This window comes from Pelophylax lessonae (genome assembly GCF_965119305.1).
Source record: "Pelophylax lessonae genome assembly, chromosome: 2".
NCBI lineage: Eukaryota > Metazoa > Chordata > Amphibia > Anura > Ranidae > Pelophylax > Pelophylax lessonae.
The window spans coordinates 44,902,684-44,974,772 of record NC_138769.1 but is presented as its reverse complement, the minus strand read 5'-3'; the positions used below and the strand labels follow the sequence as shown (position 1 = coordinate 44,974,772).

The following is a 72,089-nucleotide window of genomic DNA, read 5'->3' as shown; positions in this document are numbered from 1 at the left end:
CCGCGCAATTGTCCGTTAAAGTAACGCAGTGCCGAATCGCAAAATAGGGCCTGGTCAGGAAGGGGGTAAATCCTTCCGGTCTTAAAGTGGTAATGTACTTATTTTGCAAAAATAAAACAGCTTTGCAATAATTCTACACAGGCTCTCTTAATAGCTGTTTTAACACACTGCTTGATTACTTCTGCCTTACTTCCTGGTCAGACTTTAGGTCATGACACAGGAAGGAGTTGACCAGCTGAGGGTATATAATGCAGGGTGTGTGCTAATGAGATCAACTGGTCAGCTCCTTCCTGTGTCATGACCTAAAGTCTGACCAGGAAGTAAGGCAGAAGTAATCGAGCAGTGTGTTAAAACAGTTATGAAGAGAGCCTGTGTAGAATTAATGGAAAGCTGTTTTATTTTTACAAAATAGGTACATTAATGCTATATTAGTACAGAGGGAAGCAGCACATATACGGCTTATCTGTACATCATTTTGTGCTATAGCCAGTGGGGGGCGCGCATGCTGATTGACCAGAAGGGGAGTCAATCAGCGCGTCCGGCAGATGCGATGTCCCCCAGCCACCCGCAATCGCTCCCCAGAGAGACAGAACGGCGGTCTGCCTATGTAAACAAGGTAGACCACCATTCTGTCACAGATGAACACAGGAATTCGGTGTTCCTGCTATTTAGGAACACAGATCTCTATGTTCATCTAGTGAGTCAATCCCCCACACAGTTAGAAAGCACTCCCTAGGGACACACTTAACCCTTTAATCACCCCTGGTGTCTTCCCTGCCAGTGTCATTATTACATTAACAATGCATATTTTTAGCACTGATTACTGTAGTAATGTCACTGGTCCCCTCAAAAGTGTCAGTTAGGTGTCCGATCTGTCTGTCGCCGTCCCGCTAAAAATCGCTGAATATCGCCATTTAGTTAAAAAAAATGACAAATCTTTCCCCTAGTTTGTAGACGCGATACATTTTGTGCAAACCAATCAATATGCACTTATTGGGATTTTTTTTTTTTTTTTACCAAAAATATGTAGCAGAATACAAATTGGGCTAAATTGGTGAAAAAAGTTGATTTAATTTTTTTTATTGGGAATGTTTGATAGCAGAAAGTAAAAAATATTGTTGTCTTTTTTTTCACAATTGTCGCTCTTATTTTGTTTATAGCGCAAAAAATAAAAATCGCACAGGTGATCAAATACCACCAAAAGAAAGCTCTGTTTGTGGGGGGGAAAAGGACATCAATTTTTTTTGTGTAAAGTGTCGCACGACCGCGCAATCGTCAGCTAAATTAGCACAGTGCCGTATGGCAAAAAATGTCCTGGTCATTAAGGGAGTAAAACCTTCTGGTCCAGAAGTGGTTAATTTCATTAACTCTACACTGGTAACTCATAAGAGCTTTTAAAAAGCCACATATGCAAACTTTTAACTGCCATAATTTGTCACCATTTCACAGGCGAGTGCTATTTTTAGCCTCTACATGTTTGATATCTATATACTTAATGCAACCCAATATATTATATAATATTATAATATATATATTCAATTTATTTTATCAAAAAGATTGGATGATTTTATTGTGTTTGTGTGCACCAAAATATGTTTGAGTGTATTTTTTCCTTAAAATTTGCATTTGATAAAGGGCTGTACAAATCTAATGCAACATAAAAAACTTGCAGCAGCTACCATTTTATTCTCCTAGGCCTCTGCTTTCAGAGAATATATATGCTGTTTGGGGGATCAAAGTTATTTTCCAGCAAAAATGCAGTTTCTAACTTGTGTTTGAAAAATCTAAAAATTGCTCCGGATGTGAAGTGGTTAAAGGGCTCAGTGCTGTAGGAATCACACGTGAGTATGCCGTGCCGGCCTGCCACGACTTGCGCAAGCGTCAGACTTCCAGCACCCAAATTAGTTAGAAGTAGACAAGCAGCTACACCTCCCTTTATAAACAGCTCCAGAATAGCTCTCCGCTCACTAATCCCATATGTGAGTTTTATTGCTGCAGAGCATAATCGCCTCCGGCCACTATGAGTAGATGTTTTATTGCCCTGTCTCACGTGGCAAAATACAACAAAGCTGCAATGCAAGCTTCCACAGGCTGATGGCGCCACACTCTGAACACAGAGTTGGCAAAATTAGGGGAAATTGTTCCCCCGATAATTACCTTAATCTTGCTTTTCTGGATCATTTTCCAAGGAAAGTTTGGGATTATGGCAACTGTTCCTACGGTAAGGAGTCTAAGGACCCATTCACACTAAAGCTTTCCATTGCAGTGCGATATTGCTCATACGCTAACGCACATTGCATTAGGGCAGCCTAGTCCTTATCAATGGGCCACAATGGGCAAAAAAAACATGCATGATCTTTTTTTCAACTTGTGTGCTACAATGCACGGTGTATGTGTTGTGGTGCACGGTGGTTGTGTTGCGGTGCACTGTGGTTCATTTGGCTCTATTGTACAAGTTGGGGTGCCATTCCCAATGACTGACCCCCACAATGTCATCTTCACGGAGCAGATGATTGGTCATGCGCTATGGTAATGAACATTAACACATGCATTTTAGAGCACATTAATGCACAAGTGTGACTTGTGCTGACTGTGTGACTAATGCTGGCCATACACTAGCCGAAAAATTGTTCGGAAATCTGTCCTTTGGTCCATTTGTTCGCTTTTTCGGCCAGTTAATGGGAACAAATAGAAAAATCGGTTTTAACTTTTCAGAGCCGAAAAATCTAAGGAACAGTTTGGAAAATTCTGCAGAATGAACGATAAATTAAAAGGTTAATGGTGGTTCTCGCCCAAACTGTTTGCACTAGGCATATGTGGCAAAATGAATGAAAAACGGATTCATTTTACGATTTATCGTTCAAAATTCGGTCATTACATGATGGCACAATCATCTGCTCTCATGGCCGAGTGTTTGTTTTTCGAAAATGAGTTTGAACGATTTTTTCGTATAATGTATGGCCAGCTTAAGTCTGCAATTCACACCTGACCGTGGCGTCTATGATCGTTCTTCCGGTGTTTCTTTGCGTGTTTTTATACAGGTTTTTTATTAGCCAATAGAGAAAACTATCATTTACATGCTATGTTTTTCGGGAAGGGGGGGCTTTTCCATCAGCTTTTATTTTATTTTTTTATGATTATTATTATTTTTTTTTTTTGGGTCAGGGGTGAGAGTTAAGGTTAGGTTAGGGTTAGGAGTTGGGATTACAGTTATTTATTTTATTTTTTTGTTAGGGTGTTAATACTATTACTACTACTAAAAATGTCAAAGACACAAAAAACATAATCATAGATAAATATTAAATACCATAAATTTATTTATAAATTATTAACCCCTAACCTTAACCTCGAACACTTAAAAAAATATATAAATTATAATAATCATAATAAAATAATAAATAACTAAACACCCTAAAAACAAACTAAATAAATTAATAAAAAAATTCATTATTATGATTATACATTTTTTTTTGCTCTGGTTTGGGTGTCATTTTATTATTATTAATAATGTATGTGAACGATTTTTCGTATAATGTATGGCCAGCTTAAGTCTGCAATTCACACCTGACCGTGGCGTCTATGATTGTTCTTCCGGCGTTTCTTTGCGTGTTTTTATACAGGTTTTTTTATTAGCCAATAGAGAAAACTATCATCTGTTGCATCATTTAAATGCTAGGTTTTTCAGGGTTTTTTATTTTAGCTTTTCCATCAGCTTTTATTTTTTTTAGGGTCAGGGGTGAGAGTTAAGGTTAGGGTTAGGAGTTGGGGTTACAGTTATTTATTTTTTTGTTAGGGTGTTAATACTATTACTACTACTAAAAATGTCAAAGACACAAAAAACATAATCATAAATAAATATTAAATACCATAAATGAGTACTATGTTATAAATTATTAACCCCTAACCTTAACCTCGAACACTTAAAAAAAATATATAAATAATAATAATCATAATAAAATAATAAATAACTAAACACCCTAAAAACAAACTAAATAAATAATTAATAATAAAAAAAATCATTATGATTATACATTTTTTTTTTGCTCTGGTTTGGGTGTCATTTTATTGTTATTAATAATTTATGTGAACGATTTTTCGTATAATGTATGGCCAGCTTAAGTCTGCAATTCACACCTGACCGTGGCGTCTATGATCGTTCTTCCGGCGTTTCTTTGCGTGTTTTTATACAGGTTTTTTATTAGCCAATAGAGAAAACTATCATCTGTTGCATCATTTAAATGCTAGGTTTTTCAGGTTTTTTTTTTTTTTTTTTTTTTTTTTTTTTTTAGCTTTTCCATCAGCTTTTATTTATTTTATTTATGATTATTCTTTTTTTTTTTTTTTTTTGGGTCAGGGGTGAGAGTTAAGGTTAGGCTAGGGTTAGGAGTTGGGGTTACAGTTATTTTATTTTTTTGTTAGGGTGTTAATACTATTACTACTATTAAAAATGTCAAAGACACAAAAAACATGATCATAAATAAATATTAAATACAATAAATGAGTACTATGTAATAAATTATTAACCCCTAACCTTAACCTCTAACACTTAAAAAATATATAAATTATAATAATCATAATAATATAATAACTAAACACCCTAAAACAAACAAAATAAACAATTAATAAAAAAAATTCATTATTATGATTATACATTTTTTTTGTTCTGGTTTGGGTGTCATTTTATTATTAATAATTTATTTAATATACTTTAAATGTATGGGTTTATTATTACATGTTATTCATTAATTTATGATGATTTTTAGTTATTTGTGTATTTATTTTACATTTATATATTACTTTTTTATTTATTTTTTTTCCATTTTTTCACGTGTTTCTATTAATTTCTATGGAAAAAAAAAACACGCAAATCTTCCCAATTTGGACTACAAAAAAGGCTCCAGAATTGTTTTAAGTGTCAAGTGACTTGGAATAGAGATGTGAACCAACTCTAAAGAGAAATAATTGATTTTTTGCTCCAACGTTTTGGAGCTTCAAGCTTCAAGTTACAAAACGCTGAGGTGTGACTGGAGCCTAAAGGAAGCCTCTCCTAAAAGGTTGACTTTTCCTAAAAAATTCTAGTTGCATGGTTGTCATACTGATCCAATAGTTTCCAAGTGACGGAACAGGAACAAAAAAAGTCGACTGGGAATTCAATTTTTATTCGTCACATGCCTATTACAGGGTTGTGACTCAATGTATTACAGAAACAGCCAAGCAGCTAGCATTTCCAGGAGGTGATCCGCGATTGTCAGCCCCATATTTTTTTGCAATACAGGATTCTTACAGACAAGAAATTTAAAAGTGCAAGATTTCCAAATTAGGGTGTGGCAAGTGTAATGGTGTACCAATATTATATGTACACATCATATAGCAATAAAGAAATCTTTAGCTGCAAAGGTGAGTTTCCGCCCTTTCCCCGGGATCAGAATATAAAGCTGTTCTGGTAGAGGTCTGAGAATCTCCCGACAACTTGCTTCAGAACTGTACTTAACATATCCTCTACTTATAAAGAATGGGTGTATCATTTCAGTAAAGTATATTATTATTATTTTTGTTTTTAAATAGGGTAAAAATTATCAGTTTTTTGTGCCTTTTGCATCCCACTTTGGAGATTTTCCTCCACTCCCTTGTTTGAAGACACAACAGGAAGTGAGTGGAGATCTAGCCAAAGTGAAATTTTCCATTTCTTTTCTGGTGACAACTCAAAATATGAGATTTTTCATCATCTCCCCAGAAGGGACAGCAATGAAAAAATAACCCTTGCAGAGGTTCTAAGGTTTGGATAAAGGTTATACTCTATTTAAAACAAATCCAAAAATTGCTTTAGAAAGTAATTTCTCCCAACGTTTAGATTTTAAGCAGGATTATTCCACCACACTGTATTTATTGCATAGATTTGTAGATTAGCTACTAAAGAGAATATTAGCTACTATCAGGGTTTTTTTTCTCAGAGAATAGGTGCAGGAACCTCCCCATTCTGAGTCACCTCTTGTCATCGGCCCCTACTCACCTCTGAGTACCGTCCCTTGGTCGCAACCCCCTGCCCACCACTTAGCACCATCCCTTGGTCTCAACCCCCTGCCCACCTCTAAGCACCGTCCCTTGGTCCCAACCCTCTGCCCACCTCTAAGCACCGTCCCTTGGTCGTAACCCCCTGCCCACCACTGAGCACCATCCCTTGGTCTCAACCCCCTGCCCACCTCTAAGCACCGTCCCTTGGTCCCAACCCCCTACCCACCTCTGAGCACCGTTCCATGGTCCCAACCCCCTACCCACCTCTGAGCACCATCCCTTGGTCCCTACCCACCTCTGAGCACTGTTCCATGGTCCCAACCCCCTACCCACCTCTGAGCACCATCCCTTGGTCCCTGCCCACCTCTGAGCACCGTTCCATGGTCCCAACCCCCTACCCACCTCTGAGCACCGTCCCTTGGTCGCTACCCACCTCTGAGCATCGTCCCTTGGTTCCACCCCCTACCCACCTACCAGTACCTTTCAGAGAATACAGAACCAAATATTTTGTGGTGTAGCCAACAACAATGGACCCCTCACACAACAATAGCACCCACCCCAGCAATAATCGGTCCCCCAAAGCAATAGACCCCTCCCCCCCCAGCAACAATGGACCACGCACAACCAAATACCACCCCCAGCAAAAAAAAAAAAAAAAGAAGATCCACCCTAGCAACATTAGACCCCCCCCCCCAGCAACCAGTACCAATAGACCCCTACCAGCAATACAAGATCCCCCAGCAACCATAGATTCCACACTAGCCACAATAGATCCTCACACAAAACAGCTTCCCACCAGTGACAATAGATCCCCTGGCAGCCAGCATCAATAGACCCTCCAGGACACCCCACACCCCTTGCCATTACATTGAGTGCTGGCGGTGCCGGAACTGCGTTCTCCCATGTTCCTGCTGAAAAAAAGCCCTGGCTACCATCATAATTATATCAGCCTTCCTCAACCAGGGTTCCTCCAGAGGCTTTTAGGGACATTCTTCCTCCAACTGTCCACTTATGTAAATGGCCCCCAGTCCCATTGGCCATAAGAGGTTCCTCTGATGACCACCAGTTTTGGAGGCCTTTTTCCACAGATCATCAATATAGGTGACTTCTACTGACCACTAATGTAAAAGTAGGGGCTTTTCCATTGACTACTAATGTGAGAGGACATTACAATTTTTCTAATCATAATCTTGGTTTCATTTAAGGACATGATTTTTAGCGTTGGTAGAAATGATCTGCCTTGGTAGTCCGATACACCAAATTATTTAATTTTGCCTTTTATAGCCACAGCTAACTGATCACACAATGGGGTTGATTTACTAAAGGCAAATAGACTGTTCACTTCACAAAGTGCAGTTGCTCCAGACCAGAGCTAAGTAAATGAGGGGAAGCTCTGCAGACTTCCATCATCCAAACATATGCAAGTAAAAAATTTAGTTTTTTTTACATTTTCCTTGCAAAGTGAGGCTTTACCTCTTTTCAAAGCTCTGGAGCAATTGAACTTGCAGCGCACAGTCTACTTGTTTTTAGTAAATCAATCCGTGTGTACCCTGAGATATAACAAATATTAGACCTCATGCACACGGGACATTTTTCTATTGGTTGGACTAGATGGACGTATTATTTTTCAACCCAACTATGGAAACACCCATTGCTACAATGCATCTGCTCTATGTGCGGTGCATTGCAATGCCATTCATTGGGAAGGGCACCCCCAACATATTCACTTACATACTATGCATTATCATGCAGCCAGTTTAACCACTTCCCGCAAACTGACGTACCTGTATGTCGGCTTGCAGAAGTGGCTGTACCAGGATGGCATAAACCTGGTATCATGTTTTAGAGCCAGCGTTCGGCTTTTAGGAGAGAACAGCTGATGCAGCCCAGCAGCCGCTCAGCCATTATCCCAGCGAGTGGGAGGGGATGTCTCCCCCCCTCATCTCTGCCTGGATCTCCCGTCCCATCGGGGGACCCGAGCAACCAGCCAGCATGTCCGCCGGCTGGTTGGAGTTCTGAACAAAGCCGGATTCGGCTTTGATCGGGTCTCTGATGTAGTAACCCAACATCACTTCCAGTTTGCTCAGCTGCTAATGGCGCCGATTTAAAAAAAAAAAAAGAAAAAAAAAAAAAAAAACTGTCCGTATTCAAAAATGACGATTTCTGCATTTTGAATACTTTGAGGTGCAGTGGAGGGGTCTAGGGTCTTTTAGTCCCCCAATCTCTCCATAAAGAGTACCTGTCACTGCCTATTACTGTCACAAGGGAGGTTTACATTCCTTGCGACAGTAATATAAGTGATCAGATTTTTTTTTTTTTTTTTTAAAGTTCTAGAGAGAACAAAAAAAAAAAAAAAAAAAAAAAAAAAAAAAAGAATTAAATAGGATAAAACCTTTTTTTAAAAGCAACCAGTCGCTGTGAGCTCACGCACAAAAGAAAAACGCATACCCAAGTCGCGCCCGCAAATGAAAACGGTGTTCCAACCACACATGTGAGGTATTGCCACGATCAGTGAGCAATAATTATAGCAAAAGACCTCCTCTATAGCTCTAAACAGGTAACCGTTAAAATTTTTTAAAATGCCGCCTATGTAGATTTTTAAGTACCGTAGTTTGTCGCCATTCCACGAGTGTGTGCAATTTTAAGCCGTAACATGTTAGGTATCTATTTACTCGGCATGACATCTTTTACAATATACAAAAAAATTGGGCTAAGTTTAAGGTTTTTTTTTTTTTTAAATGCAGTGAAATTTATTTTTTACAAAATAATTGCGCTTGAAAGACCGCTGCGCAAATACCGCATGGCAAAAAAAATATTGCAATGCCCATATATATATATATATATATAATGTTTGGGGGTTCTAAGTAATTTTCTAGCAAAAAATGCTGATTTTAACTTGTAAACAGCAAGTGTCAGAAATAGGCTTGTTCCATAGTTGGTAAAAAGAAGGCACAAGCACATTATTTTTCTCTATACGCTGTGGGGCGCTTGCAGTCTATTTAGAATGGGCTGCCTCAACACATGAGCATCATTGTATCGCATTTAGTCTAAATGGGTCCTCAAGGGTTCATCTGGGTTAAAACAGGTGAGGAAGGCTGAACTCTACTAGAATATCTCTCTGCAGAACAATGGGAATACATCAGCACATCAGCCACATAGTTTCCAAAAGATTGGTCTACGAATAGGCTTTTAGCAAGCCACAATCATTACGTAGCAGACTTCTAAACTGCCCCTATGTCATACTTGCCAACTGTCCCGTTTTTCCCAGGACAGTCCCGGCAAATAGGAGCCTGTCCCGGGTAATTTACATTGTCCCGGCAATGTGCTTATTTACACTTTATTTTTATTTCCATATTCCATTTTTTGTATGGTCACACCTGAGCACATCTGACACTTTAGAATTGCAGGGAATTGTGATGAGGGGCCGGCTTCTGTCAGACCGGCTGCCATACACATGGGCTGAATGTCGGGCGGCCTTTATTTAACCAGCCAATGTCACCCAACATTCAGCCTGTGTGCACTAGGGTCTAGATGCTCCATTGATATGTAAAAGGTTACCTAGCAGTATCTAGAACACTCGTGTTTTCTGTAGCTAAAATCTAGCGGGGGGGGGGGGGCTAGTTTTGAAGGATGTAGGATTAAGCAGCACAACCATCACTGGCAGAGGAAAACCAAGGAGAGGTTTGCAATAATAACATATCAACCAGAAATGTGCAGAAAAACGACACTTCGCCTTTAGACCATCAAGAATAGGAGGGCGAACATGTATACAGGAATGTGGAATACACAACCCCATAAGAGTATGTAAGCCCCAACAAATAAATTGTCTGATTTGTTCCTTTTTTGGTCTGCCAAGTATACCATTTGAACATGTCTTGTTAGATCGGTTAAATAGGTTCAAAAATATCAGTTGATCTTGCCAGAAATTCTGTGAGCTGATAACTTCTTGTGCAAAAAATGGGTTAGGGAGACGTGAAGGGTTAGGGAGACGTGGAGGGTTAGGGAGACGTGGAGGGTTAGGGAGACGTGGAGGGTTAGGGAGACGTGGAGGGTTAGGGAGACGTGGAGGGTTAGGGAGACGTGGAGGGTTAGGGAGACGTGGAGGAAGGAGAGGGAGAGATGAAGGGTTAGAGAGAGAGGAGGGGAATATAGAGAGAGAAGGGGAGAGAGAGAGAGAGATGGAGGGTTTAGGGGGAGAGGAGGAGGTGCAGTTCCTTGTAATTCATCAGAAATGAAGTAGGCAGGGCTGACACCACGTGCTTAGAAACTCATAGCGGCGTTTCGTCATAGTAATGGGTGCTCAACCTGTGGCCCTCCAGCTGTTGAACTACAAGTCCCATGCGGCATTGCAGGCATGATGAGGGCCACAGGTTGAGCACCCATGTCATAGATGAAGGTTGGAGGACACACTAGTGTTCCAGCACATCAACAATTATTTTAAAATACCTGCATCATGTTTTAAGGGTAAAACATTGCACAACATTGTATTCCAGATAGGTATAAAAGTATGGGAAAGGTTTTTTTCTCATAAATCATACTTACTTTAGGTGGATGCAGCATTGGTACGATGCTGCATCTGTCCCCCACTGGCTCCAACAATGAGAGCCGAGCAATTAAACACTGCAGATCACTCCGTTCTCACAGCTCTATGAGTAAAGAGCTGCTGACTGTTAGTCACCGGCTCTCTGCTCTTCTGCTCTGCTCCCCCCCTCGCTCACCGGAGCTCTGGGCTGTGGAGGGGGCGGGAGCAGCCGGCTCAGGCATGCGGGCAGATGCTGACGATATGGTCACGACCTTTCCCGAACCTGGACGGACTCAGTGACGTCAGCCGACAGCGAGCTTCAGCCCCCTGTCTACTGAAAATAGGTCACAGGAGTGCAGAACGTTTAGCTATACTTCTCTGTTAAAATGCTTTTTTCTTTTTTGCCTGGGCATATACATGAAGTGAATCACCAGACACTTTTAAAAGTAGTAAAATAGTTTTAATTTGTAAAAATGTCAACACAAATGTAGGAAAGTGAAAAAATACATACAAATCGGTGTACTAAAACATACACAATCCATGGATTCCATTACATGTTCTGTCATAGAAAGAGGTTTACACTGGTTATATATGAGCAGCTAAACACAATATACACAGTATATTCATACTGACAGTGTATTACAATTACAGTCATATACACACACACATAATATATATATATATATATATATATATATATATATATATATATATACACACACACACACACACACACACACACACATATATATATATAGGCATACCCCACTTTTAAGTACACAATGGGACCAGAGCATGTATGTAAAACGAAAATGTACTTAAAGTGAAGCAATACCTTTTTTCATTTCTCAATGCATGTAAATACACTAGCTCCATAGGAAATCTTGGTCAGCTTGACATGGCACAGCTCCCAAACCATGTGACAAGGACACCAAGCTTGGGGAGCAATGTTAAAGGGGATCCAGGACTATGACATAGTAGATTACCCAGGCAAGCTGGCCAGCCACAAACAGGATATGTTGTAGTCCTGGGTCCTCTCTCGGTGCTCCCCAAGTTTGGTGTCCCTGTCACTTATGGTTTGGGAGTAGTGCCATGTCAAGCTGACCAAGATTTCCTATAGACACCAATGTTAAAAACCGGGAGTAGTGTCATGCCAAGCTGAACCAAGCTGTGTCCTTACTCGCGAGTGTACTTAAAGTGAGTGTACTTAAAGCGGGGTATGCCTGTATATATATATATATATATATATATATATATATATATACACACACACACATACATACACACACATATACACACACACACATACATACACATACACACACACACATACATACACAAAAAATAAAAATGTATCCCCAAGATAACGTACATAGATTAAGGAGACACAATCATTTCAATGTGGATTTGCAATAGCAAACACACGTGTTTGGACAATCAGCTGCAGTGTGATGGATGAGTATAGGCGAGGTGCGATCAACCTGTCATTTGGGAAAAGGGAGTCACCAGGCTCCACCAATACAGCCCAACAAGGTGGATTTTATTAACTAGTTCACTGCAAGACTTAATGCTTGCACAGGGCCCAGTGTCTGGCTATGGCCATACTGAAAATTTACCAGCATGCTCTGCTCATTAGCTCTACCATGATTCAGTACTTGCCAATATAAAGCATGGTTTCTGAATACATGAAAGCCAACTATTTAGATTTTGCTAGTATTGTATTTCTTTCAAGGTCTTCAATGGAGAGATGACTCCACAGCGGTTTGTAACGACCAATTAGGAAGGGGCTGGACACAAAGAGGTCTATCTTTCGGAGCTTATAGAACAAGTTCACCTTTTCTATAAATAAATGCACATTTATTGCAGCAGGTTAAAAAAAATGTGCATTTCTTATTTTTTTGCTGCAGGAGCCTGGAAAGCATTGCACCATGCAGGTCTCCTGCACCCTGTCAGTGTATCGGCTTACCCATACATCCCATATGGGTATGCCAATACCCAGTGAGGTGCTGTGGTGCAGGCAGCGGGCAGTTGCTGCAGCATTGGGAACATGTTACATATTCCATCCTAAAATCGGGCGGAACATATACCATGTCCCGAAAGGTGAGCTTATCCTTTAAAAAGAAAGCATTAGATCTGCCCCTAAAAGGGCAAAGCATCAGGTTCTTTCTAAGGCCCCTTTCACACTTATGTGACGCGATTTTGACAGCAATGGCTATGGCTCAAAACGCAATCAAATCGTGGCAAAGTAGTGCAGGAACTACTTTGAAGTCGGTGCAACTTCAAAAACGCACTGATATGAATGGGGCTCATTGAAAATAATGGAAAACGACTTGACATGCGATTTTGCGGTCCAAAATCGCGGGACAAGTCACACTAGTGTGAAAGGGGCCTAAAAGTGCATGTAGAGCTCCACTCACACTTGGACATCAAAGTTGCGTGACAAGTCGTTCCCCATGTATTCCAATGATAACCATTCATTTTTTCGCGACTTAAAGTTACAGCAACTTCAAAAGTAGTTCATGTACTACTGGAGTCAGACTTTCATGCAACTTTAGGGCCATAGACTTCTATGTTAACCCTCAGAAGTTGCATCAAAGTCCTACCTGAATGTTATACAATGCAACTTTTGTGCAACAGTTGTCCATTATCACTGCTCAAAGCCAAAGTGGTATCCAAGTTGCACCCATCCAAAGTTGCGTCAAAGTTCCACTCCAAAGTCAGCGCAACTTTAGAGTCGTACAAGTGTGAATGAAGCCTAAATCTATTTTTTAGTAAGTTTAACAATAAGTATCACTGTATAATATTTTTTTAAGCTAATCCATCACAAAAATTCCATCCTGGAGAGCCAACCAACACTTACTGCTGCAGGGTGACAACGCTAAGCCACTACCTTGCAATCTGCAGCAGTGTTGTCAGCCTGCTGTGTGAGCTTCCTCGGTTGGCTGCCTATTAGGAAAAGTGATTATGTGCTGCCCCCTCTCCCCAGCAGCACTTACCTATATCCCCCCCCCCCCCCTGCTCTGTCTAGCTAAAGTGAAGAAAATACCCAGTACGTGTGGGTATGGGGGAGCATGCGACTCATTTATTATGACAGCACTGGGTCAAGAAGAACCAGTTGTATATAGCCTTATGCAAGTAATAACTTCAGGGATTTGTAGTTTGAGCAATGCAGCTTCTCCTGCTCCCAGTAGCTGAACAAATCAGAGGGAGAGCAAAGGAAAAAAAAAGGTAAATATATGTGCTGCTGAGAGCGAAAGAGGGGGGTTAAAATGAACCTGTTTATTTTTGCCCTGCATGGACAAATCACAGGTTCACTATAACTTTGTACCCTACAGTACCGATGCCATCACTCGGCTTTGTAATGGCTGCAGCCTTGGCATAAAACTGGTATGCCAATAGAAAACTCATCCCTTGGAGTGCCTGAGACCTACTGATTTGGTTTCCAGTTTAACAAACTTGCCCATTAACAATGATGATCATTAAATGGTCAGCCTTTAAAAGCACAATTCACTCTCTAAAATTTGCACAAATGCAAATTGCACTTGCAACATTGAGGAAGCAAGGAGGGCCACGTCATCTCACTGCATCCAAAGAGAAAAAAAAACACACATGGTAGAGCAGCAAAGGAGAAAACATTCCTTGTAACAGCTAAAACAGATAAGCAAACTGTAATGGATCATTTGATTCCCAGTATTGTCAGTGATTGCACAGGACTGAGTCAACCACATGTAACCCAATACGTATTTGGGTGATGTGCGGACGGAATCTGTAAAGACAACTCAGCTACCAGTTCCAAAATTTAGACATCCTATTCTTTTAAATTTTGCCTCTAAGGCAGTGATTTGCAACAGCTGGAGGGCCACAGTTTGCATAACTACAAGTCCCATCATGCCGCGGAGTCCAAAAAAGCAAGGGGATTTCCAGTCACTACTTACCAACCAGCCAGCGACCAACCGAATTAACCTAACAGTATGCGTTAAAAAAACGGGGGTTTAGTTGCACACATTTGCAAATACATGCGTAAGCTGCAGGCCACGGCAAGGCACCCTGGATATCTGCGGACCCTAACGCCACAGTGAGAGCACATGCATTCTGATGGATAGTCGGAGGACAGGTGACTGGAGGGAGCCCACCCCTCCTTAAAAGGCGCTCTGCCTCTGAGTGTCATGCTTGTGGCTGTCAGGCTTGCTATGCCTCATGGGACTTTTAGTTCTGCAAAAGCTGGAGGGCCACAGTTTGCATATCCCTGCTCTAAGGCAACTGTAATGCATGCAGACATCAGGCTCATTCCACATAGCTTTAAAACAAGGATACAAATCTGTTTTAAAGGTTATTTTAAAAAGAGATATATATATATAGATATAATCCTAATCCTGCAAACTGTGCGGATTGAGCCTTACCGGCAAGCCACAAGGTAGACAAGAACATGGCTTGGTCAACATGCACTCTTAAAATTCTGCCGTTGAGCCAATTGCCCCCGTCTATGAAAGGAGCCCCGATTTTTTAAATAAATGCTATCGGGAGCATTACTTCACTTTGCACACTGCCAATTGCCTTCTAAAAATGCTGTGTCCCCAAGTATAACATTTCCTAGCCATTTCAGTACTAGATTAACCAAAAAAACTTCAGTTTGTTAAAAAAAAAAAAAAAATTGTACATTTTAAGATAAAAAATAAAAAAACATAATAAGTGGTCATTGACCATACATGTGTACATGATTAACATTTTTTTTGTTCATGTTTCCTCGCCAAGCTTCATTAGATGAGACATGAGCGTGCAACAAGTTTTAAGGACAACTAGTCCACAGATGACCAATGCAGAAATGTTTCTCGAGAATGAAATATCATCCAAGAACGGACATGAATAAAGCAAAAAATTAAAGTCAAGGAAGTTATTTTTCGTTTCCTTTTGGTTTGTTTCCTCTTCTCGATGAATTAAAGATGCAACAAAATCCACAATTATACTATAAAATTGTCAAATTGTCATTTTTAACTTGGCTTTCTATAGGAAAGGTAGGTCAAAAGATCACTACTAAAGGCTTGCTTGGACGTTTATCAATGTTTGTGTTGCACAGGAGTAACATCCATGCAAATCAGAAGCATGTGCTTATGCTTGCAAGCCAAATCAGGATCTTGCCAAGGTTCAAAACAATGCCAGCGTTTTTAAAAAACAAATCCTTATATGTTTTCCACAAATACAATGGATTCCTCCTCATATTTGATATTTGATTTTTCATCCATGATAAGTTTAACGGCGGAATAATGGCGGTGATGACCGGCTAAATCAAGAGCAGTGTAGCCTTCTATAGTGGTAGCGTTGATGTTGGCACCATGGTGGATGAGAAGCCTCGCTGTGCTGGTGTGGCCAGTCTCAGCTGCGATATGTAAGGGAGTTTTTAGTTGTGCATTTGGAAGGTTCACATTGCAGCCGAGCTCAACAAGAATACGAGCCACTCGGTAATGACCTCTTTGTGCAGCTAGATGCAAAGGGGTTCTTCCATCAGAAGTCTGGGCGTTGAGGTTGGCCTTGTACTGCTTTGCAAGAAGCTTCACAATGTTGAGGTGGCCCTGCCAAGATGCGTAATGCAAGGATACCCAGTTTTCCAGTCCTTTTACGCCAACATCAGCATCTCGCCGGAGAAAGAGGCGGACGATAGTTTCTTGCCCATGTTGGCACGCAACGTGTAGGGGTGTTCGGCCTTTGCCGTCAACCTCGCTGAGTGAAGCATTTTTGTCTAGGAGGAGACGAGTTATGGACTCATCTCCATTCTGAGCTGAGAAGTGTAGAGCAGTGAACAGATCTTCATCTTTAGCATTGATATTTATCTTCTTAGAAAGAAGGAGCTCCACAATGCTTTTCAGCTTTTTCTCAGTGGCAATGTGGAGTGGGGTGGAGCCCTTTGAGTTGGTCATGTTAGGGCTGGCATTGTACAGAAGTAGTAACTTCACACACTCCTCCTGTCCATTTTCAACGGCCAAATGAAGGAGGGTAGACCTTCCATCCAAAACCAGTTCAACATCCTGAGGCTGCAGAATCTTCAGTAGCTTTGCGTTGTCTCCAGATACAATGGCATCAATCAGCTTCTTCTTCTGGATCTCTGTGGTGCTAAGATCTGTGCAGGAATAGAATGCAACAAAATGAATAACTGGAAAATTACGTAGTCCAAAATTTTAAAAAAAGTTAATAAAAAAAAAACACAAAAAAAGTACACTGTTTACAGAGAATCTTATTCCACTTGAAGGACAAAAAATGTCAAAACTCCATTTAACCACTTGCCGACCGCCACACGACTATTTACTGCGGCGGTCAGCCCCTCACAGTCAAAGCGACGTAGGACTACGTCGCTCGCCTGTGAGGCTCTAGGGAGCGGGCTCGCTCACGGACCCCCCACGCGTGTGGCCGGCGGACCCGATGTCCGCCGGGCACTCGCGATTGTCCGTTACAGCGGGAGAAAGGCAGGCAGCTAATGTACACAAAGCCGCCTGTCATTCTCCCCTGTGTAAGAATGGAGATCATACGGTTCTGCTATGTAGGACCGTTGATCTCTGTTCTTACACATCAAGCCGCATCCAATCACAGTTAGAAGCACGCCCCTAGGGACACACTTAACCCCTCCCTCTCAAAAAAAAGTTAACCCCTTCACTGCCAGTGTAATTTTTACAGTAACAGTGCATATGTATAGCAGTGATTACTGTAGAAATGTCACTGGTAACCCCAAAAGTGTCAAAAATGTCAGTCAAGGGTCCGATCTGTCCACCGCAGTCCCGCAAAAAAAAGGATATAAAATTATATATATATATATATATATATATATATATATATATATATATATATATATATATATATATATATATATATATATATATATATATATATATATATATATATATATATATATATACATACATACATACATACACACATTAAAATACCTTTAAAGTACTTAACATATTTGGGTACAAACACTAGGCATATGTATGAAGAATATCCTCTTGTAATTCCCCTACATGCAGCACAAAGACTGGGACTGGCAGCACTCTCAGCCAATTAAGGTGCTGTTGCTTGCAATGTGCTGGTCAGCCTAAAGATAGCCATACACAAACAAGGTAGATGTAGTGTAGGAGCATTTTTTTCTCTGTTGGGGACCATTAAAAATGAATGTGCACAATGAAGCATGTTGTAGCACAGGAGCATTGCAATATAGGATGAACGTGCCCTTCAGCACTTTGTTTTTTTTTGCACAGAAGTAGATTGCACTAGGCAGCCCATTCGTTATGAATGGGCTGTCATACCACCTCAACACCTGATAAAATAGGTCCTGCACCATTTTAAAAAATGTGGTGCATCCTTGCATTTCTGTATACTGCAGCACAGGAGTGCTAAACATGTTCATTGGGTTTCAAATAAGAATGCATTACAATGTGCATGTACAGTGCATTGATGTGGGTTTTCCAACTGTGGAAAGGCCATGCCTCAATAGAAGCTACTGGACCAAAAAACAGGGGGCTCTGGTTTTCAGCAGTCAAATTTAGGCCTTTGATTTCAGACCCCACAAAAAAAATGGAAAAAAAAAAAAAAGAAAAAAAAAGGAGAAAGTGCTCTACAAAGGAAAGGGATTATTTCTATGTTACGTCAACAGTGGCTTTACGAATACAACTGGGTGCCATCAAAGCAATTAGAAAACTTCCCTTCAGACGACAATTTACCTGTTACGGAACCCTCTCTTTCGAAGGACAGGGAGAGAGAGCCTCTGGAGGAAAAAGCAGAGTCAATGGAGGAAATTCCGGATAGGCGCTTGTCGCTGGTTCCCAGATGAGGATCGGACTCGCTGTGACAAAGGCTCTCAGGTCCTTCCATGGTCTGGGAGATCCCAGAATCCAGTTGGGAGAGCAGCTCAGAGAGGCTGTAGTCTTTATCAAACACTGGAGTAGGACTTTTCTTGGGTTCGGATTGGCAGGCCACATCCTGCAAAAAAAAAAAAAAAAAACCATAAGATCTAAAGAAATCAAAGCATCAGAGGTTCTGCAGGTCTTTGTTTTTCTCTATGTCCTTATTTACAGGCAGTGTTAATTTTGCCAGCAAATTTCGATTTAGTTTTAGTTCTAGTCTTTTGACTAAAATGCTATTTTAGTTTTAGTCGTATTTTAGTCATCTGAAGTGTTTTAGTTTTAGTCGTATTTTAGTCGACTAAAATTGTGTTAATTTAGTCGACGAAAACATTTTAGTTGACAAAATTAAACACTGTTTACAGAACAGGAAATGATGGGAACGTTTTCCAGTGGGGGGGGGGGGGGGGGACACAGAATTTATTCAGTAGAGTGGGGGGAAGAATTGGAAATTCTAGAAGTGTTTTTACAGTTGGGTGTGCCTTCCCTTTCCAATGACAACTACACCTCCAATTTCTTGTAAAAACACCACAGACCAGAAATGAGGGAAAATGTCTCCCCAGTGGGGGGGGGGGGGGTCACACAAAGAAACCTAGACATATTGAAAATGTTAACATTTTCCACTCTTTATAAAGCAGGGATCCTCAAACTACTGCCCTCCAGCTGTTGAGGAACTACATATCCCATGAGGCATTGTAAAACTCTGACATACACAGACATGACTAGGCATGATGGGACTTGTAGTTCCTGAACTGGAGGGCCACAGTTTGAAGACCCTTGCTTTAAACCAGGCATGTCCAACCTGCGGCCTGGAACAGCAGGCAATGCGGCCCACTGGCCCCTGACAATTTTTTTTTTTTTTTTGCTGGGAGGAAGGAAATCGAGTCGGGTGCATGGCCACAGAGGCAGCCTCGGAGGGGGTCATCCACTAGTTGTGTTAAATTAGTGCGGGGGGGGGGGGGGGGTACGGCAGCACGGGAAGGGCGCGGCAGCGTTTTATTACTTATATACCTTAACTAATAGTATATATTTTATATGCGGCCCGAGAAAATTTCTCTACACTCAATGTGGCCCAGAGAAGCCAAAAGGTTGGACATCCATGCTTTAAAGCGAAGGGACATTTCCTAGAACCAGCGTTTCCAGGGATCAATGGAAACGCAGGACCCTCTATGACAACTGGCACCCATTCATTTGTAATGCATAAATCACATCAGTTCCTAAAAAGAATGTTCATGGATGTGAAGTACCTCAGGCTTTGTGTCTTGGGGGGCTTCTGCCAGGTTCTCTACACTTGACATGGAGCCGGTTTCGTCCTCATGCTTTGTACACAGCAGCTCTGTCTCAGAGGTAATCTCTGATGGGGGGAAAAAAAAAGCACAGGGTTACAGAAAAGCAAAGAAATGCAAGTAATGTGATATTAAATATCTTGTCTATCCAAAATGGTTATTGGCCAAAGTCGGTTGGAAGAGGACTAGAGATTGCGGTGTGTTTAGCAAAATCATTATGGCGTGAGGCTGACCAACACTTTAGCTGAGAACAGCAACTCATTCACTGTGCTGTACGACAACACTGAAAGAACAGCATGCATTCACAATGAGCAAATACGGCTGTCCATTTCTATACAAATTGGTATGACTTCAAACCACTGAATGACCCAAGCGCTCACTCCAATGGGAATATTAGGTGTGCTGCCCTCCTCAGATGGGAAAACTCCAAAGACTATAAATGTAGAATAGAAAGGAGGCGCAAGCACCTAGTGACTTACCCTTGGACACCTTTAACATTTTTATTAAAATACCGAAAACATATTAACAAACATGGAAGAGCCAAAATCGCATAAAATGAGTCCACCTCGATGTGGAAAGGACATGTCCCTATAGTAGGACTGGTGACGCATTTCGGGAGACACGCTCCCTTCCCCAGAGCTCTGAGGAAGGGAGCGTACCTCCCGAAACACGTCAGCGGTCCTACTATAGGGACATGTCCTTTCCACATTGAGGTGGACTCATTTTATGCGATTATGGCTCTTCATGTATGCGAGTATGTTTTTGGCATTTTAATAAAAATTAAAAAAAAAGGTGTCCAAGGGTAATGCACTAGGTCAGTGATGGTGAACCTTGGCACCCCAGATGTTTTGGAACTACATTTTCCATGATGCTCAACTTCACTGCAGAGTGCATGAGCATCATGGGAAATGTAGTTCAAAAACATCTGGGGTGCCAAGGTTCACCATCACTGCACTAGGTGCTTGCGCCTCCTTTCTTTTCTACATATTGGTATGAACTATATCTAGAAGCAAGGATTTTTTTAAAACATTGTAAAAAAAGAAAAAAGAAAAAACGATCAATGTTTTTTAAAGTGCAAATGGACATAGACTATGGACATTAAATTATTTGCATATTATGAATCGGCTGAAATTCAAACCATGGGTTGCCCTGTTGGCACCACCCGGCTCAACAAGTCAATTTCAATTAAAAATACATGTCGCTTGGTTCATAGCTGCACCGGCTTTAGATATACATGTTCAGAGTTTGCTCCCCCAATTTTTTGCTTGTTTATTATGTATTCAGTCTGACCAGACTTCTGAGGTTGGGCACCCCACCCCCACACACACCTGTACTCCATCAGTGTCCACCATCAAGTAGATATAGGAGAAGTCCCTTATAGTGCATTAGCACATCCATCCCAGCAAGGAGTGTTGTCTCCAAGGGTTAGAGGCTGGATTCACCCCTTTTTTATGGATAGTGTAGGACCCACTGATAATGGGGTACTTTGACGTAGTGGTGGGCTTGAGCACCATATGGCCATATGGTGGGACCAAATCCCCATTTTTATTTATGGATGGTCTCCATATTTGATAGTCATTTCTTTTGCATGTGTGCGCTATTCTTTTTTATATATACACGTCGCTTGGTTCATAGCTGCACCGGCTTTAGATATACATGTTCAGGGTTTGCTCCCCCAATTTTTTGCAAGTCAATTTCAAATCAACTGAGTTGGGTGAAAAGTTGTCAGATTACCAGCCTATAAAGATGAAGTCATTGTTTGGGTATTCAGACAGCCAGGGGTGATGTGACTGTCTGAATACAAGAGATGGCAAGGGAGATCCCACCATCCATGCTCATGAGAATTGAGGGAATACTCATTCATCCTGCAGGGCTGTACAAGAAAAATCAGAGTATTAGCTTCAGAGACTAAAAACAGTGCAGCTAACTGGTTTATCTCCGCAATGATTCAGCTAGAATGCCAATTGCATCACATTTGCCTTCTCCTTCTGAACAATCTGTATAATACTGAGATAAAGTCATACAAATCTAAACTGCATCACAGCAAAAAATTATCTTCTGGTGAAGATTAGATTATCAACTCTAAATGTGTGCTGGTAAAAGTGTCCCTTTAAATGAACGATTGCGCCACGGGTTCTCTGCATGCTCAGGCGCGATCTGTCAGGACTTGCAGGTAGTGGGTCGGCCACATTCCTGAGTGTAATACTCAGCTGTACTGTGGGAGGCCTCAGCACGTCTAGATGAAAACATTTCTCACACACAAAATGCTGCAAGCTCGGCCCACTCCCTGCCATATGCCTGGCCAGCAAGATGTTTACACTATTATTCTACTTTTTAAAAGTGTGGAATTATGGAAATCGTGCTTCCTGTGGGCATACTTTAAAGAACGACACATGACATGTCCCTACAGGGAAAAAAAAAATGAATTGCAAAATTCAGTCTCAAAGTGACCCTTTGGCTACAGTGAAAATTATTTAAGTTGTGTAAATTGCTCCCTTTTTGCTTTGTTACATGTTATGCAAGTTTTTTTTCTTCTTCTTTTAATTATTACTACCTATATTGACTTTGCATGTTCTCCCTGAGCTTGTTTAAGTTTCCTCCAGGTACTCAAGATTTTCTCCCACACTCCAAAGACATGCTGGTAGGTGAATTGGCTCCAGTCTAAAATATTTTATTATATCTTTTCATGTGACAACACTGAAGAAATGACACTTTGCTACAATGTAAAGTAGTGAGTGTACAGCTTGTATAACAGTGTAAATTTGCTGTCCCCTGAAAATAACTCAACACACAGCCATTAATGTCTAAACCGCTGGCAACAAAAGTGAGTACACCCCTAAGTGAAAAAGTCCAATTTGAGCCCAAAGTGTCAATATTTTTGTGGCCACCATTATTTTCCAGCACTGCCTTAACCCTCTTAGGCATGGAGTTCACCAGAACTTCACAGGGTGCCACTGGAGTCCTCTTCCACTCCTCCATTGCGACATCATGGAGCTGGTGGATGTCAGAGACCTTGCGCTCCTCCGCCTTCTGTTTGAGGATGCCCCACAGATGCTCAATAGGGTTTAGGTCTGGAGACATGCTTGGCCAGTCCATCACCTTTACCCTCAGCTTCTTTAGCAAGGCAGTGGTCGTCTTGGAGGTGTGTTTGGGGTCATTATGTTGGAATTCTGCCCTGTGGCCCAGTCTCCGAATGGAGGGGATCATGCTCTGCTTCAGTATGTCAAAGTACATGTTGGCATTCATGGTTTCCTCAATGAACTGTAGCTCCCCAGTCTGGCAGCACTCATGGAGCCCCAGACCATGACACTCCCACCACCATGCTTGACTGTAGGCAAGACACACTTGTCTTTGTATTCCTCACCTGGTTACCGCGACACACGCTTGACACTCTCTGAACCAAATAAGTTTATCTTGGTCTCATCAGACCACAGGACATGGTTTCAGTAATCCATGTCCTTAATCTGCTTGTCTTCAAACGGTTTGCGGTTTTTTTCTGTGCATCGTCTTTAGAAGAGGTTTCCTTCTGGGACTACAGCCATGCAGACCAGTTTGATGCAGTGTGCAGCGTATGGTCTGAGCACTGACAGGCTGACCCCCCCACCCCTTCAACCTCTGCAGCACTCATATGTCTATAACCTCTGGATATGACACTGAGCACATGCACTCAACTTCTTTGGTTGACCATGGCGAGGCCTGTTCTGAGTGGAGCCTGTCCTTTTAAACCGCTGTATGGTCTTGGCCACCGTGCTGCAGCTCAGTTTCAGGGTCTTGGCAATCTTCTTATAGCCTAGGCCATCTTTATGTAGAGCAACAATTCTTCTTTTCAGATCCTCAGAGAGTGCTTTGCCATGAGGTGCCATGTTGAACTTCCAGTGACCAGTATGAGAGAGAGAGCGACAACACCAAATTAAACACTGCTCCCCATTCACACCTGAGACCTTGCAACACTAACGAGTCACATGACACCGGGGAGGAAAAATGCTAAATGGGCTCAATTTTGATATTTTCACTTAGGGGTGTGCTCACTTTTGTTGCCAATGGTTTACACATTAATGACTGTGTGTTGAGTTATTTTGAGTGGACAGCAAATTTACACTGTTATACAAGCGGTACATTCACTACTAAACTAAGGAAGGTAGGTATGGACCATAAGGTGAGTACCTGGATAGAGAACTGGCTCCAGGGGAGAGTGCAGAGGGTGGTGATTAATGGGGAGTACTCGGATTGGGCGGGTGTGGAAAGTGGGGTCCCCCAGGGTTCTGTCCTGGGACCAATCCTGTTTAATTTGTTCATAAATGATCTAGAGGAGGGGATATCGAGTACAATCTCAGTATTTGCAGATGATACTAAACTAGGCATGCCAATATCTTCTATGCAGGATGTGGAAACCTTGCAAGAAGACCTGAACAAAATAACGGGGTGGGCAACTACATGGCAGATGAGATTTAATGTAGAAAAATGTAAAGTAATGCACTTGGGGGCCAGAAACCAGAAAGCAAGCTACTCACTAGGGGGTGAACCTCTGGGTGAGTCTAGGATGGAAAAGGACTTGGGGGTACTGGTAGACAACAAGCTTGGCAGTGGCATGCAATGCCAAGCCGCCGCAAGCAAAGCCAACAGATTACTGGGATGTATAAAAAAGGGGATTCACTCCAGAAATAAAGAGATTATTCTCCCACTCTACAAGACTCTGGTCCGGCCACATCTGGAGTATGCTGTCCAGTTCTGGGCACCGGTCCTCAGGAAGGATGTGCTGGAATTGGAGAAAGTCCAGAGAAGGGCAAGAAAAATAATTAGGGGAATGGAGGACATCAGCTATGAGGAAAGACTACAAGCACTGAACCTTTTCTCTCTGGAGAAAAGACGATTGAGGGGGGATATGATATCAATGTACAAATACTGTACTGGTGACCCGAGCATAAGGAACAAACTATTCAGAGAAAGGAGATACAATAAGACACGTGGCCATTCACTAAAACTAGAGGAAAGGCGGTTTAACCTTAAAATGCGTAAGGGGTTCTTCACTGTAAGAGCAGTAAGGATGTGGAATTCTCTTCCACAAGCAGTCGTATCAGCAGGGAGCATCGATAGTTTCAAAAAACTATTAGATGGACACCTTAAAGACCACAACATACAGGGGTATACAATGTACGGTTAAAAGCAAACACACACACACATCATAGGTTGAACTGGATGGACTGATGTCTTTTTTCAACCTCACTAACTATGTAACTATGTAACATTGTAGCAAAGTGTCATTTCTTCAGTGTTGTCATATGAAAAGATATAATAAAATATTTACAAAAAGGTCAGGGGTGTACTCACTTTTGTGAGATACTGTATATATAGCAGTGAATAAACTGAGAACAGGCTTACCTTGGAGGTGCCCCCTTCAAATACACACACACACACACACACACACACACACACACACACACACATACATATACACACACACACTTTATTTTTTTTGCGCCCATATTTATACTTCCACATGTAGGGCTTAAATACTTACCTTTCCTGCCAGCCATGGCGCTAAACTTTGCGCCAATGCTTAAAAATCTTATAATGAAGGCCACACCAAAGCTGACGCTTCCATGAGTTTCTCTCCTTGGTCCCCCTGCAGCTGTCAATGGCTCCTTCTGTTGATCTCTATCCATTAAAGGATACAGCAATGACATGGGAGGTGAGATGGAGGAACCTTTGAGAGCTGGGAGAGTGGACACCCCCAAAAGTGTAGACTTCAGCAGAAGAGTTCTCAGCATTAGAATGGAGATCGTTGGTGCAGGCAGATAGAAAGGTAATTATGGGCAGTTGTCTTTTACAGGTTTGACTTCATTTAAAATCTTAACTATAGCCACAAGGTTGCTTTAAAATGAACTGGTGCTTTGCCGATGGAAGTCAACAAATTCATTTTAATGGCAGCCACTTCCCCAACATTCCATTGGGCCTCCAAGAGTCATGAGAAATCCTTTCCTCCCTTGTGAAGGAGCTGCAAAAGCTTTTATCAGTTGATTGGGGAAAAATTCACTAGACGGCCGACTCAAACCGAGACCGGCAATTTACCCAATTTTATGTGAAACATGCATGCAGATTGCTCCTATGCCGTTGGTAGATTAATGGGGATTCTCTTAGCTGAACTCCTACCTTGAAATGTCGGCCGTTCCCTGGGCTTATCTCTCCAACATCTCTGCATTAGTTTGATCATGTTGTCACACTGCTGCGGTCTCCCCCTTGGAATGAGCGCTAGGTCAGGCCGCAGGCCGCCTCCGACCTTTACCATGATGTGCAGAATATTCTTCTCATCTATAAAAATGACACAAATGTAGCAATGTAGATAAAAGAACAATAGACATACAATTCAGTTTACTTAAAGCTGAAGTTTAACTGCTTATATTTTGCCATCCCCTGGTTCCTCCCTCCCCATTATTAATAGTTTTTTTTTAACAAAACCTCTTTTTTTTTTTATTACATACCTTATATTAGACACAGTGAGGCCATCACTGTATCTCTAGTCTCCTCTATAAAATGCAAAAAGTTCAAGGATCATGGGAGGAGCCAGCTGGGTGCTATACATAGCTTGCTGAACCCATTACAGCACCCTGCTTTAGTACTCCTATTAAAAGCCTTCAGTCCTGATACAAGCAGTGGCCTGGCTCTTGGGAGGAAGTATGAAAATATCAAAATGCCCCGATGGGTGGAGGTCATTCTGAAAAGGTAGGCGCTCCAAGGCAGACTGCATTTGCATGCAGACCACCCTAGATAATGCCCACTTGTGATGCTCCATTTTGATTATGAAAACATCTGAAATCCAATGAACGAAAAGGGTGAGCCGGGGACAGTCAAAGTGGGGGAGGAAAGGGCTAGAGCAGTGATGGCGAATCTTGGCACCCCAGATGTTTTGGAACTACATTTCCCATCATGCTCATGCACTCTGCAGTGAAGTTGAGCATCATGGGAAATGTAGTTCCAAAATATCTTGGGTGCCAAGGTTAGCCATCACTGGGCTAGAGTATGCTGGATGTTCTCCAACCTCCAGCTCAAGGAGGCTGTCACCAGTGTACAGATGCTCATCAACAGTCCACAGACACTAGGAAGAGCAGCAGGGTTTGTCAACCAGGGTTCCGTGAAACCCTAAGGTTTCTTCTGAGGTTGCTAGGGGGTTCCTTGAGAAATGGGCAATTTCTGCCTCTCAGATAAGTTTCCAATGACATCATTGTTCCTTTTAGCTATCTGTAATGGGTAATTCTTCCCACACGCGTCGAAAATCGGCAGGGAATTTTCGTCCGACGACCGATCTGCCGATTTTCGGCTTGTTAGTATGATGCTTCCGACAACCGACTCCGACTTTTTGGCAGAAAAAAAAATCTGGTGTGCAGGCTATTAAATTTTTGTCTGCCGTCAAAACACGTCCGATTTTCGTGCAGTCAGTACAGATTTCGACAGGGAAAAATCTTATGAGCAAGACTGGGCATGCTCAGTGAAGAAAGAACACAAAGAAAGCAAACCAACACATGACATCACTTAATTTTGTCGGGCGAGAAAATATGTGTGCAGTCTAGGCACATTCCAACCAACAAAACACAACTCTGGACAAAAGACGGACGATCGGTCGGCCGATAATCGTTGCGTGTGTACTAGGCTTTAGGAGCATTCTTCCCACTGACTGGGACACTAACGTGTCATGAATTGTAGATACATTTTTAGCAGGGTTTCCCTGAGACCAGAATTTTTTTTCAAGGGTTCCTCTGTGTTGAAAAGGTTGAGAAAGGCTGATCTAGAGAGACTATTGAAGTGGGGGGTGCAATACAATGACTGTAAAGTCACCTCCAAGGTGCTTGCATGCAGCGTCTGATCCCCTGTATGGTGATCTGGAACCCCCAAAACCCAAAAGGGCCCTGTAATGCAAAATACTGACCAGCTTGGGTGGTCAATGACTCTGGTACGCCCATTACTATTGGTTAGTAATGAGCCAATAATAAGGTGCATTAGGTGGGCAGGGGTGGGCAAGATGGCATTTTCCCAGTATTCTTGACCCCACAGGTACTCTATATTAAAAAATAAATATATATATATATATATATATATATATTTATTATATATTATATAATAAATAAATGAATCTGGCTGGTAGGTGTCACCTGCATGTTTAGCTGTTTGCCCTTTCCAAAAAAAAAAAAAATGGAGAAAGTAAAAACAATTCTTGTACGCCATACATCCTTCCACCCACGCACAGCTATTAAGCTATCAGTCAAACCGCAGAGATTGCCTGGGAGCATGGGCTGTATGTATGCGTCCTGGCTTGCCCAGTACAGAATTAGACAGCCGACCGGAAACGCACCATGTGAAGCGTGTCACAGCAGAAAATGTTGGAGAACAAGAAAGAAAAGAAAAAAAAAAAAAAAAGAATAATGTCTTACTTGTACTTCATGTCAAAGCTGAAAGCCAGGCAAACCGATAAACACACAGATAACATACACAGCTGACAAAAGGATTTGAACTTGTTTATCCAGACCTGATATAGACACAGCTCTGCCAGGCTGTACAGCCTGAACTGGCAGGGCAGGGGACCCGATTTCACTCTGCTTCAGTTAAATTGTATTTAAACCATAACTATGAACTTCTTTCAATTGATCGCTTTTGGCCTGCTAAATCTACCAGTGAACTTTTTTTTTTTTCGGTTTATCGGTTTTAGAAGTACAAAAATGAATTGTGTTACATTGGTAATCACATAAATGAAAGTTGAACTCAAAAGTAAAAAAGGATAAAAGCGTACAAAAAGGAGTTCAAATCCATATATCAAAACCTCTATAGTCCGCTTACAGCAATAATAGTAATAAATAATTATTACCCCACAAAAGGAAGGGGGTTGAGAACACTGTCTCAGACACACACAGGTGGCTTGGGAGCAAGCACGCACGAGTGCTCCCAGAGCAAGCAGCTTACTATGGGGGCACTTAGCAGTGGAGAGAGGCCAGGAACACCAGCAGGGGACTGGAGAAGAGGACGAATAGGGCTGCTCTGTGCAGAACCATTGCACACAGAGCAGGTAAGTATGACATAAAAAAAAAAAAAAACACATTTTTAACCTTTACGGACACCTTAAAGGCTAAGTGTACCTTTCCAGAAACAAGAAACAGAAATAAAAAAAATGTGCATGTATTATTTTTCCCTGCAGGAGTCTGAAAAGAATTGCACCCTTGATCAGTAGATGAGGGGTGCAATGTCAGGCTTCTGCAGACAAGCCCTTTATTCAGAACTACAAGCATAGTCTTCCGAGGTAGCTCACAGTACTTGTAGTTTGTTCATTCATAGGAAAACTGTAAAATGATGATACAGCCATGCAGGGGTTGAGCATTGCACCACTGAGCTATTTTTCAACAAAGTTACAGTGGGTGCAGGGAGAAGATCTACTGCCCCCTGTCACACAGGGGGGGGGGGGGCGGCAGGGAGACATGTAACAGATCAAATAAAGAAAAATAATAACTAAAATTAACCTAATATATATATCATACATACACTTTTTTTGCCTACAATTCTATTCAGCAATTCTTGTCATTCAGGCACTCCTGACAAGACAGCACATCTCGGTTTAGGATCCCAGTACAGGGAACACTGTAGTTTAGCATTATTTGGGCATTTTTTTTCAGGTTTTCGAATCACAAGTGAGTACAAGCTGAATTAGGTATAAATGCTGATCATGTAAATGAGACTTACCTGCAAAAGGTTTCTGCTGTGCAAGGATTCCCCAAATCACAATTGCAAAACTGGAAGGAAAAATAAAACAAAAAACTATAAAAGCAGTAAATCATTAAAATGCAGGCATTAGACATAACTGGGCTTTTCAACAAAGAAGTGCTAACAGTACAGGCACGGGTTACAAACATCCAACTTAGTCCCGGTTCACACTACCACGACTTGTCAGGCAACTGGTCAGCCTGACAAGTCGCGGTCCATTCTGTGCTACAGGAACCGTTCTAATAGGAGCGACTCAAGTCGCTCCGACTTAGAAAATAGTTCCTGTACTACTTCGGGGCGACCTCGGAGCGACTTGCATTGACTTCTATTATGTGAAGTCCGTGCAAGTCGCGGTGCACGCGACTTCACAGGTCGCCCCCGAAGTCGGATCACCATAGTGTGAACCGACACTTACAAACGGAGGGAGACAACAGGAAGTAAGAGGAAATCTCCCCCTAGGAAGGGAAATTCACTCCTGTAAGTGTTCTTATGGGGAAAAAGGGGTCTCTACTGAAGCTTTATCACCAATCCTGGTTTCCACAACAACCCCAAATTTTTTAAATCCAATTGTCACAGGGATAAAAAGTGAGGTGACATCTTCTAAACAGGGGTATAGACAGCAACAAATGTTACAGGGGTGTTAACCCTTCCCTGTGCTATCCAAAATACGTAAAACTAATTTTTGTTGGCTGGAGCTACACTTCTAAAATGTACCTGTCCTGACTTACAAAAAAATTCAACTTAAAGGACAAACCTACAGACCCCATCTTGTTTGTAACCCGGGGACCACCTGTAAAAATTAAACCAGATTTCAGTGTAGCAGCTTGGTTACGGATTGGTTGTCCTGGGTTAAAGTGGACCGCGAGCCAATACTTTTAAAGAAAGCCTATGTTTTGCCCTGGTAGGGAAATGCTCAGGTTGGCTTGATTCCCCCAGCAGCCCATACTCAACTTTCCATGGCACTCCATTCAAACACCAAGGGTAAAGAAATGACCTGAAACTTCCAGATCATGTGACGGTGCTGAGGTTTGATGATTGGCCAAGCTTTGTCACATGGAGACAGGGGGAGACCTCATAGGCCCTCATTCCCAATAATTCAGAGCTTACACGGGGCAATGGAGCAGCACGGGGAGAAAAGCATAAAATGAGGGGGAGAATTTAGAGTGAACCGGTTTTGCCATGCATGGACAAAGTACAGCTCTCCTTTGAGATTTGAAGGTTTTAGTATCTAAGAATGAAGTGCAACATTAAAAGTTATAGATTAAATCCATGGGGCATAAAGTATTTAATCGCATTTTGGAATAAATCTATATCTGAAGGATTGCATTTCAGTATGGCACTTTAATCTCAGGCCCAATTTAGTTAATACTTAGGAAACAGTGGGAATTCTTTGGCGTGGAGAACCCCATGGTTCCTCTACTACCTTTCCAGTTTTTCCCACCAAATTTTTATTGCCGTCTAGGTTCTTGTTTGGAGATTTGTCTTCACTTCCTGTCCCGAGTTCCCCTGGACAGGAAGTGAAGGGAAATTTCCCCCAACAGACACAGCAATAGAAAAACTAATGGGAGGTTCCAGCACTTCCCCATTCCATTCAACATGGTAACATTTTATTTGGAGCGTAACATTTTCAAAACACTTTTATTGAACACAAAAGCTGGGAGTTGAAAACAATGACATTGCATGGAAAAAAAAAAAGAAGAGAAAAAAAAAAAAAAAACTGTTGGCCCTTCCTGAAAAATCAACCCTCTCTTACAATTTTCACCCCTGAGGGCAGTCAGAGATCTCACACTCCAGCTACCATGGGAAGATGGTTGAGGAAGTGTAGTACTACATTTTAGGAGTCCATGAATCCCACCAATTCCTCACCTGTAGACATCGTGCTTGGTGTCAAAGTATTTGTTCTTCTCCTTGAAACGCTCCGGCGGGAGGTAGGCAATGGTCCCACAGATACCATCTAAACTCAGCTCATGAGAATTGGATAAGCCATTCCACTTGGCAAGGCCAAAATCTGAGATCTAGAGAGAACAGACAACAAAAGTTATCACTAATAGAAGTGACATGCTGGCCTGTAACTCAATTAGGGTGGATTAAAAAGTTAATTCAGGAATTTTTTTTTTTCTTTTATTAATTTAGAGACATGCATCACAAATTTTTATAAAACAAAAATGGTAGTTGCAGTTAGAGTGATTGATAGACAAATTCCATTGTTTATTACTAAAAATCCTTTAGAGAGAGTACGGATACCAAGAAATAATAATACTTGGTGGAATGGAAAAATAAAGAGGAAGAGAAAGGCTGAAATATTTGCATTTCCAAGATGAAATGCTGCTCAAAGGTTTCATCCAGTGCCAGTCACAAGATAAAGAATGGCTGTGGACCCACCACCACTTTTTTATACAATGTTCTGATCAGGAGTAGAATTCCACCCTAAAGCTAAACTCTAGGAACGATCTTTACTGCATACTGACATTGGTCCAGCTTGGCACAAGTAGGTAAATCTCATATCCGACGGGCCACTGGGAAAGCTGGAAATCACTGAGCTAGTCAACACTCAGTGATAGCCATGATCTTACTCTCTTACACATTGACCAAAAGTTGTTGCTTACTCAGTGATGAGATCATTCACAGAACGCCTTGTATTATTTTTTTTAGCAGATAAAAGGCATTCTCTGTTTGGACAATGTGGTGGTTGTGTTGTCACAACTCTCCTCCCTATGCTACGTCCAACCACAGAACACCTTGTAACCATTGACAAGGCATTCTATTAAAAATGGCAGTGGTGCCAACCAAGCTGGGCTAGTATGCAAACTGAACACAGTTACAGCCACAGAAAACATGGGCTCAATTCACGAAGCTCACACCCCAAGATAAGGATCTTTATTTCTTTTTTTTTTTCTTTTTAAAAAAAGCTTAAAGTTCAACTTGGATTAAGCCCAGTTTTGGGTGAAACACGTCACTAGGAGGAGGTCCCAAGTGTAGAATTGTGTTTTGTCCACAAGAAGAAAGCTCTACTTGGGTTGAATTTTGAAATGTGCTGCCAGCTTCTTTTTGGTTTTAGACCTACAGAAAGAGGAAGTAAAGTCCTTTTTTGTAATTGTACCTACAGGTAAGCTATACTACCTATAATAACGCTTACCTGTAGGTACTGTAGTGTAAATATCTCCTAAACTGCACAAACTTGCACAGTATAGGAGATATTCATAGTGCATGCAGCCGACGATGTCATTGGTGTATGCGCTCTGAAGGTCCAGCTTACCGTGCTGGACCTTCAGAGCCTGTGTCGTAAACGGCAGCTCACGCACGCATGTGTGGGACTTACATCATCACAACGCCGGAGCCTGGAAACTCAGAAGAAACATCGGGGAAGAGGTCAGCTGTCTCAGCAGTGTGCGGGCGCCACTGGAGAGCTTTGTTCGAAGGCAAGTATTTTATAATAATGAGCTAGTATGCAGTGCATACCAGCTCATTATGCCCTTGTCTTACAGGGTCCAGGGTCCCCCCCCCCCCCTCAAGGTTTACAACCTCTATAAAGACCTTCTCACAGACAGCTGATGGATATCACACACTATTCAACAACATCCAAGGCTTCTTTTCCCTTAGGGAATAGCTACAGGTACTCCCTCCTTCCAAGTCACCCATTGTCTCCATCCCCTACCTACCTCCGACAACCATTTTTGGTTCCCTTTTAGAGATTAAAGAACCAAGTACCATGACCCGGGTAGGTCAGAGCTCCCGTGTTACCCTAACATGTTCTACACCAACTGCTCCCACTCCAAACTACCCAACCATCCCACCTTATTAAATAATCACCCTACTCATACTTGGGAGTTAAAATGGCTGACATGGCCTTTTAGTAAAAAATAAATCTTTTTAACAACTATAACAATAATCCATTTTAAAAAACTTGGTTGCAGGTCCTTGACAGTACCATATTAACAACAACTTGTGTGTCTGCGTCACCATTTGGCTTAGTCACGCCCCCAGCCACTAAGCACCGCCTCAGAGACTAACACAGCCGACCTCAGACACCCACCTGTACCAATTAGAGGACATCATACCTCAGATGGGTTCCCACCATTTTTTACCAAAAGACCAGCTTGTAGACCCCTGTTAAGGACCCCAAACCACCACAATACTGAAAGCAGAGAAAGAAGTGCAAACACCGCAACAATCAGAGTTCCTCCGTAGAAAATGGGGGCGGGAGGCAGGGACGTTCTTCCACGATTTCTCCTCAAAGAGTGACCGGAACCCCTCCTACCCTACAGCTATACTTCTATAGCTCCACCCCCTCACCCCATACAACTGACCAATAAGGTAAGGGTCAAGCACTGACCACCTACTTTTCCCAATTAACCCCTGCAGCTCGGTTCCCCTTCCACCCAGTCATGTATGCCCTCTACTTAGTTTGTTCCTCCTAGCGCTGGGGCATGTCTTTTATGGGGGAGGAGCGGAACGAGCGTCACTCCGTCTTACCCGGAACCCGGAAGTACCCTGTACCGTTCCACTGCCCATGATGTGGCTAGAGGCTTGATGTTATTGTATTTGGGTGAGTGTAATATTATTTCCTACCTAATAAATTATCAAGACAGTATCACGCTATGGGCCGTTTTTGTCTTTTTCCTTATCACACTCTGAGAGTGGGTCCCTAAAGCGTCAGCATATCTTTAACATTGGTGAACACCGTATGATTGGATTCGTACCGGAGCTGATTTGCTGGATACAGGCGAAGTAGTCCTCTAACTACTTACCGTGTATGTCCCGTCTCTCTCTGGTAAGAGGCTATATGTGGTGAAGGGCTTCACAAGCGTCTGTCTGCATTTTACACCAGGGTGGAGATTTACCTTGCATTTTCATGAACTGTATACTCATCAAGGCTGAATGTGGCTGTGATGTGATTCTCAGTTATTGCTGCTCATCTTCCATGGGATATATTGACTGTTCTACTGAGCGCGACTCCTTTTTTATCATTTTCTTTTATACATCCAGCTGTAGGAGTTCGCTGCTATAAGGGCGCGGGTTTTATATACTTATTTTATGTCTTTTATGGTGCCAAGTTATTTTTTAAAGAATTTGTTAAACAATAAAAGTGGTAAAATGGATCCCCTGCTGTCAGCAACAATAGATCCCTCCAGTAAAAATAGACCCCCCCCCCCCTCAGCAACAATAGACCCCCTGTAGCAACTCCCCCCAGCAGCAATAGATCCCCACCAGCAGCAATAGGTTCCTCAGCAGCCATCATCAATAGACTCCTCCCCAACAGTAGATCACTCCCAGCAACAATTGGCCACCCTCCCCAGGAACAGAAGCTCCAAGAAATAGATCAACCACTGGCAACAACAGATCCACCCCTGGTCTAAGATTTCCCAGCACCCCTCGCCATTACGTACATTCAATGCTGGAGGTGCCGGAACTACGTTCCTCCACTATCCTGCTGAAAACAAATGCCCTGGCTACATCCGACAGTAGACCCTCCCTAATCGCCACAACGCTTAGATTAAGGTTTGCCCTCAGTTGCAAATAATGTATCTCTCAACTGTAGCATTCCTTTACATAAGGAATTAGATGAGCACGCCATGTTTGCTACAGCTTTGTGCACATTTCTATTGCAAAAAGGCTTGGAAACGTATGGTCCAAAGGGTTCCTCATAGATTTTAGCTATATTCTGCTTAGAAAACTGTAGTTGTTACAAGAGGTCTTAAAAAGCCAGAAAATACCAGAAAAGTGTGGAGAAAAAAAAAAAAAAAAAAAAAGGAAGCGGAAGCAAAATTCCGACCATGTTTAGTTATGAAGGTCACAGAGGTCTCTCCGTGTTGTGATATACAACCAAGGTGCGTGGGACTTGCCGGAACATGTTTTATCACAACAGGAGAAAGAAGATTGTACTTTGCCTTTTTCAGGCCAAACCATTTCTAAAACCCCATCCAAGACATGTTGGCATAAGGCTCAACAACGTAAACAGTAAAAAGTAGAAGCCGTGCGGAGAGAACTGTTCATATTGCGTAACTAGACCGCTACAAGCACAGCCATGTCCCGAGTGTATAATGAGCCAGAGGATTCTGGGAGAGGAAAAAAGTTTCCCAACCAGACAGAGAAGCAGCTGTCAAGGATAAATCAGTACAACACATCTGCTGGAATAAGCTGGGTAGCCAGGAAAGAGAATCTGCAATTAGATTTACAGAAAAGATCGGATTTAGAACAAAATAATGTGATGTGGTGGTGGCTACATTAGTTTTCTTTATTCTCAGGCTTCCCCCTCCAACCCTTCATTTTACCACTTCCTGCCCCAGGGTGACCGCACTCACTCACTGCACTGTATTTGAGAAATAGCGTTGCCCATCCTGGGACTACACAGCACACATCCCTCTTCATTACATGAGGGAGTCTGTAGTCCTCACATACTTATCACATTGCATTGTACACAGAGCACAGGACAACTCTGGATTCCTGGCAGAGTCAAGTATTTTACAATTCTCAGACATCTTTGATATAACAAAACACTCTTGAAATTGTGTTTTTAAAGAATAACTAAACCAAAAAACAAAATGCAGTATATTGCAGCTTATAGCCCTTAGATGTGGGTATTGCATTTTTTTTTTTTATATTATATATAGTCTAAGATAATTTTTAGCAAATACAGAAAATGCCTGTTAATCCTGCCAGTAATGCAGTGTCCTTTTCACTTCCTGTAAGCTGCATCAATTAGGATCTGCCTTCCTAGCTATCTTCTGTAAACTACCAATTGTTCCCTGCCCCATGTAACAGAGATGGAGATAGGCAGGGCCAGGACAAGGGGTGCCCAGGGCACTGTGGGATCATGTGAGATGGAGGGGCACCACAAGGAGATTGGGGGGGGGGGTGCTAGGAAAGTTGATGGGGGGGGCAATTTGTGTTGGGAGGGGATTGGGGAAAGAAGATTTGTGCCAAAGGGGGGGATTTGGGGGTGTTTGTGCTAGAAGACGTAATATGGTAGGGGTGGAATGGAGGGGGGGGGTAGGTGGAGGGGGATTTGTGCCAGTAAGGAAGTTTGGGGGGGTATTTGTACTGGGGGAATTTGGCAAAACGAATAATGCTCATACATCTTGGGGGGAGGCGCAGTTCGGCATGCTCACTCTGGGCCCCAAATGGCCTTGACCTGGAACTGGCGATAGGGACAGGCTTGTGGCCCATATAAGGAGTGTAGTATAAAGGGCCAACCATGGGTCCCTCTATAGAGGCAGTTTAGGAACATAAACAGACAAGGACTCACTGCTCAAGGTGGTGTAATTGCCTGATGACTCACACAGGTGCATGCTCCGGCTCGCCTCCGTGAAAACCTGATAAAAGAAAAGGAATTGGCAGCACTCCAGGTTGAGTCAAAATCCAGATTTATTGACTGGACATCCAAATATGACAATCGTGACAAGGTACCTTGTCACGATTGTCATATTTGGATGTCCAGTCAATAAATCTGGAGTGCTGCCAATTCCTTTTCTTTTATCAAGTTCAGGAACATAGTCAGCCAAGAACAGAAAAAGTCAGGTTTTTTTTTTTCCAGGATCACCAGGTGAAATATATATATATATATATATATATATATATATATATATATATATATATATATATATATATATATATATATATATATATATATATATATATATATATATATATATATATATATATATATATTTTTTTTTTTTTTAAGAAGAATAATAATAATGCAGCTACTACACCAAGGACTGGTAAGTTGCATAATAACAGGTTTGCTTTTAGGTTTAGATAAATTTTAAATGCGGCAAAAAAGGGAGCAGAAAAAAGAAAAAAAAAAATTTAAAATTCAAAGAGTGTTTAAAACACAAGAGAACCTGTACCTTGCAGTGGGTGAATGTGTGCTCTTGTGATTACAAGATTCTTTAAAAAGGACAAGAACTGAATGGTACAAAGTCTTCAATACTATGAAAGGTGTCTGCACTATTAAACATTTGCCACATAAAATATTAAAATAGGTAAAAAAAAAAATCAAGTAAAGTTCCATTTACATCTGGTCAATAAGCTTGCATCCAGATCCACTTTTACAGATATAGCTGGAGGAATGACTATAAGCTCCAACAAGGAGACCCCTCCTAACCCTCTTGTATTAAAATTGTGTTGTACTGCCTCCTTCCATTATGTAAAGTGCTGCGCAAACTGTTTGCGTTCTATAAATCCTAAATAATAATAAAAAACGTCTGTTTACATTACTTCATGTCATTTTATTTTTGGAACACAACATTTTTTTCTTCTATAATTTTTTTGTTTCTTCTTTCATTAATTTAAACTTTATTGCTATTGTAAAGGAAGAAACCTTTACAGCCCCATATAAGTGATGGGGCAGATCTCCATCTACTTGGATCACTTATTTAAAAGCCCAGTCGATGGCTTTAAAAATCAAAACCAAGCTCACGGCTTGCTTTAACCCCTAGAATACCAGGACGTTTATAAACACACTTTGGTAGACAAGGGGTTAAACCCCACATCCCGGATCCGTCATCGTTTCCCGACATTGAAGCAGCATCATTCTAATGACGGTCACAGGGAGCAATGTGGCCACCTCATCGCCTTGGCATCGGCCATGACACCATGGCAATTATAAAGCTCTTGTGACCCTGAATTCCAGAACACACAGACACCTTGCTGGGTTAGGATGGCTCTGAGCCGCACGGCATGCTGGGAAATCCATTGCAGACAATGGCTTCCCTATTACAGATGACTCACGTTGGCTGCTATTAATACTTAGCAAATTGCACAGCACTAACGCACATTCCAAACATACCAAGTCAGTTTTCAAACAGTAGTGCGGCCAGTTGCACGCTGTTACATAAACCTCAAATGCAGGGTAGGGAAGGGATGATTTATAAGAAGCGTTCATAGATACAGGTAGTGCAATCTGATCTGGACAGGGGATCCATATTGTCTGCCGGTGTCATGTATCACATGACCGCGTCGGAGGTCCAGGAGTCTAAAAGGTAATCTGAATTGAGAGAACGAAGGCTGCCATGGTAGAATTTTCTGGGTTGGGCTTTAAAGTATTAAAGCTTTTTGAAACAGCCAAGCAATTAGCATTTTCAGAATGACCATTTCCTCATGGGCCCATTTACACAAATGCATTAATGTGCATGATATATCATTGCCCGTTACATGGGTTGTCACACCATGGTGCAGCATATTTAGACTGGCACCCCGATGCACAAAAAAAAAAAAAAAAAAAAAAACACATGCACCTACGTTGCAGCGTATTACAAAGCAACACACATTAGCGCACTTTAAACATGTATATGGACCCTTAAACACATATCTAAACTAGGGGTCGACCGATTATCGGCAAAGTCGATATATCGGGGGCCGATATGCACTTTCCCCGATGTATTGGAATCGGCCCCGGAGGTTACCGATATTTCGGAAAGTGCTGTACCGGAGTGATGCCTGCAGCTAGAGGCATCACCCCGGTACCGGCGTCCATAGCCGACGGTCGGCTGTCTTGTAATGACAACCGATGCGGCTGAGAAGCCACTCGGCTGTCATTACAAGGAGCAGGAGGGGATGTCCATCCCCCCCTCCCCCTGCCTTCTGCGGCTCGCCCAGGTCTCCCGTCCCACTGGGAGACCCGGGCAACCAGCCTGCACAGCCGCTGAAGAGAAGACCCCATCAAAGCCGCATTTGGCTCTTATCGGGTCTCCATGTAAAAACCCGGAAGTGATGATGTCATGACATCACTTCCAGGTACTGGCGCCAAATTTTAAAAAATGACAGCATTCAAAAACAGCCAAATTTGGGGTTTTGAATGCTTTTAAGTGCAGAGGAGGGGTTTGTGGTCTTCTAGACCCCCAAATCCCTCCACAACAGTACCTGTCAAAAAAATAAATACTTTTTAATGTACGAAAATATCGGCCAATAACGATATTCGATGACCAAAATATCAGTATCGGCAATAAAAAACGATATCGGTCGATCACTAATCTAAATCTAAAAAACAAAACCATTGCGTCTTATCGCCATTTACATGTGGTGGCTGCACTAGTTTGACTTTCTCAGGCTTCCTACCTTTTTCACCTGCCGATCCTGCCAGTAGCACAAGGTGAAGAGTGACAACGCTCAATGTACTGCATCTAAGAAGAAGCAGCACTGACACCCTAGACCGCTCTCCCGGTTTTACAAAACACCCCCTCTGCTCATCTCTAGAACATAGAAAAAGGGGGGGGGTGGTGTTTTGTAGCTCACAAAAGTATGATCAACAGGGGCCATTTCGGTTTTCACCTTGTGTTCTTGGGACAACTTTCTGGAATTTGCATGACTTTCCTGGAGACCCCCAACAAGAAATATCTTCTGCTAACCTCTTACCAGTCTATCCAAAAGTCAAATGTTTGGCTTTTTACACTTTAAAGTCCCCACTAACCCATATACATACTTTTCTATACGGCAGTGACAATCACATCAAAGACACAAATGGATTCTATAGAGTCAGAGCCATAATCCAGAGAGATTCAGGGGTTCTAAAGGACACGATGTGGCATGCTAAGTAACTGTACCACATCAAACACACAAGTCAGCGGCTTCCTTTTAAAAGTCTTATAGGTCTACACAGTGCAATAGAATCAAGGATATTAGTTTACAACAACAAGCTGAATTAGGTGACGGTGTTCAGTTTAGAGGCAAGTCATTATAATACTCAATCGGGGAGATCTACTGCCTACGGCAGCCTTTCTCCACCGACTTACCTCCATAGGTAGCTAGGGGTTCCTTGAGCAATGAGTAATTTCCGTCTCCCAGAGAAGTAACCACTAACAGCAATTATCATTTTAACTGTTAGAAGGGGGGAGGGGCATTTGGCCCTTCGGACACCAGTGTGAGAGGCAGGGCTGGGACAAGGGGGATGAGGGCGCCGCAAGTCCCTTCTATTTTAAAGGCTGACAGCGGCAACACTATTTATGTCAACCCAGCACTGGAAGAAGCAAGGAGAGGAGGAGAGAATGTCGAGAGGAGGTGCAGGCTGTTCTCTCTCTCTCTCTCTTTCCCTCCTCCTTCACATAAGTTCGAGATAAGATCTTGTCACAGCACTGGTAACAGGCATTCTTTCCATTTACCACCACGCGAACGTACCATGAGCTGTAGCTAAAGAAATTACTGGCAGGGGTTCCCTGAGACCTGAAAGTTACGTTAAAGGGTTCTGCCACGTTAAGAAGGCTGAGAAAGGCTGGCCTGAGTATTAAAAGATTTTTTATTGTAGACAACTGTAGGGAAAGCTCTGCACTTTCCCTGCTCTGGGTCTATGATGCCAACTTTCAACTCCCGAAATGCTCATTGCAACTAATAGATTTACTGTGTACTGTATAAGGAGTATTGAAGAGGGTTTCAAAAGAATATGCTCTACACATGCCCTCCCCTCCATTGCTGACTGGCTGGTGCAAATAATTGGCTACCACAGTCTGACATTGCTTTTGTCATCTTCTGCCAACCAAATCTATGGACTTGTGAAGCCAGGCTATGTACAGACTGGAGCTCATATTGGAAATCCAGCAATTCTAGAGCCACATTGCTAATAACCTGGTAGCTTAGGAACTTTGACGCCCCAACAGAACAGCTGAAGTGGCTTTCCACCTTCCCTCAAAAATAAAAGCTTCCAGGTGAGAAATATGTAGTCTACCACTGCTGAATGCCATCTGAAATGCGAATTGCCCAAGTTACTATTGTGCTGATCATCTGGTCTAGATACTCAAGTTACCAACTCAAAACAAACCTATAGCCAGTTGAGTCCAAAGTCTTCATCAACCTACATTTGTCCAAAGCCAGAAGAAATGGCATGATATCCAGACAACTAGTATTTGTAGGAGGACAACACAGAGACCTGGTATTTTTCCCATAACAGGTTTACTGTAACCTTCTCTAACATCTGATCTGTGCTACAGTTTAGTGGACATATTGAGTGCAAAAAAAAAAAAAAAAACACAATATGGTAGCCAATGGCAGTTTAAATGACCGGTCCCAAAAAGAAGAGGTCCTCCGTACATTGTCTAACTGCTAAAAAGTTGCCAGTTAATAGTGGTTGTACAAACACACACTACTTTCGTATAGCATGTCTTGCATCACCAACACTGGTGGTCCAAGCGCAAAGGGTTTCATAGCTGGCTTCTTAGGGGGGGGGGGGGGGGGGGGGGGACAACTTTTGCCGGGTTTTTAGAATTCACAAAGAATATTATCATTGTGCTAAAAAAATATGATGTAGCTTCATAAACCGAAGATAAAAGGGTCTACCCAATATTAATACATTTAGAACAGTAGATGTTCCTTCCATACCTTGACATGATAATGTCCATCTAGCAGAATATTGGCTGGCTTCAAGTCCAGGTGGAGCAATGGTGGGTTCATGCAATGGAGAAAGTTCATTCCCACTGCCGTCTCATGGATGATCCTGAACCGCAAGTCCCACGGCAAACGCTCAGAGGCCAATAGCTTTTCCAAGGAACCAGTCTCCATATACTCCATGACCAAACCAACAGGTTCACTGCAGATCCCATAAACAGGCAAGATGCAACGAAACTTGGCCATCTCCATCTTTTTGGCTTCTTCAACCAGCTCAATACGCTCCCTGAAAGAAAATGGGAAGATATTAGTCCTGATAATTGTAATGGATATCTTAAACCTAGCAACTAAGAAACAAAGTTAGATGCCATTATTTTTGGTTCAAAGATAGAACCTTCTCCCCCACCCACATCTCAATGTGGTTCGGACTCCAAAATTCTAGGTTCACTCTACATTAGGGAGAAGTTATTTGGGCTACCCAAATATGGCTCTCTACTAGCTGCAGATATTAGGCAGAAGTGGAAATTCTGGGCAGAATAATTACACTTTAGAGTAGAGTTGAGATTTGATGTAATGTTAGTTGTAACATTCAACTGAGGCTCAAATTATTGCTAATGAAAGAAGGTAGGTATTTCATCTTAAGCAGCAAACTTTCGAAACAAAGGGCATGTTTCCTGCCCTTCAGACTTTAGGGGTGTCAGACTGTGGCTATTGGGAGTTGAAATTGTCCTGGTGTCAGTGGGAGTAAACAGTGCCTCTTTGGCATTAAGGGGGGAATAGTTGCCCATTGTTTGGGTCAGTGGGAGGAATAGTGCCCCAAGGGCCAGATAAAGGCATGCAGAAGGTCCACATGCATCCCTCCGGGCTACAGATTGGAGACCACTGATCTAAAGCATCCAATCTGATTTTAGATGTGCTTTGCATCAAGTTAGAAGACAAAAGCTATTGGTTGATGGGTTTACTATGGGACCCTGTTAGAGATATTTGGCCCACTTCCCATCTCGTTGACCACACAGGAAGTGAGGGATAAGCTTTCCAAAAGATACTAAATTAACTTGATGATTTTCTACAAAAAGAAAAAAAAAAAAAAAAAAAAAAAAGGAGAAGGGTTCATTAGAGTTTTGCTTTAGTTCTATACAACATGCCCTAAAGCCCCGTACACACGATAAGAAAATCTGTAGGGAAAATTCGTCCGACGACCGATCTGCTGATTTTCGGATTGTTAGTATGGTGCTTTCGACAGCCAACTCCGACTTTTCGGTTGACAAAATCCTGATGTGCAGGCTATAAAATTGTCGTCCGTAATACAACGTCCGATTTTCGTCTCATTAGTACAGATTTTGATGGAAAAAAAATATCTTAAGAGCAAGACTAGGCATGCTCAGAGACGGAAGAACACATACAAAGCAATCCAACACATGACATCACTTCTGAAGTAGAATTCTGTCGTACGGGAAAATTCGTATGAAAAAAACCTCTTCACTTTCCACATCAGACTAGCACGCCACAAAAAACGGACGACAGATCGTTCGATAAAATGATCGTGTGTACGGGGCTTAAGAGAAAAGAAGAGAGTTTTTATTCTGCTGGGCACAGACACAGAAGCTGATTTTCATACATAAGGCTCCTTGTTCCTGTGTGGAATGCATATGATTTCTGAGAATATTTTTTCAGAATGGTAGAACTTGTTGAACCACCTTCATCGCAGAAGACATAAGAAAAATGACAGGTTGGTGCCAAAGAGCTGTGAGGTGTTCATTACCAACACTCATCTGTCACAAATGTCCTCAGTTTATTCACTAGAACAGGTTGCTACATCAACAAAAGAAAAACCATGTTAAAAATAGAATTTTACACCCAAAAAATATCCTGTAAGAGATAACATTGTACTTTCCAGGTCGTAGTTGCCCATTTTCCCCGATTTCCAAGAATAGGCCGGTTTGAGGACTTTTCCACTGGAAAGGTCTCATGGATTTACTAATTAAAAAAAAAAAACAAAAAAAAAAAAAAAAACAACCACACATCCTTTCAACTCTAAAGCCTTAACTGGATGATCAGTTTTTGGATATTTGCCTTAAGTTAATGTCCCGGTGACCACACAGGAAGCAGGGAGAAATCCCCCAAAGGGAACATAGCAGTAAAAAAGCCTAACAGACATTGTGCCTTTCTAGGTTTTACCCAAAGCCCAAAAATGTTTTGTAACGTGTATGTAAATCCCAACAATGACCTTGGTCATGCGATATTGGTCTGTTAAATATAGCATTGAAATAATTTAGACATGGTTTGATGAATGTAAATACATGCGGATCCTGCACAACATCTGGTAAGCCGATAATGGTTTAGCAAAGGCAGACAGCAAAAGTAATTATACCGTAGTTCTATACGGTTATCCATCAGATTGTTCCCAAATATTCATGGTTTACAACTTCAACCTATGCTATGGAGAAGGAAAGGTGGAAGTGTTCTGTAGTCCTGTCCTAGGGCGACAATGCTGCTCCTCCATGGATACAATACATTGAGCGACCCTCGGACATAAAGAGTTTTTTTTTTTTTGCAAGATCACCAGATGAAAATAAAAAAAGAAAAAAAAAAAAGTTGCCACCACATCCAAGGAGCGGTAAGCTGGAATTTAGATAGAAGGCCATCCAAAAGATTTCCAGGTGTGTTCAAATACAATAGACCATCGGCATTAATATGAATACAAGTAGCTACCCTTGGTTACCTCTTTTTTTTTTAGTCTGTATTGTCCTTATATAGCCTTGCCACAAAGGACTCCTAGTGAGCTCCTAACAATTACTTCTTCATTCAGTGGCTCAAGTATCTTCAGTTCAGCAAAACAATGGGAAAGCCATAGCTTTACCAGGTGCCCATGCAAAGTAAAGGCAGACAGGCCGATATCCTGTCGTAAGCAAGACACCTATAATTTTGCAACGAATCAGCAATATCCTACAGACTCGACCAATAGTAAGCAACAGCAAGGCTTGACAAGGCAGAAAGTTGAAAACATTTTGCCTATATACGAGGGACTGAGTCAATGGCCTTTGGGTTTGCGTCAATAGTTTGAGATGCTTTTGAAATCATTAAAATTGACAATCACATTTTATCTTCATCCCTCCTTCAAGAGGGCTTTATATTCCCATAGACTTGTTTGGGGATGCAAAAACCATCTGACCCAAAAGTCCATCAGCACAGGATCTTATTCTGATACCAACTTCCATTCTGTAACGTTAGATTTTGCAGCAAGAGTATGTGTTGGATTCAGCAGTGCCAAATTGCATTTGTAGAGCAGTGGTCTCTAAACTGTGCCCCTTGGGGCACTATTCCAGTTACAGATAACAAAGCCAACAACAGGGCGCTAGTCTGGCCACCGACGCCAACAACAGGACGCTAGTCCCGCCACCAACAACCGGGCGCTAGTCCCGCCAACCGGGCGCTAGTCCCGCCACCGACAACCGGGCGCTAGTCCCGCCACCGACAACCAGGCGCTAGTCCCGCCACCGACGCCAACAACCAGGCGCTAGTCCAGCCACTGACCACTAGGTAGTCCCGCGACTCCCACCACTGACACCAACAGGGCACTATTCCGCCCACTAAAACCCAATGATGGGGCATGGTTTACTCCCAATGATACTGAGTCTTTCAACTTCCACTGGTCACAGTCCGGCCCCCCTAAAGTCTAAAGGACAGTATAACTAGACCTTAGTTTGGAGACCCCTGTTGTAGAGCTTCTCAAGCTCAACATGAATAGTGATTTCAGTTTCTAAAAAGTCATGCTGGGCCCTGGCACCCTATTATAAAAATTGGCCAATATTGAAATCCTAGGAGGTAGAAGAAAGCAGGGCAAAGCATAAACTTCAGACATTGGAAGTTGCCATTTGCATACGTGGGCTCCCGAAGAGCTGTAAAAAGTATGTGGCATTGCTTTTTAGGTACTCACATTACATGGACTACATACAGGCAGAACATACAAAAATGTAATAACAGCTTCCTTTTAAATCCATAGATATTAGAAAAAGCTTTGAAATACTTGTCTTGCAAAAAGAAGTCTCAAGGCTTGCATTGCATCCAGTCACAAGACCAAATGCGTAGGCCTTGGCTACATGTTCTGAACTGAAGGAGCTTGGAGGGCTGAAGTCCAGGCACGGAAGTAGGGAGTCAATACCAAGGTTTTTGTCACATGGCTGGCAACCATGGCAGTCTAAAGAAGGACTTTCCTGAAAAAGTTAATTTAAAGCCTCTCCTTAACATAAAAGAATAGGTTCCAAGGACATTTTAGAATAGAACCCCCCCCCAAAAAAAAAACCCACTAACAATATGAAAAATGTTTGTTTCATGGAATGATCAGATCGACTGCTTGTATGCTCAGAATAAATCTGTCACGGCATGTTCAGTATACTAATCAAGGAAATAAAGATAGAGAGAGACACTATATAAAAGCACACACACAGCGAACAGAAACAAAACCCAACAGTACAACTGAAAAAAGTTGGCTTTAGGGGTGCAGTTGGTCGAAACTAAAATGCCATTGACTTTTCCCAAACACATTCTAAGTGCATTTCTTCAAAAAGATAGCCTAATAAGAATACCAACAATAACATTAGAGCAGGACAGTTAGCTAAACTTGATTAATAATCCCCCAACCATCGCCCCATGAATAGACAGCGATCATACAGCATTCACTAGTCACAGGGTAAACCCATCTCCATTTCAATAACTCAATTTCCATACACCTTGTCTTGTAAAGAGGCTCTAGCTCAGACATTGCATGTCAACATCAGCTTTGAGAAACTTGCTGGGTGGGTCCAGGGGACAAATAACCCCTCCTCCCCCGCTCAAAGCCATATGCATCATCCATGCAAAAGTACAGACAAGTCTGGGCAATGGAAGAGACATTTAAAACCAGAAGATCTGTAACATTAGGCAGCCAGCTGTATATTGTTTGTGTTAAAATTCCTTCCATAGATTACAAACTAATGTCCATACCACAGTTATTGTGCCTATAGACATTAGATACAATTTGCCCATTGTAGATTTTGGGGAACCACTGTGTCTGTAGGCCACTTCTATGACACTTGGGTGGAAAGTCGCTGTATTGGATTATTTCTTGTCTCATATACAGTACACCGTGTATGCCCATGGGTTTTAAATTTGGCCAATTAAATATATTGCCTTGTCAATAGGAACTTTTGCACTTTGGTTGGAAGCCAATCCATTCATGTGAATGTAAAATGAAGCACCTGATATAAAAGCAAAAGGTCTAAGACCTTAAGGATTCAGATTTGCATGCAGTCACTCTCACCAAGTACCCAATAAGGTTTTAATGCTGCATACTGGGGGGGGGGGGGGGGGGGCAGGCAGCTTAAGCTGAACAATTCTTTTGCTTTCATGGTTAAAGCAACAGAAGTAGAATGTTAGGACAACAAAACCCTCACAACTGTTGGTCAATTAGTTACTTTTGTTAGGCCCCTTTTACACATGCTGTCCGTTTGTCCGTTTTTCATCCATCCGTTGACGGATGAAAAAACGGACATCAATGTATCTCTATGTAAAAATGGATGACAACGGATGATCATCAGTTAACATCCGTTTTTATCCGCTTCCTTCAATGTCCGTTTTTTTGAACGTATGAATGCCCTATTTTTCATCCGTCAAAAAAACGGATCGGACGAAAAACAGATGACAATGGATGAAAAACGGACGACAATGGATGAAAAACGGACGACAACGGATGAAACATGGATGAAAACTGATACATTTTGACGTGACTGAACTGATGAACTGAACGGACCGTATGTGTGAAAGGGGCCTAAATTGAGAACTATTCATTGGCAGATATCATCCCATCTGTTAAGAATAGGATTTTAAGAATGGGGGGGGGGGGGGGTATTTTAGCAGCAGAATAAGGATTTCATCTTTCACAATGTATCAGTCTTCATCTCACTGACTTTCATGTGAGATACACAAGAGGAGAATTTATTTATGACAAAGTGCCCATGGTTGAACAATGGCCCAATTTAATATAATTAGCAGAAATAGCAGTAATGAATCTCTTCCCTAGACTTACATTGTGGCAGGAACTTGAACTTCACAATTGTGCATTCAGGAAATTGGTGGGCAAATTTTCTTTTCTTTATAATTGATCTATTCAAGATCTCTCTACACTCCCTAGCAGCACTACACACATGTTCCACCTCATTCTAGAGCATTGTAAGACAGAGAATCGTGCTATACAACATAGATATCACTTTGCACACATCAGGAAATCTTAGGAGGAAGAAAGACAAAATACGACAGCCTTGATTGCAGAATATACAAATACATAGACATGCTGATGACAGATCTCTGCCGACGTGCAGCAACTACTGTACACAAAGGCTTCCTCTAAATACATGAACCTTTTTGCCTAAACAATAAATCTAAACAATCAGGAGAGCCTTTAAGTCTATGTTGCCCATTGCAATCCCATTCTTCCCTAAAGGCTGCCATATAGGGCTTGAATTTTTGGACAATTTATACTAAATTGGCTGAAATTAGTCACAGGTGTCCTTGTTGACACCACCCAGCTGGAAAAGGTTGACTGAACAATCGCCTTTTGTTGAAGGAACAGGGTGGAAAATTATGCCTCGTACACACGCAACGATTGTTGGCCGTGAATTTTCGGCCAACGTCCGATCAGCCGATTGTCGGCTTGTTAGTATGATGCTTCCAACAACCGACTGCGACTTTTCGGCCGAACAAAATCTGGCCTGCATGTTATAAAATTTTTGTTGGCCGTCAACAGAACGGCCGATTTTCATGCAGTCAGTACAGATTTCGGCAGACAAAAATCTGATGAGCAAGACTGGGCATGCTCAGAGAAGAAAAAAAACACATGGAAAGTAAACCAGCACATGACATCACTTCTGAAGTAGATTTTTGTTGGCCGAGAAAATTCGTGTGCAGTCTAGAGCACATTTCAACCAACACAACAACACTGGACAAAAGACGGCCGATCGGTCAGCCGATAACCGTTGCGTGTGTACGAGGCTTTAGCTACCTAAGAGGGCTTGTATCCAATCAGATGCAGTCACTGTTGGGGTACTCTGGCAGCCATTGGAGCGGGCACAGGAGATTACCTACAAAAAATGGTCACTTCCCCCACCTATAACTGGTCTTAACAGCAAGGAGCACTGGAAGGGCAAACGCATGTCAAAAAAGCCAAGGAGTTTCGTGTCACAACTTACCAACCAGCCAGCGACTAACCGAATTGACCTAACAGTATGCGTTAAAAACAGGGGTTTGGTTGCACACATTTGCAAATACATGCGTAAGCTGCACGCCCCGGCAAGGCACCCTGATATCTGCAGACAATAACTCTACCTTTAAAGAGTATCCACAGTGAGAGCACATGTATTCTGGTTGGCAAATTGTGACTGGAAACTCCTTGGCTTTTTTGACAGGAGATTCCTTTATCCATTGCATTAGCGTGGATGGAGGAATCTGTTCAATATCTTCAGCCTGCATGCCCTATAAATTGCATGGCCAGCTGAACCCTAATGTTTGAAGATTTGGATCAAGTGTCTGATAAAACATTTAAAAGACCTTATAAATTTATTGTAAGCTTTATATAAAAGTAGGGAAGATATTTAGGTCTGGTCATACCACAAAATAAAAGTGGCCTTATGGGAAATGTCAAACCACTCTTCCCCCCCAGGATTCAGATTTACGTCCCCGATAGTGGACATTCTGCCAGTGCGGTTTATTAACCTCAGCAGATCACCAACCGATCCTACCTGTTGGCAAATGTTGCTCTGCAGAACCTGGCGTGACAGTCACAGAGACTTTAGTCCTCTGCAAGCACGACATAATAAAAAGTAGTGTAAAAAAATATTAACATGAAAGGCTTTTCAGGGAATTCGGCAATGCCCAAGGCCATTCACAAATCTGAAAATGACTTAATTAGCAGTATTTTTACCCTTACAAGCCAGGGCTCATATTCCCCTGTGTAATTATGTTCTTACAAACATAAAGAGCGTTTTGGTTTGTAAAACAAGACAGTGGATTTTGCACACTGCGTAGGTACAATGTAGACATCAGCAGACACAAAGGTCTGATTTGTGAAAGATAGACCGGTATAGAGTTTAGGAGGAATATACTGTATTCTATTGTGCAAATATAGATCATATCATTTACATACATTTCTATTAGAGTCACTAAAAGGCAAAAAAAACTCCCCCCTAATTTTGGATATAATAAGGGAGGGTTATAACCCCTGTCAGTTGTTTTGCCATCTATGCCCCATTGGGGAGAGTTCCCTTCACTTCCTGGACTGTAGCCAAAAACAGGAAGTAAGAGGAAACCTTTCCCAAAGTGAGGGCATCCCAGGGTCACCAGAACTAGTGTCCCCATTGGAAGATTTTCCCCTCTACTACTTTTCTGAATGTGGGATTTTCGATCACTTTCAACGATAAATCCATGAACAGGACAAAGAGGGTGAATCTCGGAGGCAGAGAGAGCAATAAAAACCTGACAGGGGTTCCTATTCCTCTACACAATTAAAAAATACAAACACCACACGTTTTTGCCTTTATTGACCTACATTCTGGAGAAACAGGTAAAAGGTGTCTTAGGGTTTTTAAGAGAGGAGACATTTAACCCCTCAACAGCCTTTCCTACCAGCTTAAGCAGTGGCGGGTGGTGCTCAAAAATTTTAGGGGGGCGCAAACAGAAAAATGTAATAGGCATTGCTTTGCGGCAAAAAACGCTGTAAAAAAATTGCGTGACTTTGAGGTCGCAAAAGTGTGAAAGGGGCCTTCAGTAATCAAGGTAAAGTGTGCCCCCTTTCAATGCAGAGAGACCAGCGTACATGCCCCCTTAGAATGTAGTGACCAGCACACGTCCCCTTAGAATGTAGTGACCAGCACACGTGTCTCCTTTCAATGCAGAGACCAGCGTGCGTGACCCCTTCAATGCCCCCCCCCTCCCCCGAGACCAGTGCACTTACCTGGAGCAGCTGCGGCGGCACCTTCTCTTCAGTGTCCCGGCGGCGGCTTCAATCCCGATTCCCCCGGCGTCTCCACGAGTCCTCCCGCTCCCGCCTCCTCCGCGGCCAATGGCATTTGGTTTGCCTTGCGGCCAATCAGGAAGCGCGTATCGGACGGGCTCCCTGATTGGGCAGGTGGAGGATCCGTGTGACAATAGCGAATTTTCTTTCGCTATTGTCACACAATGGGTGGGCTTGGGACGCACTGCTCTGCGCCCCGGGTCCACCCTTTGCATCGCCCTATTAGAGCCTCTGGCTCTAATCAGGTGATGGAAAAAAAATTAAAAAACCCATTGAGCTCCATGCGTCCGGTGCCCCTGCATGCAGATTAGGGGGCCGGAGGGCGCCCTTGCGCCCCAAACGCACCGGCCGCCTCTGAGCTTAAGATCACGAACAGAGACCAGGAGCTGCCAGTAACAGCATGGTCACTGTGTTGGAAGCTTGCAGAAACCTCAGCCTCCATGAACACACAAGTAAAGCATGTCAGCATGAGGCCCACCCTACTGGCTGCTGCTGTCAGGCAAGAGGTAAATGGAAGATAAAATAGTAAACATGTTTTCTGATTATGGCTGCAGCCTACAAAATGAGTATTGGGTGATGGGTACACCCATGTAGGGCAAAAACGGGAATTGTTTAAGGCCGCCCAATTCAGAAACACTCTCCTTTCCTTAGCTGCTCCACCAGTTACCAGCACTGAAGGGAACGATTCAGGTATAGGAATATTTGACTCAATCCTCTCCCAAGTGATATTGCTTGAGATACCCAATCCCACTCCAGATGGGATTAGACAACAGCAATACTGTGCACCAAAATGCAAAATAATATTCTTCCTTTAATACAATAGCCAGCGGAAACACATTTTTATTCCAACATGTTTTGTGCTGGGCACAGCAAATTTCCCAAAGAAAGCTCTTTAACAAAGTGCTGTGCCTAGGGTAAAAGGTGTCAGTAGAACTTGTTCCTCAGAGCTGCAGTATTTGAATAGAGGAATCTCAAAATCTCCAAATTGGGAGCCAACAGGTTTTATTTATCTTTAGGAGCCAGCTTTATTATTAACAACTAGAGAAAACCTCAAAGGTTATGAAGTTTAGCATTGGCTGGCTACATGGCTTCTGAGATTTGGCCAGCCCCGCATTAAACAGCTTTTCCACTTCCAATAGAAAGCAGAAATCCTGGTGGGTAAGAACCCCTAGCCAGAACAGGCAGCCATTTAAACAGCGCCACTAAGCCTCTCCAATGCAACCACCTTTTCTATCTACTCCACTTTCTCTTGTGGAAATCCACCAGATTCAAATGGCTTTCTAAAGCAGGATACACACTATACAATTTTCTTTAGATTTACCACAACCATATAATATGAGGTCAAACCTAGACACTTTCAATTTGTCTGCAATCAAGGAGGCCCTTGCACTTCATGGTTGACGGTAAATCTAAACAAAATCGAACAAAAAGTAGTATAGTTTGTATCCAGCTTAAAGCGGAGCTCCGGCCTCAAATACCTTTTTTAACTAAAAATTCCCCTATAATACTAATCCATCGCCCTTTACAGAACGGCTATTCTCATACTTACAAGGTGTACGGTATTGGATTTTAGTCAAAATCGTACTTTTAAAAATGCTGTCTGGGCGCGGCCATCTTAGATGTGGGCATCTGCTGTGTCCTTCCTGATTCCAAGGAGTATTCCGGGAGTTCTTCTTGATTCTAGCCTCCTGGGAGTGATGGACAAACAACTCTCAGGATGCAATGCAAAGGCGGAAGTGATGTCGGTGGCCGTGGCCACAGAGAGGGGAGAAGGAGAAAGTACAATCAAAAATGCCCTGAAAATAAGGTAAGGGACCCCCAAAGAAAATTGTAAATGCCCAATTGTTGATCAGCATAGCGAGCACGCCAAGAATCACTAAAGTTGCAAAATAGGCCGGAACTCCGCTTTAAGCTTGGAATTTTTGTGCAAAAGCAATCCAATGAGCAACAAGCAGAAGACTGAGCTGAGCAGGGGCCTGATACCAACCGCAAAGTCAGTATTCATTCCAAGCAGGTCAGCCCCACCAATCATCAACAGGACTTAAAGATCTTCGATTTGAAACCAAAAAGCATCTTAACAATTCAGCTCACATGGTTGCCAACACTTTGAGTGTTGGTAAGTCAACATTACGGGAGTTCATGACACGGCCTATATTGGTAATCTGTGACACCTGTGATGGTTCACACAGGATTAGCACATGACCCATCACTGCAGCATGTCAAATCCTAAGGCATTAAAATAACCAACTTCTGACCTTGATGATACCTAAATGATTATGTTATTCGGTCATCGAGGACAATTTTGGATCCAAGAAGGCCTACGTCATGCTTTCATAAAAGTAAACTGAGCTCAATGAAAACCAATATTTTAGCCATATCTTATCTCAGCTTTGAACACCTTGAAAATGAGTGCAGAAGGAAGAATTTCCCAAAACACAACAGCCAACAACAGCAATGAACGAGCCATTGGAATAAAAGGGAGAGATATTGTAAACAGTGCAGACGGAATTTCTAACTGATAATAGTGCACACTGAGGGGCGATTTATCAAAACCGATGCACACGGAATCTGTTCGAGCTATGCATAGTAACCAATCAGCTTCCAATTTCAGCTTGTTCAACTAAGCTTTGACAATAAAACCTGGAAGCTGATTGGTTACTATGTAGAGCTGCACCAGATTCTGTTTGCACCAGTTTTAGTAAAGCTCCCCCACTGTGTTTTGCAAACAAAAGCATTAAAAATCAAGTTAACAGAGACTTGTGTCCTTCTAAAAAGGTTTTCGTCACAATCGGACACAAAAATGACAGGTAATGGGTCATTGTGCACAGGGTGCATGGTTAATGATACACCAGCTGCCCTCATTAAAGTGTGTTTATTCATTCTAATGTAGAAAATGTTACATTTATAACCTCAGAGAACCCACCTATTGCCCTGAAAACTTACAAAGTTTGGTCTGTGTCAGGGCAAAGAAAATGAAACCGCTCCTCCATATGCAGCATGCATATCCACCCATTATCATCTACCCGCATACATGCAGCCTCTCGGTGGATTGGCTATAATGCCAAGAGGTCGCATATATGCGGCACAGTCTAAACACAAAACTGTACTGAGAGGGCGTGCCCTGTGTGTTCCCACCGCAGTCACCCATGGGGGGAACGTGGGTGGGTTGCTTCTGATGCAAACTTGTGATCAGGAGCTTTCAAATCATGCAGCCACTGTTACAGCCAATAACTTGACCCTAATGCCTTGAAGTTCTGGCAGGTAGGGGTTAAAGACCCTGAAAGTACAGAAAAATACCAGTAGATCTGCCAAAAACGCACTGGTCTTCTAAGCCAGTGGTCCTCAACTCTGGTCCTCGAGGCCCACTAACAGGCCAGGTTTGCAAGATAACTAAATTACATCACAGGTGATCTCATTTGCTGCTCAGTGATTGCAGTATTCTAGTCTGCATCTCCCCAAGGTAATACTAAAATCTGGCCTGTTAGTGGGCCCCGAGGACCGGAGTTGAGGACCACTGTTCTAACACACAGCATGTTTGTTGACTGATTGGTGTCAGCCCTTCCCAGTCACCTTTTGCTAAACTACTTAAACCTCCCTCCTACCTTATGCCCCATACACACGTGCAGATTATCTGAAGACTTTTGTCTGCAGACTTACCAAAAACCATATAATATGAGGTCAAACCTAAACACTTTCAATTTGTATGCAATCCGGCAGGCCCTTGCACTACATAGAAAAGGTAAGTCTGCAGACAAAAGTCTGCAGATAATCTGCACGTGTGTATGGGGCATTACTCTTCACAACACACACTGGAGGCCTAGATACACTTCCATGTTTGGCAATGTGTGTTCCATGCATTGCCGTGCCATTCGTTTTGAATTAATGGCAACAGACCTGTAGTGAAGCGAGCCTCAACGCAACAAGCATAGGTGTGCTCAGCCTATTGCATTAGGGTGTGCACTCCAAATCTCAAACATACATGTAGCCTCGGTTAGGAAGTGCTCTGTGCTGAACGGCTTCCTGTTTATTCACAACACAGTTTACTATGCTTCAGTTATGAATCAACACAGTGAATGATAGGCACCGATCACTCTTGTGTTCATTCAGAAAAGGGAGCGGCCTGTAAATGACATATTGGCCCCTTCCCCTGCTCTCCATCCTGAAACATCCCCCTTTGTGCATGCAGCAGCAGCGGAGAGGAGGGAAGCCAGCAGCTCTGTGGGGGTCAGGGCCCAGGCAGCAGGGGGAACCTGCACCGTACAGGGCGATTAGGGTGTGCCCAGGCACACCCTGTGTGCATGCTTATGGCAACAAGTGTGTTGAGGTGAACTGAAAAAAAGGGCCAAATCCCATTATCGGCTCATCTACATGTGTTGAAAGCCCATTCTGCCTGCACAGCCGTGTCATTCATTTGCAGAGATCTGTGAATGAACTACAAGTCACATCTTCTACAGCGGCCGATGGATTTGTAGTTCTCAATAGAACACAGGTGGGGTAATTACCGCATTTCCTAATCTATTGCCACTTCCTCCAGCTCTCCAACTAAGGCAGGCCATAGATGTGATTTTCTTTTCTGCAACCACGGGTTGCAGGAAAGAAAATTGCTTGATTCCCCCATCAACAGTCAGTGTCAGGCCCCTTTCACACAGGAGGACCGTTCAGATCCGCCTGTCCGTTTTTTTGGCGGATCTGAACGGTCCCCCCATGCATCTCTATGGGGCATCGGATGCCAGCGGAGACATGTCCACTGACATCTGACCCGACAAATCTGGACAGATGGAAACCCTATTTTCCATCTGTCCAGCGGATCGGATGAGAACGGACCGGACCGACGGTCTGTTCCCATCCAATTCCCCCATAGAGATATATGGGGAACTAATTAAATAATTCACAAATCGCGCTGAAGTCGCGGTAAAGTTCCCCAACATGGGGCGACTTATGGTCGCGGCAGTGTGAATGCGGTCTTAGGCTGAATGTGTCTTCTACAACTGGCTGCTTCAATTAACAGGCTGGACAGGCAGCCAATCATACAAGAGTAAAAAAAAAAAAAAAAAAAAAAAAAAAAAAAAAATCGGTGGAAAGGCTGCTAAACGCAAATTAACGTCAATGCAAAACGCTTCTAAAAGCGCGTTTTTCCAGCTGCTTTTTCCTGGTGTCAGAACTGGCTTTGCAGCTCGCTTTTTTCAAAGCTAGATCTATAACCTCTTTGTCCCGGGATCTATATGGGACATTTTTTGGCTTATACAGTATATGACCAAAGGGGAGCAAATAGAAGTTCACTGTCTGGCCTCGTTCACACCTATGCTGTTTGCTTTTGATCCATTTCTGCAGTGCTTTTTGAGTTTTTAAAGCGCTTTGCATTTTTTTTTTGGGGGGACCAATTTGTTGTTGGGTAGATTAAAAACACAAATCGTGGCATGACCTGCTCTTCCACTTAAGTCTATTGAACCAAAAATACACAATTTTGGCCCTGACCCTTTCCAAAAACGTAGTGGCTGAAAAAAAAAAAAAAAAAAAGCAAAGATGTGAACATGTCCCATTGGAAACCGGGTTACATGGACTGTAGTGTGCTTCTGCAAAAGGCACTAAATAAAAATAAAAACAACAAACACACACACAAACATGCATAGGTGTGAACCAGGCCTTCAGGTTTACACACTAAAGGCCCGTACACACATAGCGATTGTCGGCCGTAAATATTCGGCCACCGTCCGATTGTCGGCTTGTTAGTATGATGCTTCCGACAACCGACTGCGACTTTTCGGGCCGAACAGAATCTGGTGTGCATGCTATAAAATTTTTGTTGGCCAACACCAGAACGGCCGATTGTTCGCCAGTCAGTACAGATTTCGGCCGACAAACTGAACATGAGCAAGACTGGGCATGCTCAGAGAAGAAAAAACACAGGGAAAGTTAACCATCACATGACATCACTTCTGCAGTCGGCTGTTGTTGGCCGAAAAAATTCGTGTGCAGTCTTTAGCACTTTTCAACCGACAGGACAGCACCGGACAAAAGACGGCCGATCGTTCGGCTGATAATCGTTGCGTGTGTACGAGGCATAACTCACTTCTCAGTGACATGACTGCAAAGTAAAATAAGTCCTAGTAACCAATTTAAAGTCAGACTGATGCAAGGTGAAAAAAAAAAAAAAAAAGAGAAGGTGTCTGCTATGGGTGATGGATTTTTAAAATTAATTAGTTTATAAATAAAATAGATCAACACAAAAAGAATAAAAAAAAATCCATGAAGTTATGTTACAAATAACAGGGTTACATACTTGCTATAACTTTTACACATACATATATATATATATAATGTATATGTGTGTATATATATATAATCATAGATCCTCGAAGTGTGTCTACTACTCCCAGCAATGCAACATAGACACAGAATAGTGCACCGGCTCTATACACTGCAAACAACATTGTTTTTACTTTTATGCACATAATGCACTTACCAAAAAAAAAAAAAAAACACCCCCCCTTAAAAAGTGCCAGTGTGACATTCAGATTTTACAGACACTGTCCTTGCTCATTGGACATTGAATTTATTGCAAATGCAAAACACTTCCTGCAACTCTCCCATTTCCTACTTACTAAGAAGTGTCAATCTACTACCCTTACCTTTGCCAATCTTGCAGAGCCATTGCTCCCCCAGGCAAAAAAAAAAAAAAAAACCCCTTCAACACAAACAAACATTTTATTGAATGCACTCATTGCTACCAAGTGTTTATCTTACATAGTAAATCCTAATTTGTTTTGTAATGTGCATATTGAAAACTCAGGTCAGTTGTATCCTCCCCAAGCACCAATCTACCTCTAGGCCAAAAAAAAAAAAAAAAATGCAGCAGTCTTAGTTTAGTAAACAGCAAATAATCTCAGTATACGTATTGCAAAATTTAATACACATATTGTAACCTTCCAACCTCCGCAAAGCACCAAATAATGACCCTGGCAAGGGGGCCTTGGCTTAGTATACACAACACAGAAACGCAAAACAAGATTTGGTAATGCATATATTGCAAATGCATTGAAAGTACAGAAAAAATTCCAATAACGACCCCTCGAAAAAGTGCAAACGTTTCCAGGTACAGCCTTTAAACTCAGCACACTATGATTGACCAACAATTATGTACTGCAAGGGCCTGCCTGATTGGATAGATTAGGGAGGTCTTCCTAATACACTGTTTTGCTAGAAATAAAGTTGATTGCACAAAGATTGCATGGTCAGATTGTACGGTGCATGGTGACTCTTAGTTACCAAAATGAACAATTACATTTGTATTCAATGCACACATTATTTTAAAAAAATAATAAAAAAAAAAAAAGGATTAAAAAAAAAAAAATAATAAAAAATAAATAAATAATAAAAAAAATGATAGAGTGATACTTTTTTCCCCTGTAATATATATATATATATATATATATATATATATATATATATATATATATATATATATATATATATATATATATATATATATATACACACACATACACACAAAAAAATAAAGTATGTGTGTTTATATACATAAAGAAAACAACATGTATGTATGTATGTATGTATGTATGTATGTATGTATGTATGTATGTATGTATGTATACACACACATACTTTACACACGCACACACACACACACACAGCCCTGCAATAAAGCTAACTATATAAAATACATTCTGATTCTATAATCTCCTTATAATAGGAGTGTACAAAGGCCTGCCTGATTGGATACAGATTGATTGGATAAATTAGGTTGCTCCTCATTTGACATACTTTGGATATAACTAATGTTGATTGCACAGAGATTGTATGCTCGGTTGCTCTAGAGCTCACCATACACTATACATTCTGATTGTATAATCTCCTTTTATTCTACCAACAAGTATATAGAGCACGGGCCTGCCTCACTGGAAAGGGATTGGATAACTTAAGTTTGCCAAGTTTTCACAAATAGATTGTTAATTGCACAGAGATCCTATGTTTATATTGCAATATGTATGGTGACCTTAACTGCAACTATTCAAAGTGCCTCGGATGGCTCACAATTTTTTTTATTACACATATTGGAGATGCCTGGTTCATATCTATGTGTTTTTTTGTTTTTTTTTTTTTGTTTTTTTTTTGTTTTTTTTTTGTTTTTTGCAGAAATGCACTACAGTAAATTTTACATGGTTTCCTATGGGACACGTTTATGGAAAAGGTCAGGGTCTTTTTTAAACGTTAAACAGTGCATTTTTGGTTCAATAGACTTTATTAGAGAAGCTGCAGAAAACCATCTAGTGCCAAAATTTTGCGTTTTGCGATTTTTTTTCTGTCCAACAACAAATTGGCCCAAAAAAAAAAAAAAAAAAAGCACCAAAAAAACCCACAAAACGCATGTGCAAAAATGCAAAGTGCATAGGTGTGAACCAGGTCTGAAAATTTAGTGCAGAATTTTAAGACCCCCCCCTAGAAATCTGCTACCCTGGAAACTGTCCTTGCCAAAAGACTATAGCCCTCCAGAGAAACAAGTCTAAATAAATGTTGTACATTGTATCTATTTTTAAATGTGGATACATTGTAAAAATATATTGCAAACAATATAGAGAAAAAATAAAATATAAAAACAATCCACATAATGCAATGTCAGAACATGCAACAACAACAATGGAAAACATGAAATAACAAAGCTGCTCCACCTTCCCCAATGCACAGTAGAGCTAGATCTGCATCCATGGCAGGTAAGTAGCCCTCCATTGCTGGGAAGGTGATCTGCTGCCTGTCACCTGCCTGCCACTTACTTCTCATCCACATGCAGGCTGGGAGGACACTTGATGGCCAGCCAGGTCTTCCAGGAAATATGTTTGACTTTATAAACCTGTCCAAAGCCCCCAGATCCAATCTTCTCCCAGCCACAGAACTCCCTGGAGTCAAAGGTCCTGAGCAGCCCCATGTCCCATGGGGAAGAGCCCTCCTTGTCCATGGTACTGCAGGCTGCGTCCTCTCCTCTCCCCCTCTCCAGCAGATCTGTTTGCTGTCTGTAGATCCCTGCCCAGGTAATTAAGGTGTGTTCTGTGCCCAGGAGCTGACATCATTTCCTGACTCTGCACCTTGGACTCTGCTGGGACAGGCAAAGCTTTCATGGTGCACCTTGCTGCCATCTACTGGCCAGAAATGCTAACTGCACTTTGGGACTTTTCTACACTTGTGACCTGAACTTTAAGGAGCTAATGCCCCATACACACGTGCAGATTATCTGCAGACTTTTGTCTGCAGACTTACCATAACCATATAATATGAGGTCAAATCTAAACACTTTCAATTTGTATGCAATCCGGCAGGCCCTTGCACTACATAGAAAAGGTAAATCTGCAGACAAAAGTCTGCAGATAATCTGCACGTGTGTATGGGGCATTATTGTTGGTGAACATCCAGAATTTGCTAGCTATTAGCTAGGCTACATTCACACCTGAGTGCAGCAAATTCTGATGATTTTAAAGGCTTTTTGTGCTTTTTTGTGTACATTTTAAGGCCCATTCCAGAGGCCAATTCCGGTGTAACGTGAGAATTACCTACCCCGTGAGAAAAACCTACCCTCGTCACTTACGGCCAGGAACAGCTGAGCAGCGCAGCAGTGCGCATGCTCCCAGCCCCGGATACCTAATGGAAAAGGTGAGGACCTGACTAGTGCGCATGCGCACTAGTAGGAAATTATCACGGTGTCCGTGAAAAAAAACTACCCACGCCACACTTACATTAAAACAGCTGTGCTGCAATATAAATCATCTCCGCTCCTGTCCCTGTTACTCCCCTGATCTGGGCTAGTAAATATAAAAGCGGGTCTCGGCTCCGTGATTTATGTTCTCATACACCCGCCGCCGCTTTAATATTTAGTAGCCGAGATAAGGGAAGTGACAGGGACAGGAGTGGAGATCACTCGTATTGCAGCCCAGCTGTTTTAATGTAAACGCCGCATTATATACAGTGCCGTGCAACCGGAAGTGACGAGGGTAGGTTTTTCTCACGGGTAGGTAATTCTCACGGAACACCGGGGCCCTTCCCTTCAAGCCTGGGGCTCTTCCCACTGATCCTGTGGCCCTTTACTTTCATTACAGGACCCTTTCACAAGATCTGCAGTGGACCCCCTTCCTGCCATCTTGGGGCCTCCCGGTTGCAAGTGTGACCTTTGCGTCCCTGGAAGTTCACCCACTGGTGTCAGTAGTTTTTATATTTTGGTATTTTAATTGTATTATTTTTATCATTTTATTCTATTTTTTTACAATGTCACTGACTATGACTCTGTCCATTCAGAAAAGGAAGGAGCTGGTAAATTACATATTTACCGACCCCTTCCTGGTTCTCTATTGTGACACATCTCCTGCAGCAGCCGGCAGGAGAGGGGAGGGAGCACAGGTGGGGGACCAGGGGAGCACACAGGGGCCCAGAGACAGCAGAACACAAGTGAACTGGATAGGAGGAGTGGCAGGGGAAGCATACAGGAGGAAAAAGGAGGACAGTGATTTCTCTACATGCTACCCCCGCCGCCTCTCCTATCCAGGTGTACAGGCATAGGAGTGCGCACTGGGTGTGCCGGGTGTGCCTGGGCACACCCTAATCATCCCTTGAGGTGCCGATTACCCCTACTTCTTCTCTCCCCACTGCAGTGCTGCCAGCTTCCCTCCTCTCAGGAGTGGGGAAGGGGCTAATAAAAATTGTATTAACCGACCCCTTCCTTTTCTCAATGAACACAGTGAATGACCTGTATGCTCCTGTCTTCATTCTTAACTGAAGCATAGTAAACTTAGTTTACTGCAGGCTGCAGAGAAATAGAATGAGGAAGTTCTGTCCTAAGTTTCTTTCTCTGTCTCAAAAGTCTGTTTAGACCCTTGATATTTCAATAAAGCCCCCATAATAGGGCTCCTAAAAAATTGTAAAAAAAAAATAATAATGAAAAATATTGTAAAAAATAATTAAAAAATAAACAAAAATTGTAAAAGATAATAAAAAATAATAACTATAAAAAACTATTGACACCGTCTACTGCCCTACTGCCATCAATCTTTGCTCTACTGAAACCGCCCACTGCTCTGCTGATAAACACACAGGTGTGCTCTGGGGTGCACACTCTAATGCAATAGGCTGCGCACACCTATGTGTACAGGCTAGCCGCAAAGGCCCCCTGGAGCATGGTGCCCAGTTGCAATTGTAACCCCTGTAACCCCTGTAGTTACGTCCCTGGCCCATTCACACCTATGAGTCAGAGGTTCATCTGTATTTGATTTGCGATTTTCCATGATGCATTATCAGACTGTTCCACACCCCCCTACAAGTAATTTAAATGGAAAGAAAATCAGGACAGATCTTCTTTTCCAAATCATGCTGAACATCAGTGCAGAGATGTGAACACCACATTTTTTTGAACATTAGGACTATGTACGCCCATGTTTTAGGTCCCGGTACAAACTAGAACCTGCACGTTCTCATGTAGCCCGATCATTCCAGTTTTGACAGTCTATTCATTTTATTGGGCTGCCAAATGTACGAGAATGCAATAAAAGGTATTGTAAATGCTACTTTTTCAGATCGCGCCACACCAAACCACATAGTACTGCATTTGCAAGATGTATTTGGAGTGGTTTTACCAATTAATGGCACCCACATGTGTCTCACAAGGGCAGCATGTTCATGTGTGGTGCAGGAATCGCTCATGGAACACACCATGGAACACACCTTTCCATTGCAGTGCTTAGGTGCATTAGTAGAGTGTGAATGAGCCCTTAGACCAGTGATGATGAACCTTGGCACCCCAGATGTTTTGGAACTACATTTCCCATCATGCTCATGCACCCTGCAGTGTAGGTGAGCATCATGGGAAATGTAGTTCCAAAACATCTAGGGTGCCAAGGTTTGCCATCACTGCCTTAGGCTGTCCGTAGATGATTCATTTTTTTTTTCAATCCGAAAAAAAAAATGAACAGATTCACCCATCCACAAATGCAAGGTGGATGGAGGGATCCTCTGAGCTTTGCCATTATATTCTGACACTATGACTCCTCTGTTGTCGGAATACACTGATCAGTGAGTGTAGCTGATTGGCTGCAAACAACTGATTGACAAATGTTTTCCAACAGTCCCATTTGAAGGAAGTTGATCGTTAGATCGACCTCTTTCGTGTGGGAATGGCCATTGGTGGGTCAAAATTCGGCCAGTCTCTGCTGAACCTGGCCGCTTTTTGATCCATTTATGGGCAGCTTTAGGAGCGATGTGCAATGCAGGAGTTTCCTTGGTTCTGTGGCTACCTAAAATATTATTATGGGAGAGCCTGAAAAAAGCGCTTAACCCCCCCCCCCCATTCACACTTGCATTTTCAGCTTGTTTCTCTTCACCTGACTACACTGAACATGCAGAATCCCATTCTTTCTTATAATCCCTGTTCACACTTGTGGGCTCAGTCACCCTGCACTACCCTCAATAAAAGTAAAAGAGCTTTGGGCATTTTACTTTAACCACTTTACCACCGGAGGATTTTGCTGTCTTACGTCCAGGCCACTTTTTGCTATTCGGCACTGTGTGACTTTAACTGACAATTGCGCGGTCATGCAACGCCGTACCCAAACGAAATTTACGTCCTTTTTTTCCCACAAACAGAGCTTTCTTTTGGTGGTATTTGATCACCTCTGCACTTTTTATTTTTTGCGATATTAATAAATAAATGCGAAAATTTTGAAAAAATAACAATATTTTTCTACTTTGACAGTTAAAAAATATCCGATATATTCAATTTTTGTCATATATTTAGGCCAAAATGTATTTAGCTACATGTCTTTGACAAAAAAATTCTCAATGAGCATATTTTTAACCGCTTTATGACCGGAAGGTTTTACCCCATTCCTGACCAGGCCATATTTTGCGATTCGGCACTGTGTTAGGTTAACGGACAATTGCACGGTCGTGCAACACTGTACCCAAATTAAATATATGTAATTTTTTCCCCACAAAGAGAGCTTTCTTTTGGTGGTATTTAATCACCTGTGCAATTTTTACTTTTTGCGCTATAAACAAAAAAAGAGCGACAATTTTTAAAAAACAACAATATTTTTCACATTTTTTTATATGAAATTCCCCCCCAAAAAATGTAAAAATCACATTTTTTTATCATTTTAGGCCAATTTGTTTTCTGCTACATATTTTTGGTAAAAAAAAAAAATCACAATACGCGTATTTTGATTGGTTTGCGCAAAAGTTATTGCGTTTACTAACTAAGGGAAAGATTTCTGTCATTTTTGGTGTTTTTTTTTTTAACGAGTAATGGCGGCAATCTGCGATTTGTTTTGCGGGACTGCGACATTGCGGCGGAAAGATCGGACCCTTGACTGACATTTTTTTACACTTTTGGGGGTACCAGTGACATTACTACAGTAATCAGTGCTATACATATGAACTGTTACTGTAAAAATGACACTGGCAGGGAAGGGGTTAATTTTTATTGGAGAGGGAGGGGTTAATGTATGCCTGGTGCTTATTGACGTGTGTGGGGGAAGGGGACTATGTGACAGAAGGACAGATCGCAGGTTCAGCTACGCTGAACCCTGCAATCTGACCCTGTCTGTCACTTAGTAGATCCGCCGCTTTGTTTACACAAGTGGGCGGATTTCCACACTAGATCCCCGACGATCGGGGAAGAGCAGCGGTGATCACCACCGCTCCTCCCCTGGCCCGACTCCTGCTGTAGCTGAATACAGCGGGAGCTGGCCTCTGGCGGCGCGCGTGCGCCGCCAAGAGAGGGGATTGTCTGGTGACGTAGGTCTACGTCGCCAGACGATAACGAGCCACTTTGCCGCAGTACAGTCAACGTGACTGGTCGGCAAGTGGTTAATAGGGTGTGCCTGTAAACAAGCGCTTTTGTGCCTTTTTGGTGCCTGAAGAACTTCCTTCCCTTGTAATTATTTTACTGTTGAGCATTTTGTAGCTGAAAGTTGTGAATGGGGCCAAGGTCAATCACAATAGTAAATGTAAGTTTCTAGGTCTGGTTCCCACCTGAGCTATCTAAAGTGCTTTTTTAGGAAGCCCGTCAACACTCGACATGAGAATTCCCATTCAACACATCTCCCTGAGATCTGGGATGTTTTACTTGGATTTTAGTTTGAATAAAAGTTCTGGAGCTTTCTTGCAGGTCTGGCCTAAGATATTGTGCTGCCTGGGTCCAAGAATAAAATGCTGCCCCCCCCCCCCAAAAAAATCACACCCAACAAAAGGCCCCCCACATCCATTATTTTATATAAATATAACATTTAGAAAATATTATATAAACTGTTATCTTTTTCCATAACTCACCACCGGAACGGTCCACCAAACACCCACTGTCTGTTCTCAGTACTCCCGTCACTTCTGTGTCTGCCAACGCCCTAGAAGATCCAGCCTGCCCTGCGTGAGATGGAGTGCGCTGATGTCTGATATCATTGTGCACCATGATCAAGTGAGGGACGTTCCCCGGAGGAGACACTCAGCCGCCTCATACTCATCAGTTTGCACTACGGGCGGTAGTATAAGATGGGGAAATGCCACCCGTAACATGCCACAAACTGATGGCACACAAAAATGTTGGAAAAAAAATCTTGGGAGTCAATTTGCAGCCCCTCTCCAAATTCTGCCTGGGTCCAATGGACCCAGTGGGAGTGGGACCCATGGTAGGGTCGGCCCTGCTTCCTTGTAGCAGTATGACTATGCATCCATCCACTATATGTTTGAAGCTGTCTCTGTTGTGGGCCAGACCGGCACCTATTTGTAAGGATCCTTGGAGCAGACAATGGGCCGGCCGACCCGGAGCAGTGCTTTTTTTTATGAGGATTCTCATTGTATCCTATGGTGCCCTTTCATGTTTGATTGTTGTGTCACTTGAAGCTTGCTGATTGAAGCTCAGAAAAGTGCATGAGATTCTTTGGGATGAAATCACACATTTTTGGCCCCTGGACTTTATTGGTAGTGCCTAAAAAAAAAATGTAAAATGTGTACAATTGTGCACAATTTCTTGCCTCTGCTAGTAACTAGCTTTCCATTGGCTTAAACAAAAATGCTGAAATTGAAATACGCACTTACAAATGTGCAAAAAATGTAGTACGGGGCCCTTTCACAAGATCTGCTGTGGCCCCCTTCCTGCCATCTTTGGGCCTCCCCACAGTGGTGGAATGCCCGGTTGCAAGTGTGACCTTTGCGATCCTGGAAGTTCACCCACTGGAGTCAGTAGTTTTTATATTTTGGTATTTTAATTGTATTATTTTTTTTTCTTTTTTCTATTTTTTTACAATGTCACTGACTATGACTCTGTCCACTCAGAAAAGGAAGGAGCTGGTAAATTACATATTTACCAACCCCTTTCTGGTTCTCTATTGTAACACATCCCCCACAGCAGCCGGCAGGAGAGGGGAGGGAGCACACCCCTATTTTCCATCCATCCAGCGGATCGGATGGGATCGGATGAGAATGGACAGGCCAGCTAATTCCCCCATAGATGACAGCGGGGACCTGACAGCTCCGTCTCCGCACACAGCGCAGAGACAGAGCTGCCATCCACCAGCTCAGCGGGGGATCAGTGGATTGATCCCCCGCTGAGAAAAACAGAGTCTGCCGACAGACTCCACTGTGTGAAAGGGGCCTTAAGCTTTGACAAAAAACATGAAAGCTGATTGGTTTCTTTGCAAAGATGCACCAGATTGAGCACGCTCCAGTTTTAGCAAATAATCCCCTATGTGTTGATGGGGGAATCCCTCCCGCAGAGCTGTTGTGTTTTCTTGGCAAGGGGGGGGGGGGGGCACAATCCCTTCTAGGACAACATAGTGATTATTGCTATAGCTGCTGGAAATAATCGCATGTAAATATCCAACATGCTGTGTACCCATGTCAATCAATAGATTAACTTTTGAACAATCAGCCTGCCCATAGATGGTACGAATTCTGGCCGGTCCCTGCTAAACTGGCCAAGATTTGAACCATCTTTGGCTGGCTTAAGACTTTTTGTTTCCCCTCCCTAGATCTAATTAATATTAAACCCTTGCAGTATGTGGGGGGGGGGGGGCAAGGGAGTATTTTTAGGGGCCAACTTTAAAGAGTTAATGAAAATTGAAAAGGTGAACTGACTTCAAGTATCCCGGCCACCCCTCCGGATCTCACTGGACATACCCCCTTGATGCCCCGTCCTGCCGGTGTAGCCGTCTGTACACCACAATACACAGCCCTGTATAACAATAGGATAAAAGGGTTACAGTAATATGGGCTGTCACACTGCCTATCCAGGAGACCTTCCATTATGAGATCGTAGTTTGCAATTTTCATGACTTAAGTCAATTCCCGTGCTCTACAAAAGCTATTGTAAGTTCATTTCTTGAAAGCAAACCTTCTCTCTAAAGAACATTGTGTATTGGGATCCCTCCCACATCTGGGAACAGACGAGTCCCCCATTGATTTCCATCTACTTGTATGATGAGCTTAGCTGTGTGTATTGTGATTACTGTACGGTGGGGGAGGGTAAACCATATACAGCACCACTAGAATTTTCTCCGAAAATATTTGCTTTTTGTTCCATTTTCCATTGGTTAGTGGGGGTCAAATCGACAATCATTTTCAATCATAGAGAGAAGATAGGAGCAGGAGGATGGAAAAGTTCTAAAAGTTCTAACGGTGATTGCGGCTTTTATTTAGGAAAATGTATACATATGATAATGAAACCTGTTTGGGATGTCTGGGATTCCATTCTTATAGCAGGTCTGGGTGGAATATCAAGGGCTTTCAAATGCAATACGCTGATTCAATGATGGAATGTTCTGAAAATTGAATTTTCAGAATTTCCATACGAACGTTAGAATGAAAATCCAACCATGTATGGTCAGCTTAACCACTTACTGACTGGTCACGTTGACTGTACTGCGGCAAAGTGGTTCGTTATCGTCTGGCGACATAGACCTACGTCACCAGACATTGCCCTCTCTCGGCGGCGCGCGCGCCGCCGGAGGCTCGCTCCCGCTGTATTCAGACACAGCGGGAGTCGGGCCAGGGGAGGATCGGCGGTGATCACCGCCGCTCTTCCGCGATCGTCGGGGATCTAGTGTGGAAATCTGCCCGCTTGTGGATCTCCTAAGTGACAGGCAGGGTCAGATTGCAGGGTTCAGCATAGCTGAACCTGCGATCTGTCCCTGTGTCACTCAGTCACCTCCCCCCACACACGTCAGTAAGCACCAGGCATATATTAACCCCTCCCTCTCCAATAAAAATTAACCCCTTCCCTGCCAGTGTCATTTTTACAGTAACAGTGCATATGTATAGCACTGATTACTGCAGTAATGTCACTGGTACCCCCAAAAGTGTCAAAAATGTCAGTCAAGGGTCCGATCTGTCCGCGGCAATGTCGCAGTCCCGCAAAAAAAATCGCAGATCGCCGCCATTACTCGTTAAAAAAAAAACACCAAAAATGACAGAAATTTTTCCCTTAGTTAGTAAACGCAATAACTTTTGCGCAAACCAATCAAAATACGCTTATTGCGATTTTTTTTACCAAAAATATGTAGCAGAAAACAAATTGGCCTAAAATGATAAAAAATTTTGATTTTTACATTTGTTTTTGGGGGAATTTCATATAAAAAAATGTGAAAAATATTGTTGTTTTTTCAAAATTGTCGCTCTTTTTTTGTTTATAGAGCAAAAAGTAAAAATCGCACAGGTGATCAAATACAACCAAAAGGAAAGCTCTATTTGTGGGGAAAAAAGGACATAAATTTAATTTGGGTACAGCGTTGCACAACCGTGCAATTGTCAGTTAAAGTAAAACAGTGCCGAATCGCAAAATATGGCCTGGTCAGGAATGGGGTAAAACCTTCCGGTCATAAAGCGGTTAAAAATACGCTCATTGAGAATTTTCTTGTCAAAGACATGTAGCTAAATACATTTTGGCCTAAATATATGACAAAAATTTAATATATTGGATATTTTTTAACTGTCAAAGTAGAAAAATATTGTTATTTTTTCAAAATGTTTGCATTTTTTTATTAATATCGCAAAAAATAAAAATCGCACAGGTTATCAATGTAACAAATGTAACATATGATGGAAAAAAGGGTGAATAACTTCTCTGTTTTCACGGGTATCTCCAGGAATGGCAGGATCGCTACGCATTTCGCTAGTAGTTTCTTCAGGGGATCCGTTCAATGCTGGGAGATGAAATCTCGCATTATTACACAGGTGTCCTGAGCTGTACTGTATGTATTGGATTGAGGCCGTGCTCTGCCCCACCTCCGCCCCGCCTCCTCTCAGTGAGCTGTATGTATGTATTGTATTGAGGCTGTGCTCCGCCCCGCCTCCTCTCAGTGAGCGAGGACTGAAAGCATTATATCCTCACTGAGCTCACTGAGAGGAGGCGGGGCGGAGCACAGCCTCAATACAATACATACATACAGCTCACTGAGAGGAGGCGGGGCGGAGGCGGGGCAGAGCACGGCCTCAATCCAATACATACAGTACAGCTCAGGACTCCTGTGTAATAATGCGAGATTTCATCCCATGAGATACATCCCAGCAGCCCTTGTGAATCGCCGAATGACGTAATCGCCGATCGGCGGCCGGACCCGGAAGTGAGGAGAGGATGAATAAAGAAGAAAATAAGGTATTTCCTAGCAAACAAAAAAAAAAAAAGTTTCCATTGGTAAAAGTAGTTTTAAAGGGGATTACATAAATCTATGTAATCCAGGTTATTAAAAATGGGTGGAACTCCACTTTAAGTGGATAATTTCGAAGCAGCATCATTTCAAAGTAGCAGGTCAGTGCAATTTCAGGTGCTACTTGAAAGACATCTGTGCGGGTTTTGCACAGATGTCTATTGACGTTGCATCCGAAATCAGCAGAAGTAGTGCAGGAACTACTTTTGCAAACCGGTGCAGCGCCGCACCGATTGGAATGGTGCCATTGCCATTGCCATTAACCGTACCTAGTATGTGACCCAGCACTATCTGGTAGGTGGCGCACGTGTGCCGCCAGCGCTCCACTTGTACTGTGATTGGTCAATGGATGAGCGCCAGCACCCGCTGTTCGGAGAGGAGAAAGAAAGAAAGAATAGAGTTCTGACTATGTAAACAAGTCAGCAGGGATGTGCTGGATTTTGTTTCCCTGCAAAGCAGGGAGTAAAATCCAGCACCTCCCTTAGTAAAAGCATCACAAATAGTAAACACAAAAACACTGGCTAGGCACACATTTAAACCCCTAGATCGCCCTAGATGTTTAACCCTTCCCAGACAGTGTCTTAGTACAGTGACAGTGTAAATTTTTAGCACTGATCATTTTATTAGGGTCTCTGGATCCCACAAAGTGTCACTGCCATTACTAGTAAAAAAACAAATTCCAGTATATATCCTATAGTTTGTAGACGCAATAGCTTTTGCGAAACCAATCAATAAATGCTTATTGGGATTTCTCTTTACCAAAAATACGTAGCAGAATACATGTTGGCCTAAATTTGTGAAGAAATTTGATTTTATAGATTTTTTTTATTGGATATGTTTTATAGCAAAATGTAAAATAAATATATATATATATATAATTACGTAACCCCCGCAATGGAGGGGGGTTTACTATATATATATTGTGACAGGAAGTCAGCTAAATCTGGGAATGTAGTCACAGGAAGGAGATACATTTCCACCTGATTTAGAAAGTCCAGTAATTAATTTAGGGTGTTGGCTACAGAGCTAGCCAGCAGGAAGTTGAAAGGCCTTCACCTGTTCAGAATGAGGGAGTTAAGGCTCTATAATTTGTTCAGAGAAATTCCTATTGTTTGCTGCCTCCAGAAGCTGTGTCCTGAAGCCATGTGGGCTGGGAGCAGGAGGACAGTCAGCGTGTGCCTCCCGACAGGATGTGTGGGCCTGGGAGAAGACCCCCCGGAGTGATGTGTGCCCGGGACGGTAACCAAGGGTGAATACGTCTCAAAGGTGAGAAGACGAACTGTTGATGTGAAAGAAACAAAGGACTGTGTTGCCCTGTGAAGCTATTATAAAAGGACTATTGAGTGTCCGCTGGAGGACAAGGAAGTCTGCCCGACGGTAGGTTGGAGACAGACACTTAGGCAGGTTCCAGTTGTGAGAAGATAGCCGCCCACAGAGGCAAGGATTTATTTTCTGTTTTATTTTATTTTGGATGTTTTGCTGCATACAGCCTGGTGAAGAAAGCACCATTTAATAAACCACACTGTTTGTTTGCAAGCACTTGTCGGCTACCTCTCTGGGAAAACGCACCCCCCAAGGGGTCATCCACGCCTACCACCGAGCTAATCCCTTACATATGGTGGAGGTATGCAGTGGGCAGAAGCGAAGATCCCTGCAAGGAAGTGCAAATGTTTGATGAACTTTGTCTGGTGCATGAGATTGCACAATCTATGTGTGCAGGAGAGAAGATCCTGACAGAAAAAAAAAAAAAAAAAAAAAAAACGTGTTTTAAAGAGACAGCGGTCTCAAAATTATTTGATGAACTTTGTTGTGTCTGGTGCAAGTGACTGCACAAACTGTGTGTGCAGGAAAAGAGATCTTGCAAGAGAGAGAAAAACTACATGTGTTAAAGAGACAGTGGTCTGAAAATTTTTTGCTGGACTGTGAAAAATTTGTGGAGTTATTGAAGATGGGGCGATCCAAACGCCTGAAAAATGCAAAGATAGATGAAATGAGAGACCGGATTCTATGGATGGAGGGGATGTTACCGTCTGAACCAGCCCCATCCATGCCTAAAGAGAGTCTACTAAAGAGGAAGGTTGTTGTCCCTAGCAACACTGATGAAACTGCTATGGAGACGCAGTGTGCTCAGATGAAAAGTAAACTCAAAATGGAGGAGATGTTGAAACATCTGATTATATCAAATGCAGCTCAACAGCAAGCAAATGCAGCTCAACAGCAGGCAAATGCGGATTTTCAGCAGAGCTTTGCAGCTCAACAAAAGGCTCATCAAGAGAGCATGGCAGGCTGGAAACAGAGACGCCAGCAGCCAATGGAGGCCATCGGTTTGGAGGAAACCGAGTATGTGTGCAGGGCTGAGTTGGATGCCTTGCAACGGAAAATGGAAGAAAAGGAACAAGCCTTGGAATTGCTTAAAATGGAGCATAGAAACTTGCAGGAAACAAATGAACTACTCAAGTCTCATGTGTCACAGTGGGAAGAATCCACTGCTCTTCTTTTGGTCGAGTTGCAAAAACGCAGAGAGACTATAATGGAGAAAGATACCATCCTCATGGAAAAGGAAAGTGAAATTCAGACTTTGCAGAAGCAAAGTATGGC

The 72,089-nt window shown here is 42.4% G+C and overlaps 1 protein-coding gene across 1 annotated transcript; it reads right to left on the bottom strand.

Moving 5' to 3' along the window:
- Nucleotides 1-15,705: 15,705 nt before the first annotated feature.
- Nucleotides 15,706-59,824, bottom strand: RIPK4 (receptor interacting serine/threonine kinase 4). Its single transcript, XM_082245767.1, has 8 exons — nucleotides 59,592-59,824; nucleotides 41,757-42,048; nucleotides 31,314-31,462; nucleotides 29,427-29,476; nucleotides 25,857-26,015; nucleotides 19,668-19,774; nucleotides 18,241-18,499; nucleotides 15,706-16,646 (listed from the first exon to the last, which is right to left on the bottom strand). Exons 1-8 carry the CDS (start codon nucleotides 59,771-59,773, stop codon nucleotides 15,712-15,714), a joined length of 2,133 nt encoding a protein of 710 aa, XP_082101893.1. The 5' UTR covers nucleotides 59,774-59,824; the 3' UTR covers nucleotides 15,706-15,711.
- Between the last annotated feature and the right edge of the window lie 12,265 nt (nucleotides 59,825-72,089).

Bases quoted from the DNA above. Each gene is read 5' to 3' on its own strand.
- RIPK4 (XM_082245767.1), bottom strand. From the start codon at position 59,773: ATGGACAAGGAGGGCTCTTCCCCATGGGACATGGGGCTGCTCAGGACC. The intron at 29,477-31,313 runs GTGAGGAATTGG...TTTTCCTTCCAG, and splicing joins ACCAAGCACGATGTCTACAG to TTTTGCAATTGTGATTTGGG. The intron at 18,500-19,667 runs GTACTTCACATC...TTTTTTTTGCAG, and splicing joins CCCAAGACACAAAGCCTGAG to GATGTGGCCTGCCAATCCGA.